This window comes from Aphelocoma coerulescens, chromosome 9, assembly GCF_041296385.1.
Source record: "Aphelocoma coerulescens isolate FSJ_1873_10779 chromosome 9, UR_Acoe_1.0, whole genome shotgun sequence".
Taxonomy (NCBI): Eukaryota; Metazoa; Chordata; class Aves; order Passeriformes; family Corvidae; genus Aphelocoma; species Aphelocoma coerulescens.
Window position 1 is genome coordinate 23,476,606 of NC_091023.1, and position 71,338 is coordinate 23,547,943.

Here is a 71,338-nt window from a genome sequence, read left to right on the forward strand (position 1 = left end):
ACCCTCTTACAGTAAGTTTGAAACCAATTTGCCATAAATATTTTTGTGCAAGCCCAAGTACACAAACTCAGCACCAGGTAGGCATTTCTAACAAGTGCAGGTGAGACAGGTACCTGTTGGTTTCAATTAAGCTTTGTAAAACCCCCCCTTGTGCCATGGTGTGCTGGGGAGAAAAATAATGAGGCTACATAAGCCAAAGTGCTTCATTTCCAGTGCAGACTTTGGGCTGTGTGAGCGAAATTTGCACTGAAAATAAGCAACTCACCAGCACACCGAGAGCAGCAGGTCAAGGAAAAGCAGGACGAGAGCTGCCCTGGGGGGGGAGAAGGGAATTAAAATGTTTTGTAGTCCCCCAGTTTCCATCAGCTGGGTACAAACACTTTATTCATGTTCCCAGTGAAACTCTGTGGATTGTTTCAAGGTAATAAACATCCACTGTTAATCATCTCACTTGGCACTTTTGAGTGTTCATCCTGCAGATCTCAAAACCCTTTACAAACCTCTGGCAAAGGCTGCCTGAAAGTTGTGGAAAAGTTTTCTTGAATGTTATCAGCAATTCAGAGACAGAAAGAAAAACTTCAATAATAAAAAAAAAAATCACAGCGACTATTTTTCCATTATATTAACATCTAGGGATGTCCCCTGAAATAAAATCAGTTGTGAAAAAATATACAGTGGGAGATTCCATTTTTATAGTTTAAATAAACCACACAGTGGAAGAAGGAAATGATCATGCCTCACTCCCAGGGGAGAGAAAGGCAGCTTGGAACACATCCAAAGTGAAGCAGAGATAGGATGCTCAGAGCAGTCATCTTGAGGGCCAAGCCAATGCATCAGATCATGGGAAGCTCAGATGAACGTTATCAAACACAGTTTTATGTTTTGTGACTTAATGAACATCTCAACTTTGTGAAGAAATCACCATAAATGGGGGAAGGACTTTTTTTCCCCCTATTTTCTACTTCCCATTTCTGTTTTGGCTCTGAAATAAAGCTGGTAAATAAAAAAACCCCTTTGAAATAAAACGTGGACAGGTGTCCCCAACTAACTTTTATATTCCTTGAACAGATTCTACTCTCAGTGAAGAGAGCAGAAGAGTGGAAGAAGAGTATCAATGTAGTATTTGCTACTTTCTGGAGGAGGAAATGCTGTTTCTCTCAGTAGCCAAGTTCTTTAGGCCCTATAAAATGTCAGATGTTCCTCAAACACCTGGAATGGTGCAGGAGCAGGAGGTGTGTGCAGAGAGGAACAGAAACCAGCAGCAGCTCAGGGCAGATACAAACACCTGAGGAGCAGAATCCATCCCTCTGCAGATCTGAAGGAATTCTGTGGCACAAAAAACCGAGGAAGCCAGGGACAGGTGGGTGAGAGCAAAAAGCTTTCCACAAAGGTGTCCTGGAATATGAAGGGCAGATGGGTTGAAAGAGCCTCTCACAAAGATTCCCTCACAAAGATCCTTCAGACCAGGAGACTTTTTCAGGAGCCAGCACTTCCATGGATCCTGACAAAACAAATCTGCTGGCTTAGGGAACTCCCTAAACCACGATTTTGGTTTTTTTTTTTTTCAGCGTTTGAATATTTGGAGTTTAGTTCAATCTTCGTAGTCACCTTCTCGGGAATTTTCATTTTATTAAGTCTGAAACCTAAACCAAAGTGGTTTTACCTTGCCAAGGCTTCGTTTGGCCAGACAAAAAGGAGACAAAGGCGGAGCCGAAGCTCTCCGAGCTCAGCCCAGAATTCCCTCTGCGGGCCGGACCCAGCTCTACCAGTCTGCCCTGCCCTGGGTAGGCGGGAAATTCGGGAAATTCGGGGATGTCTGGAGATGCGGGAATGCCCCGAAAAGTGGGAATTCCCGGGAGATGCGGGGATGGCCGCGAGATGAAAGGAATGGTCGGGAGGTGCGGGGATGCCCGGGAGATGCGGGAATTGCCGGGAGGTGCGGGAATGCTCGGAAAAAGAGGGAATGCCCAGAAAGTGCGGGAATTCTCGGGAAAAGCGGGAATGCCCAGAAGGTGCGGGAATGCTCGGGAAAAGAGGGAATGCCCAGAAAGTGCGGGAATGCCCGGAAAAGCGGGAATTCCCAGAAAGTGCGGGAATTCTCGGGAAAGTGGGAGTTCCCAGGAAGTGCGGGAATGCTCGGGAAAAGAGGGAATGCCCAGAAGGTGCGGGAATGCCCGGGAAAAGCGGGAATTCCCGGGATGTCCCCCAGCGTCAGGGATCTGGTGCCACCTGGCGGCCCCATCCTGGAAGGGCACCGGGCGCGGGGGATGCCAGCACAGCCTGGTCCCACCTTTCCACCGCCGCTGGCAACGGGAATCTGTGACAGAAGGGAGCCCGAGAGACTCCGGTACCCCGCAGGAACAACATCCAAGGCCCTGGCCCGGCACTAAGTCCGAAATGTCATTGACTGAGCAGCCACATAAACCAGAGTGCTCAGGGTTACCCAACACGTGGTGGTGCTGCTGAGGAATATTAGAGTGTGAATAGAAGAGAAATTTAAATAATTCAGGGTTAAAGATCATCGAGCAAGGAGAGAAGAAAGAGGAGGAAGAATAAATCTCACACTGACTGCAGGAATGGTAGAGAAGAGAAGAGAAGAGAAGAGAAGAGAAGAGAAGAGAAGAGAAGAGAAGAGAAGAGAAGAGAAGAGAAGAGAAGAGAAGAGAAGAGAAGAGAAGAGAAGAGAAGAGAAGAGAAGAGAAGAGAAGAGAAGAGAAGAGAAGAGAAGAGAAGAGAAGAGAAGAGAAGAGAAGAGAAGAGAAGAGAAGAGAAGAGAAGAGAAGAGAAGAGAAGAGAAGAGAAGAGAAGAGAAGAGAAGAACTGAGGGGGAAAAAAAAAAAACCCCTTGTGTCAGAGAGAAGCACCAGAAGGACTGGAGAAGTTTCTTCTGCAGCAATCAGGGATCATAAAGCCATGGAATCTTTAAGGTTGGAAAAGACCTCTAAAGTCATTAATTCCAGTGCCAAGCCAGCACCACCATGTTCACCATTAAACCCTGTCCTCAAATGCCTCATCCACACAGCCTTTGAACACTTCCAGGGATGGTGACCCCACCACTGCTCTGGGCAACCTGTTCCACTGCTTGACAGCCCTTTCCATGAAGAAATTTTCCCTAATATCCAATTTAAACCTCCCCCTGAGGCTGTTTCCTCTCATCCTGTCACTTGTTGGAAAGGAACCAGCCTCTGTGTTTGCTGAGCAGTTCAGGTGCCAGTGCCATCCCTAGACTATAATGGATAAAAATAATGTAAAACAAACATTGGGACCACACCTGAATAGTTTAAGGAGCACCCACCCCGTCCTGACAGTGCCCATACCCGCAGAAAGTAGAACCGTGCTGTGCAAATTGAGAGCCAGAACATCTCAGCATTTTCCCACCAGGCTGCACTTGCAAGAAATATTTCTGTCACTGCACGTTCTCCTTACAAGGTGTTAAATCTGGCTAACAAATGCACTGCTCCTTTTTAATGTAGACCACGGCTGCACTTCAGCCAGCGTTTCTCCCCTCATTAAAAAGTAAAACAATACCTCATCAGCACAAGGTGATTTGCATACAGAGGCTTCCCTGCCATGTCTTGAAACATGAAGTCATATTTCCTTGAAAAAAACCCAAAAAAGATTATGTACTCATTTCAAAGGGCTTATTATTCAGCTTCTGAGAGGTTACTAAGAACCCCAGAAGGATTTTCTGGATTTGTTTCTGCAAATACTGTCACAAATGTACTCCAGTCGTTTACTTTTGTGATGCTTATTGTCAGGAAAAGATGAAGTTACAGGTCACACAGCCCTCAATCCACATGGAGGTTCCTAAACCAGCTTGGATAAGCTTCTTGCTGATGAATATGAATCAGAAAGCTAAAATGTGGCGAAACGTAGGTGGCCTTTGTCCAGAAGGCAGCTGCGTTCTAGGAGGAACTTAAAAAATATGACACACCAGGGAGCTTGGAGTGAGGAATTTTTGCTGTGTTTCCCTCCTTTCACAAAGGTTACTGATGAGCTGGGGATCATCAATCAGCCTATTTGCCTCTTCCTTTTGTGTCTCTCTTCTTTTTGTTTCCCTCATTGTCCTGTTCAGTGGTATCAGCATTTTTGGCCACTGCTGGAGGGGCTCTAGGGATGGGGAGACCCCAGTTAGAAGCTCTTTACTGCACATTTCACACGTGTGCTCATACCCTGTATTTTCTAATCCCTTTTCCAAATTCCATTCAACAACAGAGTCCTGATCTCAGGGATAAATATGGTCTAAAAGTAAAGTCCACATAAACTTCAAGGCAAAAGGAATATATACGATATTGGACAGAGAAGCAGTATGATCAAAGTAAAACATAAAAAAACCCCCATTTTTTCCAGACTCAATCTTTAGGTGCAAAGGAAAATGACTTAAATTGGCAGGAGCACATTGCTGGTTGGTTGTTTCAGTAAAAGCAGCTCATTATTTGAAGGGAGAAACTCTTCCTCCAGCCTAAAAGAAATGGAGATTTACAGTATGGTCCCCGTCTGGCTTGGGATGACATCAAGACTTTTCAACATGGTATCCAAAACAGTCAGAAGCCCAGGGTTTGGAATATTTTAATCACAGAACCATAGAAAAGAATCCCAGAATGGTTTGAGTTGGAAGGGACCTTAAAGATCTTCTTGTTCCACCCCCTGCCATGGCAGGGACACCTTTCACTGGTTGCTCCAAGCCCCATCCAACCTGGCCTTGGACACTGCCAGGGATGGGGCAGCCACAGCTTCTCTGGGCAGCCTGTGTCCCGAAAGTATGGAGAATCCATGGCCAAATTCTTCTTTTCCCTGATTCAGAGAGGGCTGTAACTTCCATGTGTCACCTCTGAGGAAAGTGTTATCCCTGCACTTTTTTCCCGTAGGAGATGTTGGTGTGGAAAGCAGCTCAGATCATAAAGGCCTGACTGGCTGGGATTGAGCACAGGGCCTCCTCTACTCGGCTGTTTTTAAAGGCAGGATCCCAGTCAATGTTTCTTGTAGTCAAGGAGAATTTGAGTTGAAAGGAATTTAAATTGTGTCCCATCAAAGCACCATGGAAGGGAAACAGGATAGAAAGCTTGGATGCATGTTCTGGATCTGGTTAATAATGAGAGGGTTTGGGGCCCAGGCAATACAAAAAAGATTTCCAGGGATTTCAAGACCTCTTGAGCAAAGTTTCCTGTTATATGGGACTGCTCTACCCAGGCTGAACTGCACAGTTTTGTAGGTGAGAAAAACCCCATTAGTCTGTGGCTTTGCAGTCTGCAGTTTTTTATGTTTACATGCAGAAGTTGTGAGCAGTGGTAACAGCTTTGGCACCTTCAAGAGTCTTTGTTATTGCCAGAAGTCATCCTGAACTAACTGCAAATGTTGGACATCTGCCACTTACAGGTTTATCACAGAATCCCAGAATGGTTTGGGCTGGAAGAGACCTTGAAGCCCATCCAGTGCTACCCCTGCCATGGGCAGGGCCACCTTCCACCATCCCAGGCTGCTCCAAGCCCTGTCCAGCCTGGCCTTGGACACTGCCAGGGATGGGAAGTCCTCAACTGAAACAAGGCTGATGGTAGAGCATCCTGTGAGGCTAATATGCCACACATCAAGTTTAAACCAACTCTGGCTCTTCTAGAACAACTCTTTTCCCAAGAAGGGACACTCAGGAGTGTCATCCAGCCTCTGGGAACCCTGAAGGTTTCAGCTGTGCGTTGCATTTCACCTGAATATATCGAATATCGTGATGTATCTGCATGGGCTTGGGAGTGAGCTCTAAAGAGCACATTGCTAAAAGTGTGAAGCTTGTTAAAGTCAGGGGGTTAGCTCTTCCCTTCAAATAAGGGAAGGAACCTGTTTTCATGAAAAATATCCTAGATACTGTAATCCCTATGGAAAAAAAATGGAAATTTATTTTCCATTTTAAAAAACTTAACTTTTCTTCAGACGAGGGAATGTGCCTTTGGTATTTATAGAGAAATATTGGCAAATTTGGTTATAAGTGACAAAGAGGATGGGGAATCCTGGCTGATTGTGAGGTTTCATGTCTTGAGAAAATCATATAAAACCTACTTCTTGAACAAGATTCAAAATTTGCACAGAAACACATGAAGAAAGCTCTAAAAAGACAGTGGATAGTGAGTTGAGGGGGGGAAAAAAGACAGTAAGCCCACTCTTAAACTTAAAATATCACCAAATACCATCGTGATAAATGCTGTAAAAAATTCAGGGGTTTAGGATGGACACATCAAAGAGGAATAAGAAGTTTACAACATCATCTACCCTATGGTTACTATCCTCTATTAACCAAGCTCCATTTATGTGTCCCAAAGCAGAGACAACCTTCTTTTCTTAAAATACCCTGCAAAAGTGGAAGAGGGAGAGTCTGACTTCAAAAGCTCTCGAACACTGTAACAGTAGATCAAGTTTATTTTAATTAGAAAAAGGTTCAGGCTGCAGAATACAGGTCTGGCTCTGGACCTAAACTGCTCTAACATGCAGCCTGGCTGTCATCTTTCATCTGGGGCCTCTTACTTTTACTGTGGAAATAAAAATGAAAAAAAAAAAAAATCCTCCACTGTAGCATTGGTACGAGTCCAAATTGACAATAAAGTTGCTCAAGTTTCTTGGGATTTACCCGAACAGGAAGTTTTATCGCTGCACATCGGCGTTAGTCATGCCTCAGGTTATGAGTCAAGTCAAAACAAAGCAATTGCCTCTTAAATTGTGAAGGGAAAAGAAAGTAAAAGTGAAATTTGGAGTATGCTGTAGTCAGTAATCTGATGTGGGCTTGAACAGAACGAGGGTGTCACCCAGAGAAGTGTCTGTAGGAATTCCAGTCTTTGTTTTACACACATAATACACATTAAATAGCAATTCTGCGAGGTGCAGCCCTTGGGTAAACATAGTGCTTACTTGATTTGATTAGGAATTGTGCTTTTAATCAGTCATTCTTAAGGGTAAGAGGTCAGCAATTATTTTACCTTTAGATTTAGAGATTCATGCCATCTGAAACTGGAGAAAAAAATCAGCTCTTCCTAATAGTGGGTTTCTTCTACTTGTGCTACATGAACTCAAAAGCTTTATTGCTTTGCTGAAGCAGCTTTCTCCATTCTTTGAGTCTCTTTACAGATAAAACAAGTTAATTTTAGGCAACCAGGAAGTTTACCTAAGCCACTGCAGAAAGCTCACCATAATAAAATACTGTTTTACCAAAAATTGGCAAATTCACTCTCCCAGTTGCTGGCATTTGAATGTTAAAATATCCAATGATGTATTTTGATTTCCAATTGTTTGGGTTATTTCACCCCTTGGAATACCACAGCTCTAGACCAGATGTATTTTAATCTTCCTTACTGCCCCTGCCAAATTTCTGTTTCCCATTTGCTGAGTGCTCTCATCACGAGCAATATGTCTATGTCACTTCCTCCCTGTATGTTCAGGCTTTTCCTTGACTCATGCAATCTGGAAGAAGCTAAGCTCAGAGGAAAATACAAGCCCTTTAGGGTTGCTATTTTTAAATACAGGAACTTCCGTGGGGCTCTTTGTAAAGGAGATTCCTTTTGAAGATAATAAACAACATGCAAGAAGTAACATTTACAGCTCCTCTCCAAAGTCTCGTGTCCCAGCCCTGGATCAGGTCAGCAAAAGTGGCTCTCCAAAAAGCATAAAATATCCAAAGAGAAACTACAGAGAATCAGGTTTCCAGGTGTGCCTGATGCTGTGGGGTTTTGGGATATTTGCTGAAACACGTGGACTGTTCCCATTGATCATGGCTGCCCCTGGATCCCTGGAAGTGTTCCAGGCCAGGTTAGAGGGGGCTTGGAGCAGCTTGGGATAGTGGAAGGTGTCCATGCCCATGGCAGGGGGCGGCACTGGATGAACTTTAAGGTCCTTTCCAAGCCAAACCATTCTGGGATTTGGGATTCTGTGATCTGCATCACCAGGCTTCTGGTATCTCCTCTCTCTCTCCCTCTCCTGCAAACACATCTTTGATCCCTAGGGATGCAAGGCCAGGTGCCCAGGAAACAAATCCTCCTCTTTCCACAGTAAGTGTGGAGGAAGGGAGAGCCCCTTTGAGCCCAGAGACAAGAGAGGCAAAGGTGTCCCAGGGGCAGCACAGAGATCAGGAGTTCATTCCATTCCTTTTTTTTTTCCTGGGACTCCGTGAATTGCCACCCCCTTTTAAATCAAAGGACCATCAGTCCTTCTGCCTTCTGGCAGTCACACATTGCAGTTCTGAGCCCCACCTGGGGACAAGGTGATCTCACACTTGAAGCAGAATGAGTGGCAAACAGTAAGAATGTGTTCAGACTGCACCAGGCTTCTCTGTTATGAAACAGCGAGAGCCACCCAGGTAAGGCAGACACTTGGAGTTTCTGCCAGGGTCTAAATGCGTTGCAGCTGAGAATCCCTGTGGCATTCAGTGGTGCCACAGTGCCAGGCAGTGTGCTGGGCTGTGAGGGATCCCTCTGCAGAGAGTGCAATCAGGAGTAAAACCCCTGATGCTGTTCAATGCCCCCATCCCACTCACATTCCTCTTTTACTGCCACTTTTCTGTTGCTTTTGCCTGAACAAATACTTCCAGCAGAAGCTTATCTTTGAAAATCTTGTGGTTTATAGTTTACTATGAAAAGTAATGGTAGGGTTATTTTGTGCTAGCAGTGTGTATTAAGTATTTTTCCATGTTATTAGAGGCCAGTTGATGGCACATTTCCCCCGGCTCACTCTCCTCTACCCAGACACCAATTTGCATGAAATTTCAGCAATGTTGTATCTGAGATTGCTGCCCTCTGGTAAATCTGCTCGAGTTAGACAATGAATTGCAAGGTTTGAAAGTGAACAACACACAAACACGACACCCTTAGCTGATTGCAACATCATTTCCTTAGGAAATTAATTTATTTTTTAAAACCAAACAAAAAAAAAAAAAAAGGCATGCACTGAGCCACAGACTGTTCATCATCATGGCCAGAGCACAAGAATGTCTGATAATGTAGGTGAGTAGATTTTGCTCTCAAGGCTCATTATTTACAAGGCAGTAACTCCGTGCAGAGGTTCTTACCAGCAGCTGTAGCACTTCTTTATTCACAATGTAAATGTGCTGTGTAAATGCTTGTAAAACTTTATGAGCTCCATTGCCTCCAAGCACTTCCAGCCCAGGTATGGTTAATAAATCCTGCATGTGCACTGTCTCGAGCCCCTCCCCAACCTTCCAGGGCAATATTCCAGATGCAAAGAGCTCCCCTACATCCACTGAGCAGTGTTAGGGGTTTTTTGTTAGCTGACTCTAAAAGACACAGTCCCCTTGTAAGGAGCTGTACCAGAGATTTAATTAACTTTACTTTTTCCATCCACCACCTGTGTCCTCCATCTCACACACTCCCAGCCTTACTTACTGATGCTGCTGAGCACCCACACCCTCATCAAGGATTTCTTTCTTTCTCTAGGAGATTTTTTTAGGGTGAAAAGCAGCGGCCTGGCTCTCCTCGATCTTCTGGAGAATCCCCACTAGGTGGCACCGATATCCAACATTCCCTCTCCACCCTGCGTGTGAATTCCCCTTGCTTTGCTCCAGGTCTTCCCTCCTTTTTTTTTTTTTTTTTTTTTTTTTTTTTTTTCCCCCAGCATTTCCAAACCCTGAGCTCATGGGTTTTAAGAACTACAAAAACAAACAGCTCCCGGAATCTTTTTTCCTGTCCTTACGGTGCTGTATGGATCCAAGCCAAAAGCCAAGTTGTGTTTTTTTCACAGACAAAAAAGATCAGTTTTCAGCATGGTTTCTACAGCTGGTTCAGGAGTCTGACTGGTGTAACGATTAATTATTTCTTTTAGGACCATCATCATTCGAGTCCTTAGTGGTTCTTTACTTTGTCATCCTCGCTTACGTGCATAATAAACCTGACCTCTGCAGGAACACCCCGATGCCAGACAGACCAAAGAGCTGGGAATCAGGGAAAGCTGTGAGGAAAACGGATGTGGAAGTGACTGAGAGCCGCCACCAGCCATTCATCTTCCAGTAAATAAGATAATGTGGAGAGAATCCTACACAAAATCCTTTGTAGGGAACTCAGATAAAACCAGAATCAGGCAAAACGTGACTCAAATGAGGCTTTGGTAGCAAATAAAATACAATAATTCTCTCAACAGGAAGTAGTCAAGAGTAATTGGTCACTAATAGGACTGAAGTAATTTCAGATATCTTTCAGAAGAGATTGAAGGTTTTTCAGCAGGTCTTTCTCAAATTCAGCCCTTTTCTCCACTCCTCCGGGCTCTTACATGTTCCCAAACAAATATGTAGAATTCCTTTGGACTGGAACTAATTTTAGTTTGTAATGTAACAGCAAAGCCCTTCCAAGACTAACAATTAGGAAGCAATTTAGGAAAAAAGCCTGCACACATTTTCCTGGTGAATAGGAAGAAGCTAGAAGTCAATAACTCCAATTAAATTAAAACTACTATTTAGGGATAACCCTGTAACTGACTGGAAAAACAGCTGCTGTTTCTGAGTCTGCCAGGCCATGATAATATCATTAACAGAGACTGCAGTCCCGTGAAGATGAAAATGAATGTGGATATGGCTGTTGAAGTCCTGAGTTCATTTTAAGCTCATTTAAAATTCTTTATCTACATTTCTTCATATTTTAAACATAAATTCCTGAGTGGTTGTTTTCTCTCCTCAAATTAACTTTACAAAGTAAGAGTTTCCAAACTCCATTTGAAAGTCTCCATTTCAGATCCTTTAAAAATCACAAGGATATCCCAAATATAAACATCAATGAATGTTCATTAGTTCATCACTCACTATCTTACAGTGCAATGATAACATAAACAATTATGAAGATGGGATTTCTGGAAGGCCAGACAGTTTTACAGCTGTGGGATTTCAGATCCTGGCTTTTATTCAGGTGCTGGAAAAACAAAGACTGTGAAAAAAAATGTGGATAAGTGTGACAAGACTGGAAAAAGCAGGGGATGGAACAATTCAAAATTCACTGACCTATTTACTCCTGCATCTGCCACAGCCTCCAGTCTGGACAGCCCAATGGGAAATGCACCAGGAAAATGTAATCACTGGAGATTATCCTATGTATGAGAGAAAAACAATGTCTGCAGTCAGCCTTCCCAAGTTCAACAATTTCCTCTAACTCATAAAATGCAGAATGCAGCTGCTGTCCTTTGAAACAGCACCGTGGGGAAGCCCCCTTCCCTCGCAGGTAGGACAGAGAATTCCCAAGCACTCCAGGCACGGAGAAGCCACCAGGCTCCAGTGTCCTCACCCCTGCATGGTGCTCCCGCAGGAGGCAGGGGTTTTTCCTCCCATTTAGGACTTTTCCCCCCCATTCCCACCTGGCTGCAGGCACAGCCCCAGGGCTTTGATGTGCAGTTGTTCATCCTACAAAACTCCTTCCTCTGCATGGGGCAGCCCGAGTCGCTGTTTGATTTCACCCACTGGTTCAGAGGGATCTGTAGCACCAAAAAGCCCCACAGAAGCAAAACACAAACAGCTCCCAGTGTCAATGCACAAAATGTGCTGTTAGATCAGTGCCCCAAGGCTCAAATATCCTGCCCCTTAATTGTAGGAGTATCCAGATTATCATTAGCACTCAATCATTATTATTTTTCTTTTTTGTTCCTCAGGAACAGGGGTTTTCAATTGTTTAAAGTCAATTCACCGTTTAAAAGATATGGGATCCTACTCTTTATTTTAAGTGTTTACTATTGTTTTTATGGAAGCTGTCATGTTAAGAACAATGGAGCGTGTAATGGCATGAGGAGGGGTTTTTTTCTCTGGGGATTGCAGCAAAAGGCTGATCAAATGTCAGTGTTTCTTAGAAGCTGTCCTGCCTCGACAGGCAACAAATGGCTCCAGCACAGGATACACTGAAGTTCAGCTGTGGTGGCTGCATGGCAGTGACATAAAGTCCCGTATGGGAATTCCAAGTGCATCCTGTACGTGTCACGTGTACAGGGAATTTGTAACTGTGCCAAATAGAGCCCCATTACTTCCTAGCCCTGCTACAGCATCTGTGCATTTGAATGCATCTACTTACCTGCATGAATTATTCACAAAGGATAATGGGTTTGAGCCACTAGAACGACAAGGCTGTTTAAGTGAGGAAGCATCAGAAACAAGATAAAGTCACAGTGTAGCCTCCTCAGTCTTCTCCACCAGGAACCACATTTCTTACCTCAGCAGGGAATTGTTTAAATTACTCTTTGTACCCCCACACAATTTTCTCACCAGTGTTTTATCCCCATTCCTACCATGAATGCTGAGGGATTTACATAAAGGTAGCTTTATATGCATCCATGAAGTCAATCATCACCTCCTATTTCACATCCAGAACTGGGGCACAAGAACATAAATGTCAAAGGTCTGACAACTTGGAGTGTTCAGTTCGGGATGCCTTATGTTTGATTATTGCTTTTTCCCCAGAATATTAAATAACATAGAACTTTCTATATTAAAACACAGCCCTCCTGGTCCTCACCTCCAGTGTGGACATCAACAAACAGAGTTCAACTGATTACTCAAGCTGGACACTCAGAATGGGCCAGCTATTAAAATCCTGACTTCTCCCAGTGTCAAAACTATGACCTCAGGCAGGGGTAAATTCAATTTTCCCAGGAGCGTTCACCTCTTTGAGTCCAATCTTTTTATTCCTGCAGTTCCTGATCACTAATAGATGACACTGCATGTTAAAACAATCTTTGTGTGCCTTAGTAAGCTTTAGCCACTGGACAGAAAGGTCATTCTTGGCTAAACATCTGCAGCTGGAATGTACTTTGTAGCTGGAGATCTAATAACAGATGCCTTGCCAGAACATTCCTTAACTTCTGGCAACCAAAGGAATGGGCTGTGACTTGTGTGGGACAACCTTCACTGTGCATTTCCATCTCTTGGGATCCCTGATCCATTGATTGGGAAGATTAAAATAAAATAAAAATAAATAAAAGATCTGCTGCCTGATTAGCTGCTGTGCTCATTACAGCATTCTGGAAAAAACTCAAAGCTGTTCAATGATCAATTTTATTAGATATTGGTGCCCCTAGTTCTGTAATAATTGTGGCATCAAGTTTAGTAAAACTGACAGTGGAAAAAAAAGAGAGAATATACAAGAAGATTATATTATGAGAAGGAAAATAAATAAAAGAAACAAAAAAACCCAAAAAGTGTTGTTCTGTGGTGTCCAAATTACAGAGGGATGCACTTCCCACATCTTGTGGTTCACGATGAGAACCTGTGTCCCTAGGAAATGGGATTTTTCTAACATCTCTCCCCTGATCAGGTTCTCACTTATCCAGCTGAGTTTGAGTGCCCATAGCCTTTCCTCATGTACAGGAACTTACAGGGTTATAATTCATACATTTCTCAAAACTTAGAGGAATTTCAGTTTGCTTTTTGGTTAAATTTGATGGAATTGGCCAATGCTTTGGCCAACGCCTGGTGCTGAGCAGCACAACCTGACAGGCAGCTGGGTTGCACAAGCCTCCTTTGCTCGGGAAATGAAACCAGAGCTGATAAATGGCTGGGTGTAAATTCCTGCCATGAATTCCCTCTGCAGCCTCTGAGCTCCCCATGGCTTGGAAACCACTCATCCCCCATCTCTTCTGATTAGACCAGTAACGTATCCAGAGATTAGCCCAAGTAATGTTTCTCTCCTAGCAACTAATTTAATGCTTTTTAATATATTACAGCCTCTTTTAGGTCCAAACCTTTCTATTTTGGGACTTCCAATTCAAATTTGCCTAATAGCTTCGCATAATAGTCCCTTGCTCCCAATAAATTCCTCATTTCAACTTTAATTGGTTTGTTCATGGAGAATCACAATTTACACGAGCTGAAGAGATCTATCACTAGCAGCTACTGCATATAAGCAATATTTGATTAAACAAAATGAGATAGTAATTTGCCTTTTTTTTTTTCTTAGCATTTGTTAATGATATTGCCAATTTCTACAAGCAGTTAGAGTATATTTACACCATAATCAATTAAATGTATTTGGAATAGGTATTAAATAACACTGTGGGTTCAGTGTCCTTTTAAATTTACATTTTATCACTTTAAACATTTTTAAATGTCAGCCAATTGTTCTCCACTGCAAAGTAATCAAAACTAAAGACAGACTGGTTTTATGAGAGGTGATGTAAGCAACAAGTGGAAACACAAAAAATTAAATCATTTGAAGAGCTGTATAAATCTATAAATTTATACTGATGTATAAATCACCCCAGTGATTTGAAAGTCACAGTCCAAAAAAAAAGAGAATGATCTCACTTTACTCAGCAGAGCTCAGCCTGAAGACCCAGAAATGGAAAAAGCACAGGACAGCTCTGAAGGAGCTTGGGAGAGGGAGGGGAGCTGGAGCTTGGGTGATACTAAGAAACTTTCTGGGAATATTTTTTGGGAAAGAAATGGATACTTAAATCAGCATGAAAATACCTCAACTTGAAACACTCGTTGTTGGAACAAAAGATTTTAAATGTAACTTTGAGTACCCCAGGAAGCTCCCAAAAGACAAGGGAAAAGGTCTCGATGTTTGGGTTTTTTTTATATCATCACTGTTTCAAAGCAATTACAGCTCCTTCCTGGATGTCTAGCGCTAATTTCAAACACTTAGGTCCTCGAACCGAGAGCAAGGGATTCTATTAGATGAAAATATATCAAACAGATATTTGAAATACACCTAGAAATCATATTAGCTTGTGGTACTGACTGCTATTAATTACTGGAATATGCAGAATATTTGAATAAGAATTTCTTAAGCTTCTTTGATGTTGTTTTTCTATTAAGGCCAGAATAATGCCTATGAAAAACATAGATTTATGAGCTAGATATTTTTAGGAAAAAAAAAAAAACTTTGGCATATGAATTTGATTTTTTGCTTATTCTTCTAGTTTCGCATGAGTCTTGGCTGGGTTTTGTTTGTCCTGTAATAAAATACAGTAGGAGAGGGAACTGTATTCAGGCTAATTCTGAATTTATGCTGATGAAGTATACGTGCCCTGTCTCACTTTTTTTGGCACCACAGAGGGATTTAGGAGCACAGAATTCGGATGCCACATTTTTGCGTGCCTGAATTGAGATGTACCAGTGGCCTGGGCTGGGCTCTGGGAGAAGAAAAGGCCAAGGACAGTGAAGGCTGCGACATTCAACACCCGAAACAAAGTGCAGCCAACAACCTCTGAAAACATTAAGCAATCTGATGAGTAGGGTTAGATGGGATACTGGGAAGGAATTGTTCCTGTGAGGGTGGGCAGGCCCTGGCACAGGGTGCCCAGAGCAGCTGGGGCTGCCCCTGGATCCCTGGAAGTGTCCAAGGCCAGGCTGGACATTGGGGCTTGGAGCAGCCTGGGACAGTGGAGGGTGTCCCTGCCCATGGCAGGGCTGGCACTGGGTCACCTTTAAGGTCCCTTCCAACCCAAACCATCCTGCGATTCCATGAACACCTCAGGTGCTTGGCTGCAAGAGGCTCCTTGGAGCTTTGCCATCCCGGTACCCCTGAGCCCCAGACGGTCCCGGCGGTGCCACACGGGCCCCGCTGTCACGGCCCGTGTTCATCAGCACACCAGCCCCGCTCCCGAGGCGCCCCCGCCCCGGGGCTGAGGGGACGCGGGGCTGAGGGGACGCGGGGCTGAGGGGACGCGGGGCTGAGGGGACGCGGGGCTGAGGGGACGAGGCCGGCGGCGGCAGGGGCGGGCGGGGAAGCGCGGCCCGCTCCGGACGGACGCGGCGGGCACCCAATGCGCTCCGGAGGGAGGGCAGAGCCCCGCGGCCCGACCCAATGAGGCCGCGCCCGGAGCGGGACTTCCTTCGGGGATCCCGCGGCGGGGGAGCCGCGGCCGAGCGGGGACACGTCAGTGCGGGGCCGGGACCTGCCTTTGTTCCCCGCAGCCCCGGCCCGCAGCCCCACCCGGCCGCAGGGACCGGCGCACGGCCGCAGCGACACGGAGCACCCCCAGCATGAGCCCCGCTGCTGCCCGCACCGGGGAGACCGCCCCGGGCGCCGCGGCCGTGCCCGGGGGCTGAAACGCTGGGCCGGCCCCGCCTCCGCCGCCCCTCCTTCCCTTCCTCTCCTCCTCCTTCTCCTCCTCCTCCTCCTCCTCCCGGGGCCTCCGATGCCGCCGCCTCCCGCCCGCTGCTGAGCCGTGACGGGCGGGGGCCCTCGGGACCCCGCCGGGGACATGGGCAACGGGATGTGCTCCCGGAAACAGAAGCGGATTTTCCAGACGCTGCTGCTGCTGACCGTGGTGTTCGGGTTCCTGTACGGGGCGATGCTCTACTACGAGCTGCAGGGCCAGCTGAGGAAGGCTGAGGCCACGGCGCTCAAGTACCAGCAGCATCAGGAGTCCCTCTCGGCTCAGTTACAAGGTACTCCCTCGGCAGGAACCTCTGCTGCCCTTCCCCAGGGCTTGCAGAACACCCTCCTCCTCCTCCGGCTCTCTCAAAGTTTTGCTCCTTCTCCCCTTTCTTTTCCTGCAGCCTGTGGGGTTGTAGGGTCTCCCCGCGCTGGGATCCCAGCCCCGCCGAGGTCAGGGTGAGGTTTTGGCGTGGATTCCTAGAGAGCTCTCATTCCCACTCGCTCCCACACAGCCTGTAGTGACTCTTATTCCCAATGGACTGCACATCACTTGGCAGTTCCTGGTATAAAAGGGAAAGGCAGGCGTGCTGCCTGCTGCCCATCTAACAGTACAGACCGTGTCCAGGCTGGGATTTTTGTGGGCTTCTCTGTTGTCTTTGCAGGGTTTTAAGCTGAACATCCATCTGCAGTTCCTGGGAAGCATAAACCTTAAATAGCTCCAGGATGGAGGAGAGGAGTATTCTAATAAAGTGTTTTTAAAGGGTAATTTAAAAGTAAAGTTCAAGTAAGTTACACGGGTAAGGCTATTCTATTGCTTTTGGAATAACTTTGAATTTCTTGGCTTAAAGGTGCCACATAAATACAGATCCTTGTGTATCTTGGTTTAAGGATGCAGATGTGGGTGTCCTGTAGTTGAAGATGAAAAGGTGTCTGTGTCTGACATGTGCATGCCCAGAAATCAGAAGCAGAGCAGCAGGGATGTACCTGAAACATCAATGGTCTGGGAAGTGAAAGACCTCAGCACCTCTCTAATTGTCAAGTGCAAGGTTATCAGGTCAGCACAGATAAAGCCCAGAGCCAGCTTTCAAGTTTTCTTTCTCAAAATAGCATAGAAGAATCAGAGGGATCTGCTGTAGCAACACTAAACTTCAAGATGATCCTCAGCCATCCTTTTCCCTGTGGAAGCATCCATCAAAGCATGCCTGGCAGCACACAGTTTGTGTGCAGAGAGCACAGACTTGGGCTTATGCTGTTAGATTCTTACCGTGATTTGTTCCTTCAATGTGTTTAGTCACTAGCTGACACCATCGTTACCTAGTATTTCAATTTCAGGCCATTTCCAGGTAATACCGTGGAGCTTTTTGCCAGAAACCTTCATTTTAGTCCCGAAAAAGCTGTAAATGTTCGGCTGGGAAGTGGGTGTGTGGCAGATGGCTAAAGGGCTACTCTTGCTAGGCTGTGCATTTGCCAACAGGGGACACAGGAACATCTTGTTCTCAAGTTAAAATTTGACAAGTTGGCTTTTTCTGTCACTCCAGCTCTGCCAAAGAGGAGCATGCAACAAACTTTATCCTTACACAGAGGAGAGATTCTCTGGATCAGATATGTGAGGTCTGGACTTTTGGTTTGAACTTTCCATGCTTGAAACATTATTTTGAGTAGCCATCATCTGTCCAAGCATGTTCATGGAAGCAGCAGGCAATTGTGGGAGCTGCATGTTGTGTAATTCTCTTGCTCGTGTCAGTGTGTCAATGGGAAATGTGAAATATGGACCAGGATCTGATAACATTAATAGATTTGATGATCCATGCAATAAACTCACATGGTTCTGGGATCCATGCCAGCGTATCAAGCCCATTAAGCAGGAGGATTTATCTATGCCAAGTACAGTAGCAGTAAACCCTGTTTAAAAAAAATAATCACTGGCAATTAAGTCACAGAATAGAAGGAAAAATGTAACAATAAAAATGGTTCTTTAAATTTTGCTGTGTTCTAGAAGTAGCTGTTAGACCTAAGAGAGGGTGAGAGCCCAGAGAAATACAAAATGCAGCAGCAGCCACTAGCTGCCTAATATCCCACTGAAGGAAAGGGAAGTTATGTTCCTGAGGACTCCAGAGGATTTGGGAAATAAAGTTTTCTTCTCTTTCTCTCTGCAATGGCCCTGTATAATCACCTGGATTTTTGCAGTAGGAGTTTTAGTGAGGAGAGCACAGGGAATTCAGAGCCTGTGCCCATGCCCAGCTCAGCTGGAGAGACACAAGCAGAGTGCTGACTGTGATACCCACCACCAAACCCATTCCTGAACCTTTCCTATTTAACTCTTTGTTATGGAACAACAGGAAGGAATTCTCTTGAAGCAGAGACTTGGACACAACATAAAATGCTGACAGAAAATCCCATTTGCAGGTGCAGTATCTGACTGCACTTTGAACTTTTGATTTTAAATGACCTGGATTTTAAATAAACAATATTCCTGTTGCCAAATAAAAACAAATCTCTAAGAATATCTGAGCTATATCTCTTGGCTGTCCAAAGATTATTCTTTGAGTTTATTGTTTTATGAGAACAATAAAATTAAGGTATTGCATTGGTAAAGTAATGCAACTTATTTTTTCCATGCACTATAACCAGTTTGTGTATAGATCCTGGACTAGAGATAACTTTGGGGCCTGAAATATGATGGAAGCACTCTGAAATCTTTTAAAAAGAAGCCAGTTGAAGGGCAAAGTTAAAGGAAAGGAGGGTGCTGTATCAACAGGGGTTGGTTTCTTGGTGTTCACAGCTCTCCTGGGTGATTAAATAAGACTTTAAAGCTGCGCAGAAAAGGATACCTTGGACTTCTATTTCCTGAACAACCATTGCACCAGGAGGCTTTTTATTTTTAAATGTAAACTAAAAAAATAAAAGGCAGCTTCTAGAAGTGGTGTCTTTGAGGATCCTGAGGCTGTATTGTGGCTGTGCCCCTGGAAGTCTGACTGGATTGAATCTCTTGGATGACAGTGAAATATCACCTGTTGTCTGACTTTTGGTAGGGTTTTGCTGTGACTGCTGGAGCCTACAAAAGCAACAAAAGCAGTTGCTTTCCTGATTGCACACAGAGGAGCTTGTGAGTGCCCTTGTCAGGGCTTGTGAGTGAAACTTGAGTCCATTTGTGAAATGCCTGAGGTTCATGGACACTCCTGAGTTTATGGACATGGTTGTAGTGTAGGACCTGAGTGCCTTTGGTCTGCCCAAAATCTGAACCAAGATCCTCAGCTGTAGCTCAGAGTGCAGCTCCCATCACTTCCTACTGTCCCCCCTACTGTTTTTCACATTTTTTTTGTTTTGTTTTTGGTTGGTTTTTTTTGTTTTTTTTTTTAATCTATGTAGCTAATAACAACCTTATTTTTGGTACTTGCCAGTTTTTCATGCCCGAATGAGCTGTTCTTTCTGTTTTTCCTTGAAAAGCCAGCGTTCTTAGATTTTTATCTTTTTCATTGCCTTGTTTTGCTCAAACAGAGCAACACATGAAGGAGGCTCAATCTCCTGGGAGTACGTAGGAAAATACCAAGGCAGAATGCACAGATCACTGGGAAATGGTGCAGGAAGAGTCTCAGAATCATTAACAAACACACCTGATATGAAGAGAGCTGCACGTGGTTCTGTTTCAGGGAGTTCTGCTCTCTCTGGTGTTCACAGCTCCAGCCCCTCCACTGGGAAGTGTTTGTGCCCCTTGGAATAAGCCCAGGGTACAAAGGGAAGGATGGCAGACCTGGGGAACACAGTAACTGGGTTAGAAAGGCTGGGATCTTAAATTTACCCTCTTTTAGAGGATCAGATTGCAGAAGATTTTGTAAAGAACATCAAACTTTGGTATTTTTCTTTATCAAAGTTCTGCTGGGTGTGGAGAAAGTAGGGCTGCTTTTGTAATCCACAAAGGGAATACCAGGGGCAAAATTTAGAGATGACACAAAATAGTTTGACTGCTGAGAAAACCTAAAGTCATTGTTATCTATAAGGTCTTTCATAGAGAAGCTGATCTTCCCAGTAAGCTGATTATTTTTAAATCTCATTCTTTGAGCACTATATACATTTAAAATATAGAGATAATCTTACTTAGCATTTCTTAAAATGATAAAACCAAAACTTGGTGCTCTTTGCCTCCTTTAAAAATGTGTCAGACTAAGTCTTGAATCGTTGGCCATACAGGAACAGGCTTCAGTTGCTAGAACAGAACCACACTGAGAGCTGCAGGTGAGCCTGATTGTACCTGTGACTGCTGCAGGATTGAAAGTATCTACACATGTCTTTTTAGCCCTTGCAGCTTCTGTCTTCTCATCCTCTGGGTGTTAAGTAACCCCTCGTGTACTATTTTAATCTGTTTAATCTGTTTTCATCCCTAATCCTAATAACAGCCTACAGTTAGTGCCTTTTACTATCTTAATTTTTCCTGCTCTTCCTCTGAGAGTCTTAACGTGTCTGATGGCTTTGTGCAATCTCTGTGCAGCCTGAGACTGTCCTGTGATCCTGGGAGCCAGCCCAGCAGGGACTCTGGACTTAAAAGAGTTTTCCCTACTCTGGACAAGGTGTGGATTTCCTCAGAGGTTTCTGATCCAATGCTGGAAAGCACCAGCTGTAAAGCAAATGTGGATTCCTCTGGACCTGTTGTGGCAATTGTCCTAAATCAAGACTCCCTGTGGGGTGACCTGCTAGGAGTTGGTCAGATCTGAGGTAGCTTTATGTGTGCAAAACTGCACAGTGCACCACAGTACTGGATCACAGTTCTGTGCCACCTTAGTGGTTCATACCTATCCTGAAAACTGCACAGGTGCCAAAGCTGCTCCGACATCATACAGATGTGGGTGTACTTCACTGTCACATCCCTCTTTTATAGTGCCTTAAACTTGTACCTTGAGTTGGCAGAGCTGGGAAGAACCAACACTAATTTGATGGCTTATTTTTCACATGCATCAGACAAGTAGAGCTGCATCTACTGCAGCTCCTGTGTGGTTGGTTGCTCTTCCTAAAAACAGAATCTTGAATTCCTGTCATTCCTATGACTTTCAGGTTGCACATAACACTGCAGCACTTATTTTGATGGTGTTTTGTTGCTGCCTGAGAGATCCATGGTAGCACTGTAAGAGAAGAGGTTGGTTCTCTGTGTACTTCCCCTGAAATGGCAAGCACAGCATCCCAAATTCTGCTACCTGGCTTCCTGAAAGGGAAAGCTTTGGTTTGTAACCTCCTCTGGGCACCTGGCTGCTGTACCTCCCTTCACATTTTCAATGGATATTTAATGTTCTAAATACTTGAAAACACATGAAATGCTTGAAATTGTGCAGAATTTTAGTATGGAAGAGGTATGTGGTGTAAGGTATATTCATATATGCTTTTGCATGTACATATATGTATGTATATAACTAGATAGATATGTGTTTGTTTTGCAGCTCAACGTCAAGATTTGGGGTTATCTGTAATTACCCAGCTTTTACTCATAACCCAAGTACAGAAAAGGTGCTGGAGCTCTGTTCAGATCAGTTAACTCAGGGAAGTTTTGTTTCCAGGTGCATAGCAGAATTTCCATGTCCAGCAGCTGAATTCTGACTTGAAAGATAAATTGAGCACATGCCCATATTTATATTTTTTCATTCCTGTAATCCATGCCCAAGTGCCCTTTCCTTGTGGACGTAACAGTTCCAGGATAAATTTCTACCAGTGCAGCAGCATTTCCTCTGCACCCCAGCTGGTCTCTGGCTGAGGATCACAGAGCAGTCTGGGGGAATATTGAGCAGAATGAGGCAATACCGTGGGTTTGTTCCCTGGGTTTTGGTGTTCCCCCTCCCCGGTTTAACACAAGACCTGGTGGCCAACATGATGCAAAACAGATCCCAATATTTGTTACTGATGTTGATTTAAGCCTCCTAAAGCTTGTCAGTGATGGAGTTGAGTGGACACTCCAGAGCTGGGGCAGGAGGAGGGAGGTAGGATGGGTTGATGGTGGTGAGTTTGCATTCTGGCTTCTTGGACAGTCATCTCCTGTCACATATTCCTGCCTGCCTGAATTCCTAAGCCTTAAAAATGACGTTCCAAGCACATTGCCTCACTGGGCTGGCTTTTGCTTGTCAGAGTTTGGGTGGGGCAATTTATGAGTAAGGCTTCCACCCTGTGTGAGATTTGAGTGCCATTATAGCATCTCTGATGTGCTGGTGAGAATATTGCCAGCAATTTGTGGCTAAGAGAATTCACTTTCCTCTTTTTGGAATGGGATCCTTGCAGGGAAAAAGTCATTTAATGTGCCCTGCTGAAAGTCAGGTGCTGCTTTGAGGTTTGATGGTAATGAAAGCTAAATAAATCAGATTACTGAAAAAAAAGAGCTATACAGAGCAAGTAATTAAAGCTGAATCCTTTGCTGGGTGATTTTTCTTGGGATTCTTTTTCAGGATTCAGAGGCATGAATTTCTAGTCTTCTTGGAGCCTGAGGTGAGCACTTGAGGAATCCAACCTGTTTGGATGCTCTCCTTGTTTAAGGAAGGGTCTTGTGAGCTGGATGCAGTTCTGATCTTTTTCTGGCCATGTAGCAGAACCCAAACTTTTTGAGATTTTCTGCTATGCATCATTAATTAAGAAATAAAAGAAACTGCAATTGCTCCACCTTGTGCTCTATGTTTTCCCCCTCCCCTAAGGTATCTGAAATTAGCCTGCTATCTTATTTTCCTGAGGTGACTCAGATCCCAGAGTTTGGCAGTCATTTCCAGGGCTTAATTACAGAGATGATGAGAGAAGTATGGTCTGCCTGAGCTCCCAGAGGGCAGAGCAAGGAGCCTGCTCCTATCCACACTGACACTCTCAACCAAGCCATTTTCAGTCAAAAAATCAATCACTAACTCAAACTCTTGATTTCTGGATGCAGTTTGTGCATCTACAGATTGGGGTTTTTTCTTCAAGGTCTATTTTTTACTAATTCCTGAATATGGATATTCATGTAAATCCTGACACCGTGTTGATACAATCACTACACCTGCATAAAATTGAAAAAAAATCTAAGATAATTTTTGAGAGAAAGAACAGGCCCTTGTTTCCTGGAGCTGAGGGTTGAGCAGACCCAGAGATTCAGAGATGATGGGAGAAGAAAACTGTTGTCTCTGCAGCTTTTATCAAAGTTGGTGTATTTTTCTGCTAATTTAAGTCTCAAATCACTACACCAGTTTTCTTCCAACTATTTGCATTTATCATCACTCCAAGAAAAAAAAACCTTTATCATCTACTGGTGTATGGAAAACAGCAATGCAAGGTAGGATGCTGACCCCACCCACAGTACCAAGGGTTGGAAGAAACCTTTTGTTGAGTGCACTGGAAATCTTTTCTGGAAAACATGCTCTCCTTCCTGATAAAAGTCAGGTCTGAAGCCTATCTGTAAGGGATTAAATATTTAATCGCATTTAATACCCATTCTCAAACTTATTTTTAGCAGCAGCTATTACAGTTTACTGTTTGAACATGATAAATCCTTCTTCTGTCCCAACTTATCTTAAATCTGTTGTTTCCTAGAGGTGTTATTGACTTCTAACAAAGGCTCTATGGGAGGCAGGGTGGAGTAAAAGGATTCTATTAAATGTGGATGCTTGCTCCAGTTTAGAAATTAATTTTCCTGTCATCCTTATGATTGAATAGAGGCCACAATGATCTCTTAGAAATACAAGTGTGTGTTTCTGGGGTAGAGTGCATTAATGTGCCAAATTCTCCAGCATTTCCCATTTTTCAGAACTGCAGTGAAGGCAAAACTGGAACTACTTACTGGAGCTTTTTGGTTAGAACTTCTTACTGGAACACTGAGTCAGAGGAACACATGTATTTTAATTGATAGCTCATTTTTGGTGCAGGATCTCTGAAAGGAGATGTTATGCTTTCTCTTAAAAAAAAAAAAAATCCCCCGATTGTGAAGATCCAGATATTAAATACAAACTTTTCAAATTATTAATACTCTGAGCAAATTAAATGATATGGGAATTCAGTCAAAGCAGAGGTCATTTTTAAGCACAACTGCCCATGCGTGGTGTGGTTTTCCGGGGGGAATTTGACATGACTGGCTGTAATTAGACAAAACCATTATTTGATCATGTGAGTAAAAAGTGTAGGAGTTTGTTTGGAAGGTAATTCTCATAGTCCACACAGTGCCAGCTGTGGTTTGCAGAGAGCAGAATGAGAGCAGTCCATCCCTGCCTGCATGTTCCCTAATGAAGCCTCACACACAAATCAGTTTCACGTCACCTTGGTTTCTATTTCTGTCCTTTTTTGTGGAAATTCACACCAGAAAACTTCAGGGACATAAATTATTGAATAGCTGCAATATTTTGTTCAATATATGGTAAATATTGTGGCTTGGAGCACCCTGGGATAATGGAAGGTGTCCCTGCCCATGGCAGGGGGAGTAGAAAAAGATGAGCTTTAAGGTGCCTTCCAACCCAAACCATTCTATGATAAATGGATGGTTTCTGTAATGTTGTTTCCTTGTGCTATTCCTGTGATTCCTCTGGGATCATCTAAAACCCAGATTTCCTAGTCTTTATTGTGGGAATACTTCCATTTTTTCTAAGATATTTGCAGTGTCACTTGAATATCCATTTACTGCTAAAGCCTCAGTTGAGTCTGAAATAGATGAAGCTCACACTGTGATGCTGTGGCCAGCATGGCTTGTACTGTGGTGGGGAATCCTGCTGCTTGTCCAGCAGCTACTCACAGTTTGATAATCTGTTTCTGATAAGATTATCAGTAGTGAAATCAGTGAATCTCCTTGTTTGAAAGCAGATTCACTGATTTAAATACTGGGCTTGGGGAGCAGCTCTTGCTATATTATTAACATCTCCTCACAGCATGAAATGTGTCAGAGGAGGCATGAAATGTCACCTGAGATCAAAATTTTAATTATTTTCATTAGATTAGAGAATTTATCCTACATACCATATTGAAGGGATTCCACTTTGGCTCATGGAAATGCTTTACTCTCAGCAGAAAAGCTTTTTCCATGGGTTCACAATTGAAATGGTTCTATTTGCAGGGACAAGAATGGGGAATTAACTGTTTTTATAGCAAGTCTGTGTTCTGCAGGCCTTGGCAGTGTCACTAGAGAAGTGCCAGTGTGGTTTACCCCACGCTGCTGGTTCAGTTCAACTCTGCCACAGTGTGAGGGAAAACAACACTGATAGTTGCCAAGACTACTGAAATCTGCTGGTTTTAAGTGAAAGATGTTACTGTAAGCTTGGAGAATGACTTCAGAATTGTGTTACAAACAATCATGTTGAAATGAGTAAAATTTCTTGTATCATGTATTTTTGAATCCCAGTGGAATCTTAATTTTCCAGTATGTAAGGTGATGGGAGCTGGGTCATTTTAGACTCTGGGATCATCTTTCTGATCAAATGATTAAAGTAGCATGGTCACAAATTTGCTGATAATGTAAACTAGGCAGTGCTTTCTTTTAAATGTAATGTCTTATTTGCTTAATAATAGCTTTATTGCTTAGAGGTACAGAGCAAAGATAAGGAACCTTGACTGTTAAATGATCTCAATTTCATCATCTCCCTGACTCCTGTGTTGCAAGTAACGTTCAGCACTGGTCTGAGTGGTGTAATATGGGAACATGCAGGGCATCCCACACCTCCCTTCTCCCTCAATTCCTTTTCTTTATGGGGAAAATCTTAAGGACTTGATTTTATTGGGATGAGTTCCAGGACTGTTCAGTGTTTCCTTGTTGAAGGTGAAAGGTCTTTATTGGTCTGTGAGGTTACCAGTTCAGTTTCTGGGCTCTGTGAGTTTGTGGTTCTTTGTTCATCTGTGTAGGTTACATTCTATAGGTAATTTCAAGAATTAAACTGATACCTGCAGTAAATCCAGCTTTGGAATAGGGCCTGTTAGCTCTTAGATTAGATGACAATATTTTTCCCCATTTTTTTTTACCATTCTATTAAATATAATGGTGAAGTAAAGTTCAATTATTTGTGCAAAGATCCGTACAAAATTAAAAGCTTGCCCTAGGAAGAATTATTTGTGCATCCCAGCCGTGGGATTTTGTCAGATTCCTTATATAGGTTCCATCCCCTCCTGGGGTGGACTTGTCTCAAAAACCTGTTTTTCAGTGTATTTATTTCATTCAGATTCTTGCTCAGACATCTTATATCCAGGCTGGCAGCGAAGTAGGAGAAATCCCTGCTGTAGTAACAAGCCCTTTGTAGTCTGGGCTCTTCCTAAAGTTCCTAACTGGTGGAAATAATTCAAATTTATGGGAGATTAACTCCTGTATGTACTTATAAAATCTGACCTGCAAGCTACTCCCCAAAGGAGCAAGTGAGAAAACATGGAAGCTGTGCTTTGTTAATAATTGTTCTTGATCAACACCTTCAGTACGTTGCACTTTATGGACTTTTATCAGAGAGAAATGTGCTGAGCCTACCAGTAACTGAACTCAAAGGGCAGAGGTGGAGGAGGAGGTTTTGCTTGTCCTTTTTAGCCACCTGAGGGGCTGTTTTAGGACTTCTCCAGCTTTGTCCCAGTATTTCAAGGGTTGGCACACAGCAGGTAGAGGAGAGGATGCACTGCCTGAGTTCAGACTCTGCAAGTGCTGGGTGAAACCCCGAGCTCAGCAGGGATTCTCTGAGCAATGAGAGGTCCCTAAACCCCAAATCCTGCCTTCTCCTGCCCCTTTCCTGCTGCCCCTGTGATGGGTTTGCTGTGCAGGGTTTCCCCCCCCACACACACACTTGTTTAAGCACCGGGGGGAGCCGTGGACGGTGCACTTGCAGACAGAGAAGTGGAATGGAAAATGCTCCCTCCAAATCCATTTGTGGTTTCACGTGTTTGCCAAAAAGCCTGTTCCACCCCGATTGCATGGGAGGGGAAGCCTATTATGGATTTTCATTGCTCTCCTGAGCTGCTGTGCTACAAGCACTGTTCCTTTTGCACAATAATTCAGCGTTCACCACCTTCAGGGCCTGAATAAAACCATCACTGTAGTACTGCCTTTTTTTTTTCTTCCCCTTCTCCAAGCCTGGTGGTGACTTTGTGAATATTCATTGTCTGCTTGTTTTCCTATAGAGGGTGTTGATACTTGGGCTCATCTTGACTGATGCCCTTGACTTTTGAAGATAAATAGCAAAGTGGAGATAGGTGCCAGGGATTGATTAGCAATCCAGCTTCTGAGTCAAAACGTAAACACTGGTAGATAAGGCTGCAGAATGCACCTTGGTGGAATAAAGAACATGTTTTAAGATGCAAGAGGAGTTTTCTGTGGCTGCCAAGATACAAATCTTTATTGGACGCTTCTTGTTGAAGGTTTATGCTCACCAATGGTTTATTCTCAGAAAATGAGTTTCCTAGTTTTGATGGAAAAATCACTCATTGTTTTAATACAAATTAATAACTCATTAAAAGAATGCAAACTGTAATTTGGCAGTGAAAGATACTTGTGTTAAATTGAGCTTAAACACACGTAATTGTACTATTAAACACATATAATTGTATATTTCCATGAGTTTTAATCAATATCTTTGCTGCAAACTTGGCTGTTTCAGATAATGAGAGGTGAGGAAAGGGTAAATAGGGTCTGATGTGCCACCTCCCAGACTCCCATGTCCAAAGCACAGGCTGAATGAAATCCTGCTTTACTGGCAGCCAAATGGGGAACTTTGTGCCAGAGGATGTTGGATGTCCTAAACACACCTGGATACAACAAACAAAGTCATAAGTGTAACCCCCATTTGGGATGGTGTCTGCAAAGGAATCATGGGCAGCTTGGACAGTCTTTGGGAGTCATTTTTTCTGGGAGACAGTGCAAAGGAATGCTGTATTCCCAGTTCTTGGAAGAATTCAGGGTGGCTCCTGGGTTCCCCATGCCTCAGCCCAGGCAGCCTGTCCAGTGCCCTGCTGCACCTCTGCCCTTGGACATCTCCCTTCCCTCTTTGTGACGCTTCGTGTGCTGCCAGGAATTCCTCTGGCAGCAGAGCTGTCCTGTCTTATTCCCTTGTCTCTGTGCAAACAAGGCAGGGGAGGAGAGAAATGTGGAAAACTTCCCTGCATTCCTGAGAAGGGAAGAGGGTTTGGTAGCTCCACCACAGCTGGCTGCCTCCATAAACAAATCCCTCGCCTGCTTATCCGATTCCATGTTTAGCAATGCAAATAACCCAGGATTTGGGATCAATAAAGCGTGCAAAAAGGAAAAAAGTTACTGTCACAGGGGATGCAAACTGCCCTTTGTCCCATGACCTCATTCCACTTGGATTTTCCTGGTGTATTCCGTGCCAGCACTCACTGGGTGTGTTGGGGTGGGTGGTGGGGTTTGTGCCTGTTACTTTTTAAAGGGATTTGTACAAAATTTCTCTTCTCAGTTGTGTATGAGCACCGGTCAAGATTAGAAAAGTCATTACAAAAGGAAAGGCTGGAACATAAGAAAGCGAAGGAAGGTAAAAATGTGCTTTTCACTTTGACATTTAACTTGATTATAGTAGAAAGTAATTTCAAATGGTTTTTCTTCAATTTTAAATGAGTTGGATAATATATTAGCAATATATTAGGATCCACTTGGCAGAGTTGTGCTGGTCTTTTGCTAGTTCTTTTTTATTTAATCTTTTTTAATCAGATCTTTTTAAAAGCAATCATCTTTTTAATACTATTTACAGATGACTGCAACATGAAGTAATATACCCAGAGACTATGTTTGTATCCATGTGCATAAAAAACCCAACACTGTGGGGGTATGGGCATGTGTAAACGCTGTACTGGCATGCCAAAAATTCAAAACTTGTACCAAAACCATGGGATCTTTTCCTGCATTCCATCAACGGGAAATTAAACTTGGAATCAGTACCTTTATGTGTTCTTTGGGGTGAGCACATGCTTACATGCCTTTTCCTGATTAAGACTAAATTCTAGGTGTGTGTGAGGGGCAAACACAAATTGTACTTCTTAGACCTCTGCCCTCTGTGGAAGTTCAGCAGGATCCCATCCTCTGAGTTTCCTCAGTCTCTAAATTCACTGCAATTTTTAGAGTAGAGCCTCTATTCTTCCTGAAACTGAGGACTCAGCTGCTGAATTAAAAATATTACTGTAGCAAAGCTGACAAGGAGGAATAAACGAGTCTCACCGTGCAGGTCTCAGTGGGTTTCTGGTGCCATCTAGTGTAGAATGGTCCTGCTGCTACCCGAGGGTGAGACACCTTTTCAAACCCTGAAAAGAGAGAGGATCAAGGAGCAAATGAGGAAATGTTTTATTACTTCCAAGAATACACGATTTATAAATATCCTTTTCCTTTTGAATGATGCTCTTGGGCCTCTGCTGGGAGAGTTAATGTAACAGATTTAATTACCCATCTGTAGTCTTGAGCCTGAGCTCTGCATCTCTCACTGTAATATGAAACTTTAAAGTGGAGATATATTATGAAATTTCTAAAAGAAAATATTTTGTCAAAATTTGTGCATTTTTTCAAATTCTCTATAGGTTGTTTTTCTGGTTTTTTTAAGATCCTTTTGAAAATTGTTTCTGCATAAATATTCAGCTCTTAAAGAGAATTTATGTACCCAACAGCCAAGTTATTCAAGCACAGATTCTCATCCTCCTGGTGTTTTTTTCATCAGTACTTTTCCTTTTATGTTGCAGATTTTCTTGTTTATAAACTAGAAGCACAGGAAACACTAAATAAAGGAAGGGTAAGTCATCATTCCTAGCACAAGTTTTTAATAGCTGATGCTATTTGAGTTGCAAGGAAAAGGAAATGCTTTGCAATTATGACTGTTCAAAGGAAGAGATCTTGCAAAATACTAATTGAAAGAGCTCTCACTTATCCCAGTTCTACTCTGCATTCATAAGTGCTCTCCAATTCCTAATTATTTGAGCTATAGTGGGAGATACTAATATCTCTCCAGAAAATTAATTCAGAAAATAATCCCCTGTTTATATTATGGTAGTTCAAACGTAATGTTGTTATATTTAAGGGGAAAGGGGAATAAGAAGGTGTTAGAAATCTTTTTGTAGCCTAGCCCCCAGGGAAAAGAACAGTGACAGCTTTCTAACACATGGGCTTTGAACTGGAAAGTATAAAAACATCAAGAAACTTTGTTTTATGTACCAAGTGCCAGAAGGAAAGCTCTATCTGGCAGAGGATCCAGAGACCTGTAGAGAACTCTTCATAAAGCAAGTAAATTAGGATTTTATGGCTATTTCATGTTGAAACTGGGGAGCAGTTTGGGAGCTGAGTAACAGGAGTTAAAATAGGTTGTTGCTGCAGTAGGTGCAGAGTGTAGGAGCTTGCTCTGCTCCAGAGCCAGGGGAGAGATGGATTTGTTTCCTGGGGAGCTGCATCCCTTGGCTGGTGACTCCCAAAAGCTGCATGTGCAGAGCTCAGGGGGATGCCAGGGGGTTTAACACGAGTGCTTTTGTTTTGCAGCAAGACTCAAACAGCAGATACAGCGCCCTGAGTGTGCAGCACCAGATGCTGAAGGTGGGTGACTGGGACAGCAGGGCACCTGAGGAACTGCTTGTGCTGGGGAGACACAGCCTGGCTGGGCTCTGGTATCACTGCAGAGTGTCAGGGTGTGGGCAGTGCCTTCCTCTTACTTTTAAAAGGTGGTTTCCTGCAGTTTTTCCTTGTCAGGCTTTCCAGTGGGTAATTTAATCTCACCAGATGCAATTACTTGTAGGGAACACTGACTTATCAGCCCTTGCATCGTTTGACACGTAGGGGTTTTCTTAGACACATTCAGCAGCTCCCAGGGGGACAGTGCAGCTCTGGGGTGAGGTGACACAGCCCTGGAACAGGAGCCTGCTCATCACAGAGATCATTCTGTGTTTGAAAGGAGCTGCAATGTGCATGCTTTGAATAATAACCTTCCTGTTATGAATGCTTCCTATTCATCTGCACTTATTAAACAAATTGCCAAAGACAATATTAGCCAGATCTGCAGATACAGAGCTGTTCCAGTGTCCCAACTTGGTATTTGCAGAGTCAACACGAAGAACTAAAGAAACAGCACGCTGACCTTGAGGAAGATCACCGAAAACAAGGAGAAGAGTTTAGCAGGACATTCAGTGATCACAAGGAGCGATACCTGCAGCTGCAGCAGGAAAAGGAGCAGGAGATCTCCAAGCTGAAGGGTAAATGTAACCTGTGTCTGGCTGCCCACATTAAATTGGGTGTTTGCCATTGTGTTCTATGTGGTGTGAGAGAGGCATTTTCTCTGTTCTCACTCACAGGTCATTTGTGCATCTTCTGCCTCCTGGCAAGTTACGTTTTATTGATGATTTTCTGTGGTCTCTCTCTGAAATCTGTTCAATGTGCTCTGTGTTTCTGTCTGGGTTACAGAAATAGCAAAAAACCCAGCACTTAAAAGCCCGTCAAGCGTCAGAGGTTGTTGAGCCAGTCTTTAATTTTTAATTCTAAGACTTGTATAAACCTGAAAAAAAAGGTTTGCCTCTTCTTTTGTAACTGAAAGGCAATCTAAGAATATTTGCCACTGCTAGCAGAGATGTAATTGTGCCTCTTTATGAAGTGACTTTATTTACGTTTTATACCTCCTTTCTCCTTGCATGTACCAGCTCCTCTGGAGCACGTTGCACCTGCACACTTGGTTGCTGAATTCCGTTTTTACTCTTGGCATCCAGTTTCCTGTTCGAGATTCTGGGCAGTTTTCAGGCCTCTTCCATCCTCATTACACAATTCCATTGAACAAAAGGATGGGGCTGTGGCCATCAGAGCCTTCTTTGCCTCGTGTCCCTAACACAGGGGTTGGTTCTGGAGCTGTTTGCAGCTTTGTCTGCAGAGGGTTCTGCAGGCAGGGGTTGTTCGTTGGCTCCACGTCAACATCATGTAAAATATGGGAATAGAAGCCTCTCTCCCTGACCCCAGAAGCTTTTGGAGCGTGCTGGCCATCTGGGCATCCCTTCCAAAGGAGTAGCTGGGTCCTATGACAGAAAATTCTCACTCGCCAGACGTGATGTGGGGAAAGAGAGGAGGGTGCCTTCCTCTCTGCCTCCTCAGGATTCAGATTTCCATAGGGAATTCTGCCATCTGCAGCGCCCAGCGGGAGCAGTGATGCAGAATTCCAGGTGCAGACTGGGTGCACTGATACAAAATTTCACCAAATGTTAAAATTTTCTGCTTGAAAATGGAAAGCTTTTAATAGGGCTGGGGAGAGAGGTAAGAAAAACAAGCCATACAATTATTCTGCTTAATTTTTACTGCAGCAGTCGTGTGGGATTTTATGTAGATTGTGTTATAGTCTTAATTTTGGTGCTTAGCCTGGTGTTATAAATCCAGCCAGCTTTAAACTCTGTATTTCTTTTCATTTCTTTTCAACAGAATCCCTGTATAACTTACAGGAGGAGAACAGGCAGCTGAGGAAAGCTCACCAAGACATTCACACCCAGCTACAGGATGTCAAGGTAGGCTTTGCTCTGGGGAGCACTTTCAAGATCATTAGGAAATATTTTTCCCAAGCCTGGAGCAGGCTGTGCTGAAGACTTGTAGTTTCTGTTATGTGAGCAAAAGGAGAGGAATAGGCTGAATTGGATTTGTCTTTGGCCACCTGCATTTTAAGTACATGCCCATTAAAAAAAAAAAAAAGAAAAAATTTAGTACAGAAATTACAATTGGGAATTTGGTTTTAGAAGTTCAGAATTGAGTTTTGGCAAAACTCCATGCCTAATTTTTTCCAGCTCTGTTTTTTTTTTTTAAATGTTCGTCAACATCTACCCCTACTTTTAATTTTATTTTAGTTACACAAACCCTGGCCTCCAAACTACCTTCCCTGGTGTGCTCGCTTCCTCTGTCTGTTTAATATGCATTCCATGTGAGATAAATAAGTGCTGTCATTCCAGCTCAGGATTTTCTTTTCAAAATAAATTGAATTATCTTCCTAGTTCAACCCCCCCCCAGGCTCCCTAACTGATCTTTAGAATGAACTTTGTGTGAAACGTGTGATGTTCTTCTTTTTGTGTAGCAACAGCATAAGAACTTACTGTCCCAGCACAACGAGCTTGTGGTGACATTGGAAGACCACAAGAGTGCACTAGCTGCTGCTCAGGTCAGAAGGAAAGCAGCTCCTGCGGGCTCTCAGCTTCCCAAATCCGTCTCTCCTGGCCCGGCTGGCTGCAGGGTGCTGCATGTGCCTTTGGCATGGGGATCCCAGCGGGAGCGCTGCCCTCGCAGCGAGTGCATGACCCCAGGGGCTGCTCCTCAGAGGCTGAACAGCTCCCAGGGTGGCCAGGGAGCAGAGCAGGCTGTGGCCCAGCCCAGCAGTGCATGTGTTCCTGAGAAAAGGGTCTCTCTGCTTCCCTGAGAGCTGTCAGTGCCTTCCTCTCTCTGTCCTCTCTGGTGGAACTGCTGTTAGTGAGCATCCCACACTCTGACCTTCACATTTATCTCTTACTCGGACCTGGATGCTGCTGTAAAATCTCTTCTTGTGTGTGACTGGAGAGGTTGTGAGGCTTTCATGGAATTCCAGAGTGCTTTGGCTTGGAAGGGACCTTAAAGCCCATCCAGTGCCACCCCTGCCATGGGCAGGGACACCTCCCACTGTCCCAGGTTGCTCCAAGCTCCATTCATGTCGGCCTTGGACACTTCAGGGATCCAGGGGCAGCCACAGCTGCCCTGGGCAATACACATCAGTGCAGCAGCAGCAGAATATAGATGGAGATGTGTATGGAGGAATGAAAACTCCAGGTGGAACTCAAGTTAGTTTTTAAAAAACCAGCAGCATTAAGTTTCTTAAATGTCACTTTCAAGTGAACTATCCACAGCACAAACTGTTGCAGGCTCAATCAGCTGTGCTGGTACAAGCTGTGGAAGCCACAGGGAATCTCAAAGTGGGAGTAATGCTGGAGCAGAGGAAGACTTTTGGTGAAAGATCAGAGGAAAAGGCAATGAGGCAGTGTGAAGTTATTTTTATTCCTGACTGGTTTTCTTCATTTAGGCATTTTCACAGTCCACAAAACCATTAGCAGCATTAAAAGCATTGAATTTTTTTTTCCCAGTTCTGCTTGTTGTGCCTGTCAAAAAATAGGGAAAGATCAGGAGGATCTCTCATAGACTGAATATCTGAAGACTCATAATCTGCAGTACTAAACCACACTGGCAGCTAATTTTGAGCTCTTCTACCCCTGGCCACGTTCTGTGTGGTGTGTGCTGATAAGATCTGAAATTCCACAAGGCCACATGGAAGGGCTGATTTAAGGTTCACTAAATCCAGAGGGAAGCTCCACACACTCCTGGCTTTGATTCAGGTCTTTAATTAGAGAACCTGTGTCACACAAAGCCTCTCTGTCTGCATCAGGGTGTGACATTTGTCCTGTGGAGACCCTCCAGAGAAGGGTCTTGCACATGCCTTAAGAACAGAAGGTATTTCACACTTTTGTGTAGTGCCTCCTGCAAACCAGCTGCAGAAAGTCCCCAAGGGATTCTTTCACAGCTCCATAAATGATCCCTCTATTTCTGGGTGTATTCTAGACATTGAATACCAGCAGTCAATACTGCACTAACCTGAGTCTTTAAAGCATTTTAGTTGTTGTGCTTTGCCACAGCCAGGCAGATTAATTCCATATTTTAATAAACCCTGTTTTCTGCCAGTATCAGCACCTTTTAAGCTGTGGCCTTGAATCAGAATGTTCAGTTTAGTGACTCAGCAGTAGAACAGAGTGTTGGAATTTTGATCTGGATGGGCACTGTTTAAATATCATGGAATGGTTTGGCTTGGAAGGGACCTTAAAGCTCATCTCATTCCACCCCCTGCCATGGGCCAGGGACACCTCCCACTATCCCAGGTTACTCAGAACCCCATCCAAACTGGCCTTGGACACTGCCAGGGATGGGGAGCTCACAATTTCTCTGGGCAACCTGTGCCAGGGCTTCCCCACCCTTATAGTAAAGAATTTATTCTTAATATCAAATCTAAACCTTCCATCCTTCAGCTTAAGGCCGTTCCCCCTTGTCCTGTCACTCCATGCTCTTGTGGAAAGTCCCTCTCCAACCTTCTTGTAAATCCCCCTTTAAGCACTGGAAGGGGCTCTGAGGTCTCCCTGGAGCCTTCCCTTCTCCAGCTGAACACCCCCAGCTCTCCCAGCCTGGCTCCAGAGCAGAGGGGCTTCACCCTTGGACCTCTCCATGGCCTCCTCTGGACTCATTCCAACATATCCCAGTGTGTCCATCTCTCACCGAGTGGAGACAAAAATGTCAGAGACCTGAGTATTAGCCTTATGTTCAGTAAATACTCCTTCTTCCCCGAAGTTTGTCCTCTCCAGCAGTTAACTGGGGGGCAGAAGCATCCCTCTGGAAAGACAGGAGTAATCACTGTGCACTCTGCTTTCCCTTTAGGCCATTCTGTTTTCAGGGATGCCACAGGCTCGTGGAGGTTCTTAAATACACCCACCCACCTGTCCACTGGAGCAGCCCAGAAACCCTCTCGTGGGGCACCTTTCATACACCCTGCCCACCCCAAAAAGTCCACTTTAATTGGAAATCTTCCTGCTGCAGAGCCAGGGATTGGGGTACCAACCCTGCTGGATTTTCTGCAAAGCTTCTTGATCCTGATCTTGTAGAAAGTTAAACAGCAAATCAAATTACAACATTTTACTGTTGCATTTCAGGAAGACTTTAGAAATTTACATTTTCCTTCTGTTTTTCTTTTTTCCCCTTCTTTTTTTCCCCTTGCTCTTCACCACTGTGACTTTCTTTGCCTCAGTTCCGTATGGTGGCTGTTGTCTTGTCTAACACCTGTCTAAATGTTGAGGACTTGGCATTTTCACGACATGTAGATGTACTTTAAAACTTCTGTTTCTGAAAGAGCTGCACTTCTTCCCACCAGCAAAGGAGAAGTTGTGCTCTCGACTTCCCTTGCTTTAGTCTGCCAGGAAAGCTGCATCATCCCCTTCTGACACTTCTCCTGCTTGGCATGAATAAAACAACTCCTCTTCTTTGTCCCACAGAGATGTTTTTAATACACTTTGTATGCATGTGCACTTTGAAAAGATCCCGATGGATCAGTGGAGAAAAAAAAATAATTATATTTTAAAAGCTCCCTTCTCCTCCCTGGAATATCAAGTTTTCTACCACGTGTCCTGCCAGCAACTTCACTCCAAGGTGATTAAGAAATGAATTTGGACACATTGTAATTAACGTGTTGGCTTTAGACTCAGGTGGAGGAATACAAACAGCTGAAGGACACGCTCAAAAAAATCCCAAGTTTCCAACAGCCGGAGAAGTTGGAAGGAGGGAATGAGCAGCCCGCGGCACGGGGCCCATCCCCACACAGCCACCTCCCGGAGCACCACAGAGCTGGGGCCGAGCAGCAGCAGCAGGTAAAAGGCTACAGACACCCCAGAAATGGTTCTCACTCAGCAGAAGGTGCTGAATGTCTCAGCAGTGTGTGTTTGACTGTGCACCTTTGTCAGTTCTGGAGGAAAGTGATGAGGAATGGTTTAATTGTTGAGTAGTAGGAAAATCTATTCATAATTAACTTTTTTCACATGACTAAGCCAGTTTTAAGTGTATTTATGTCAGATGTTTTAAGAAGTTGCCCAAAATCTAAGTTTTTTGACTAAGAAATCTAAAATTTTAGCTATCTCAAGTGTTCCAGAAAGCTTTAACAAATTCTGAAGAAATTTTTATAAGGTTCCAGTGGCACATTGAAGTCAGTGTATTTAAAATTGGCACACTAATGTTCAAGCAGAAAATGTGTAATCTAGGAGTTAAGAAAAACCAGTTGTGATTTTGTTTTACAAGAATTCTTGGCCAGCAGAACCTACAGGAAATAAAAATCACAGAATCATTTAGGTTGGAAAAGAACTTTAAGATCTTGGAGTCCAGCTGTGAACCAGTTCTGCCAAAGCCAGCACTAAACTGTGTCTCTAAAATACAAGATTTGCTTTGTAGAATTGTAAGAGTTTTTGTTCCTCTTCAGACAAAATGAGGCTTAACTTACTCTGTGATATAACTGTACAACACCCTGTGTAGCTGTGCAGAGTCACAGACCAGGTAATGACACTGTTTGGCAGGAGTAGCTCATTCCAAACCAGGCATTTGGCCCTCCTGACAACAGCTCTGGGCTGGGGTAAAGGATCCAAGCCTGTCCTTGGCTCTCTTGAAATTGAAATCCATAATGTGTTGTACACACATAATCCTGTGTCTGTTTTGCAGAATGAGAAGCCAGGGGAGAGAGAAGAAATAAATACCCAGGAACAGGACAGGGCTGAGCCTTTCCACGTGCAGGGAAGGGCTCCTGAGGGCCACAATGCCAAGGAGCTGAACATCCAGGAGCAGCAGGAAGCTGGAGAGGATGAGGAGCAGCGGGCAGAGCAGATGGAAGAAGAACGCAAAAAGGAGCTCGAAGAGGAAGAAATGGAGCAGGCAGGGCAGCCTGAGCACCTGGAGGAGGAGCAGGACCAAGCCCCAGAAGAGCATGAATGGAAAAAGCAGGAACAAAAGGAAGAAGAAACCAACATGTTGGGTGATCACTTGCAGTCAGAGGTAGAGAGCTCTTTTCTAACTGATTAAATCTGCAGTTTAAATGGAGGCTTCTCTTATCATTGCTGGCCTTGTATTGCACTCACCTATTTCTAGGTAAAATCCATTTTTTATAGAAAGGTTGGGATTCAGAGCCCTCACTGGTTTTAAGATAAAATTACTGCCATATTTATAGAAAATTTGGGATTCAAAGCACTTGGATGCAATAGGATTCAGGCTCAACTTGAGCACACTTGTACTGCAGTGCTGGCCAGATCTTAATGACCATTAATTCTGCTGATAAAAAGCAACAGATGGGGAAAAAAAAATTTAAAAAAAGAGCAGCAGACTGAATCCTGTCTCCCACTTTAAACCTGAGGCCTGTGGTAGCTGATGAAGAACTCAGCAGGTGAGAGGGAGGCTGGGATGGAGAACTGTCCTGCTTTGGTAATTTGATGCATCTCAGCAAACTGCAGAGTGTTTCCTTGTCAGAGATACCTGCCTCCTGCAAACACACTGCCAGCTCAGTGCTCACTGTCACCTGACAGGGAGTTTTAACTGCCAGACAAACATGACTGAAATAGCCAGGGGAAATCACAGTGCAGCTCTAAATAAAACCAGCAAATCCTGCATTTACATTCTAGATTGCATCTGCAGTGGAACATGTATTTCACTGGTCTCACTTTAGGCTTTGTAAACACTTTCTGTCCTGGCAGATTAATTGTGTAACTCTGGTGGGATGAGAAGCTGTTGCTGAAGAGGTGGAGAGGTGCAGAGGGTCAGAACAGCAGCAATGGGTTAAGCTGTGAAACTGGAGTTAGTTTAAGTTATTGCTGAGTATAAAAAGATGTGCAGTGTCTCACTTAAGGCTAAAAGCAACTCCCACTGAGATTACCAGTTCAATCAATGGAAACCTTTGCTGTCTTATCAGCCATCAAACCTCCTTTTACTGTGTAATAAGTTGGGAGGTTTTATTATTATTTATAGGAAAATCATGGCTTTCCTCAGCCTACAATATCCTCTTTCTTCCCCTTGCCCTCCACAAACACCTCAACACTTCCAGTCTGCGTTCAAAAAAACATTTAAACTTTAAGCAGGGACAAGAAAACTTAAAAATAACTTCACTGTAATTTTGCCTATTGCATGGAGCACCTGCATTTTTTTCCCTCGGGACAGGTTTCTCTGTGCTTGTTTGTGATCACCGAAAGGATGATTAATGTGTGACTAACACATTTCTGTGATAGGTAACGCCAACAAAGAGACAGAAAGCAGCTTATGAGCAGCAGCTGGAGCAGCAGCACCTTGGAGCCCAGAGAGCAGAGGAGGCCAAGCAGCTCCAGCAGCACCAGGAATCCCTGCACCAGCAGAGGCTGCGAGGGCAGCTCCTGAGGCAGCAGCAGCTCCAGGAGAGAGAGCTCCAGCTGCAGAGACAGGCAGAGCAAGGGGAGAAACTCTACAAAAACCGCCTCAGGTTAAATTCTCCTTCACGAGTTTGTCGTGCTCTGGCTTTTATGTTGTCAGCTCTGTTGTGCTCCCTTGTTCCTGAGGGCAGATTTCCAGGGGGTCCTACTGGCTAATTCCTTGAAGAGCTGGAAGTCTGTTCCCTAAAATTCAGAGTCCTGACTTCACTCTTTGCCTGACCTGTATCCATCAGGACTGCAGACTCCACACACAGACACACAAGCACCAAGTCAGTGTAGCAGCACAGGAAAGGCTCTGTTCTGTCAAGCGTATTTCAGGAAAGGTGATGTGAGAAAATACCAGATAATAGAGCATGAAACTGGGGCCTGCTCTGGCAGGTGCTGAGAGAGGCAGAGCTGCAGGTGGGGGAGCAGGTTTATTGGAGCAGAAAACACACTTCTGAAACTGAAATAATGTTTGGTGTTTAATGTTCTCAGCCAACAGGCTCGCTATGATAACATGGACCAGGACATTGTACAAGGGGAGGAAGAGCAAGGGATTCAGGAAGAGGAAGGAGGTAAGAGAGCAGTTCTGTCTCTGCCATGCTCAGGCTCCCTGTGTACTGCCTTGCATGGAAGACTTTAATATTCATTTCATATCCAGATTGGATTCAAGTGAAACATAAACTCGCAATTTAAAACCAGAAGCTCAAATAACCGTGGTTGAACTGACTGACTGAAATAGAGGAATTACCAAAGATCATATCCACATTCCTGAAAGGAAAAGTGTCCTTTTGACTGAGCTGTTATTACAGGGCTCTGTGGATCTTAGTTATGTTCCTGGCTCTGTGTATGGGTCTGTTTGATCTCTAAATTACAGAATCATGGAATGGTTTGGGTTGGAAGGGACTCATCTCATTCCGCACTCCTGCCATGGACAGGGCCTACCTTCCACTAGCCCTGGCTGTTCAATGCCCCATCCAGCCTGGCCTGATCTTTGAATTTCTGTTTCCTATTAGGAGTAAATCAATTCTGTGAGCATGATCTGTTTAGGTAGAGGCTGCCCACTGCTAAAAGCATGTGTGGAGCCTTGACTATAGGAGACTCTTAAAAGGATAACTCTAAACTGCTGTCATACAATAATCACCTAAAAAATTCCTCAGCTTATGAACATGACAACCAGCACCAGGATGAAGGTGAAGATGATGATCAGAATAATGCAAACGAACAGCAAGAAGCACAACATCAGGCAGAAAATCAGCAGGCTGATGAATCAGTGAGTATGAATTAAGATGCTAAGGGTTGCAGTGTTACTGAAGTGAGAATCCACAGGTCTTGTCTGACATAATTGCACCTTAGAGAAATGAGATAAGCAGAGGTCTGCTAGAAAGACAGGCTTGACAGTTGAAAACAACATCTAAAATGTATTTAAAGGTGTCCTTACTCATTTGGGAAGAAATAAAAGGAAAAAGCTTCTGTGTTGGAAGCAAGGTGCCTATTTCTACATTCCTTTTGATGTCCCTTCCTGGTCTTAAAATCAAGAGTCAGACACAGTTAGAAGGGAAAAGGGATTTTACTTTGGTATTTATTTTAAGATCCTTAGGTGCACCACGTCCAGGTTGAATGCACCTCACTGCACACAGCAATGCACACCCCAAAAGATCTGGTGTAACATTATAGGTGTTACTAATTAGCAGATCTATCAAAAATTCCCCAATGAGAGGCTCAAGTGAGCCCCCCTCCCCAAGGAACCTTCCCCTGGATGGTTCTATCTTGGTTTACAGAATGTGTTCTGGAGAGGACCTTGGGGTCTGGGGCACACTGATCCCTAACTACGAAGCTTCTGAAGTGTTGAGTCTCCCAGCTGAACAAACAAGTCCAAGAATGTAGGCAAAAAGCACTGAGAATACAGAAGTTGTAAAAAAGTATAACAGGGGTGTGCTAGTTTGAAAATAAACCACTGAGAGGCACCAAGTCAGAATAACAATTTAATGGAAATTAAAGAAAAGGAAAAAGAAAGTAAAAGAAAACACTGACAGAGCCAAGATACAACCTGAATCCCTATTAGGCAGAGTAGTGGTAGCAGTCTGGTGGAATGGTGGCTGCAATCCTCTGAAGTGGTGATCCTGTAGTAGAAGGGGTCTGCTCTTCCTCAGAAAGTCCAGCGGTGGCTGTGTAGCTCCTGTCCTCTGGAAATCCAGTGGAGCCCGTCCCTTTGATGCTCAGAGTCCCAGTTATATCCATGATGGGATGCTTGGTTCCTCCCTCTGGGTGGAGCATCTCACAATGAGGTAATGAGTCATGAGGCCAGGTGTTGATTAGGCTCGTTAACAGAAGATAGTCCGGAGGGAGTTATCTCTGAGTCATGCAGCAGGACAATGATGGGCCATTAACAGAAAGATAGTCTGGGGGGAGGAGGCAAGGAAAACACTGCCCCACCTGATTTCAACAGCTCATGAGGATGGTAATAGAATACACTTCAACCCAGGACATTATCCACCCCTTATTCTATTACCATCTACATCATCCCAAATCAATACCTTCTTAAACTCTAAACACACATACATATATATATATATATATACAATGAAACCCTACACACCGTTCTCACCTAAGATTAGGTCTCCCTGTGGTACACAACGGGTTTCCCCATCTTTTTGCATTACCCACCAAGTGCAACCAGGTCCTTGAGCAAAGACAATCCCACGGATGGGTTTGCCTTTGCCTGAGGTGGGATTAATCCAAACAGTCTTTCCTAAAATACCTCTCAGGTGTACCACAGGGACTCTATCTCCATCCACTGTGTGCAAGGGTTCAGACTCGGCAGGACCAGCTCGATTGATGGACCCTCGGGTATTGACCATCCAGGTAGCCTTCGCTAAGTTCGCTTCCCAATTTTTGAAGGTCCCCCCACCAAGTGCCTTTAGGGTGGTTTTAAGTAGTCCATTGCAGCGTTCAACCTTTCCGGCAGCTGGTGCATGATAAGGAATGTGATATATCCATTCGATACCGTGTTCTCTGGCCCAGGTGTTGATGAGGCTGTTCTTAAAATGAGTCCCGTTGTCTGACTCGATCCTTTCCGGGGTGCCATGTCTCCACAGGACTTGCTTTTCCAGGCCCAAGATGGTGTTCCGGGCTGTAGCATGAGGCACAGGGTAGGTCTCCAGCCATCCAGTGGTTGCTTCAACCATGGTCAACACGTAGCGCTTGCCTTGGCGAGTTTGGGGAAGGGTGATGTAATCAACTTGCCAGGCTTCCCCATACCTGTACTTTGACCATCGTCCACCGTACCACAGAGGCTTCACCCGCTTGGCCTGTTTGATTGCAGCACAGGTCTCACAACTGTGGATGACCTGTGAGATGCTGTCCATGGTAAGGTCCACCCCTCGGTCACGGGCCCATTGGTATGTTGCATCTCTCCCCTGATGACCAGAGGCATCATGGGCCCAACGAGCTAGGAATAATTCTCCCTTGTGCTGCCAGTCCAGATCCACCTGTGATACTTTCACCTTGGCAGCTCGGTCCACCTGCTCGTTGTTGCGATGTTCTTCATTAGCCCGACTCTTGGGTACGTGCGCATCCACGTGTCGAACCTTCACGGTCAGCTTCTCTACTCGGGCGGCTATGTCCTGCCAAATCTCAGCGGCCCAGATGGGTTTCCCTCTGCGCTGCCAGTTGGCTTTTCTCCAGCGAACCAGCCATCCCCACAGAGCGTTAGCTACCATCCACGAGTCGGTGTAGAGATAAAGCCTCGGCCACTTCTCTCGTTCAGCAATATCCAAAGCCAGCTGGACGGCTTTAAGCTCTGCAACCTGACTCGATCCACCTTGTCCATCGGTAGCTTGTGCAACTTGCCGTGTGGGGCTCCATACTGCAGCTTTCCACTTCCTGTTAGTGCCTACAATTCGGCAGGAACCATCAGTGAAGAGGGCATAACGTCTTTCAGTCTCCGGTAGCTCATTATATGGTGGGGCTTCCTCAGCACGAGTCACTTGCTCTTCCTCTTCTTCAGAAGATAATCCAAAAGTCTCACCTTCAGGCCAGTTTGTTATAATTTCCAGAATCCCAGGGCGATTCGGGTTTCCAATACGGGCACGCTGTGTGATGAGAGCAATCCATTTGCTCCATGTGGTGTCGGTGGCGTGATGCATGGCAGGAACCTTTCCCTTGAACATCCACCCCAGCACTGGTAGTCGGGGTGCCAGGAGGAGTTGTGCCTCTGTGCCGATTACCTCTGAGGCAGCTTGGACTCCTTCATAGGCGGCCAAGATTTCCTTCTCTGTGGGAGTGTAGTTAGCTTCAGATCCTCTGTAGCTTCGGCTCCAGAATCCCAGTGGTCGGCCACGAGTCTCACCAGGCACCTTCTGCCAGAGGCTCCAGGACAGACCATGGCTCCCGGCTGCAGAGTAGAGCACATTCTTCACCTCTGGTCCTGTCCTGACTGGGCCAAGGGCTACCGCATGAGCGATTTCCTGTTTGATCTGGGCGAAGGCTTGCTGCTGTTCAGGGCCCCAGTGGAAATCGTTCTTCTTGCGGGTAACCAGGTAGAGAGGGCTCACAATCTGGCTGTACTCAGGAATGTGCATTCTCCAAAAACCTATGGCGCCTAGGAAAGCTTGTGTTTCCTTCTTACTGGTCGGTGGAGACATCGCAGTGATCTTGTTGACGACCTCGGTGGGAATCTGACGTCGTCCATCTTGCCACTTTACTCCCAGGAACTGGATCTCTTGGGCAGGTCCCTTGACTTTGCTCCTTTTGATGGCAAAGCCAGCTTCCAGGAGAATCTGGATGATTTTCTCTCCTTTCTCAAATACTTCCTTTGCTGTGTTTCCCCACACGATGATGTCGTCGATGTATTGCAGATGTTCTGGGGCCTCACCCTTTTCCAGTGCAGTTTGGATCAGTCCATGGCAAATGGTGGGACTGTGCTTCCACCCCTGGGGCAGTCGGTTCCAGGTGTATTGCACACCCCTCCAAGTGAAAGCAAACTGGGGCCTGCATTCTGCTGCCAAAGGAATGGAGAAGAAGGCGTTGGCAATGTCAATAGTGGAGTACCACTTCGCTGCTTTGGACTCCAGCTCGTACTGAAGTTCCAACATGTCCGGCACAGCAGCGCTCAATGGTGGTGTGACTTCATTCAGGCCACGGTAATCCACTGTCAGTCTCCATTCCCCGTTGGACTTACGCACTGGCCATATAGGGCTGTTGAAAGGTGAATGGGCCTTGCTGACCACCCCTTGGCTCTCCAGTTTACGAATCATCTCATGGACGGGAACCACAGAGTCTCTGTCGGTGCGGTATTGCCGACGGTGTACTGTTGCTGTGGCGATTGGTACCTGTTGTTCTTCAACTCTTAGCAGTCCCACGGCAGACGGGTCATCTGAGAGGCCAGGCAATGTACTCAGTTGTCTGATATCTTCTGTCTCCACAGCAGCTATCCCAAAAGCCCAACGATGTCCTTTTGGGTCCTTGAAATATCCATTTCTGAGATAGTCTATGCCGAGAATGCACGGGGCCTCCGGGCCAGTCACGATGGGGTGTTTCTGCCACTCGTTCCCAGTTAAACTCACTTCAGCTTCCAGTACAGTCAGCTGCTGGGATCCTCCTGTCACCCCACAAATAGAAATGGGTTCTGCTCCCACATACCTTGATGGCATCAGAGTACATTGAGCGCCTGTGTCAATCAAAGCCGTGTATTTTTGTGGGTCAGCTGTGCCAGGCCATCGGACCCACACAGTCCAAAAGACCCGATTATCCCTTTCCTCTACCTGGCTAGAGGCAGGGCCCCTCTATTCCTGGTTCTGGTGCATGTTGCTCCCTTCCGGTGAGTATGTTCCTGAGGTCCCTTCAAGGGGATCAGTCATACTGTCATTCTGGTACCGTCTGGAGTTCTGTGTGCGAGAGACCGGAGCAATGTTGACTCTAGATGCGCTTCTTGTGGTAGTTGTCCCTCTCTTTAGTTCACGTACCCTGGCTGCTAAGGAGGAGGTGGGTTTTCCATGCCACTTACTCATGTCTTCTCCATGTTCCTGAAGGAAAAACCAGAGATTACCTCGTGGCGTGTATCCTCTCTCCCTGGTTGGGGGGCGCCGGCTCCTAATGGCAGAGACTCTTGTTGGTTCTGGCGAGATGTGATAAATCTCTTCCTTAAGCTCCTTTTTCAATTTCTGATGGCCTTCTTCAACCAAGCTCCGGACTTGCTCAGCCAAAAGACTTGTTTCCACGGATGAGACATGGGTGCGAAATGGGGCTGTGACAGTGTCCTCGTAAATCCTCAGCTTGTTCACCAAGACGCCCACCCTGTCCTCGCCTTCCCTCCATTGCAGCGTTGCCAGGTAACGGGAGTATATCTCTGGTCCAAGGCGTGCGAACCTCAACCACATCTGTGATGTGCACTGGACACCATCTGGGCTCTTAGGAAATCTCTCATCTTCTGAGAAAATGATCTCCAGCACAGCCAATTCCCTCAGGCACTGGATACCTTGTTCCATTGTGCTCCATTTTCCTTGGTGTACCTGGAGGTCTTCTTTACAAAGGTACCTGTCCCTGACACTTGTAAGCAGTCGCCGCCAGAGGCTGAGGGTTTCTTGGGTTCTCCCGATCCCCTGGTCAATGACCACATCCCGGGACAGAGATCCCAGTTGCCTGGCCTCACTTCCGTCTAGAATAGTGTCATTGGCTGCAGCGTCCCAGATGCGGAGCAGCCAGGTCAGGATGGACTCATTCGTCTGGCGTGTGAATTCCCTCCGCAGGTCACGCAGCTCACCCAGGGATAGTGACCGAGTGATGATCTCTGGCTCTGCCTCTTCTGCTGGGTGCGAAGGTCCTGCTGCATCCTCGTCAGTCACTATGCGGACTGACTTGCTTTTTGATTTCTTCTTCTGCACGGGGGCAACTGCAATCGGTTTAGGCTGTTCTGGTTCAGTGATGGTTTGCGTGGGGATGCTGACAGTGCCTTTGGTTCCTTTCTCCTCTGTGTCAGTCTGCGTAGACATGGGCGCTGTTGTCTTGCGTCTGGCTTCTTTCTCCTCTGTGTCAGTCTGCGTAGACATGGATGCTGTCGTTTTGCATTTGGTTTCTTTCTCCTCTGTGTCAGTCTGCGTAGAGATGGACACTGTTGCTTTGCGTTTGGTTCCTTTTTCCTTTGTGTCAGTCTGCGTAGACATGGACGCTGTTGTTTTGCATTTGGTTTCTTTCTTCTCTGCGACAGTCTGTGCAGACATGGTGTTTGTTGCTCTGCTCTTCTTCCCTCCCTCATCCTGAGGATGCTGTGCCATAGCTCTGATTCTGAGCATGGTGTACATGGTGCAGGCTGTACAGAGAAGACAAAGCAGAACTGACAGCAAGTTTATGCTATCTTTGACATCCAGAGGGAGTTCAATATTTTCAAAAACTGCTGTGCCTGGCCTGAAAGGCTGGAAGAAACCACTCTCTACTCCTCCCACCAGGGGCTGGGTGCGATTGTTGAGGAGATCCCAGAAATAGGAGCCCAGACTAGGACAGCCAAACAAAATGGAGTATATTTTCCGAATGGCATTCATCGCCTCGCAGGTTATTATGCTATAGACATAATAAACCATTAAAGCAATTCTCATACCAGTCCCTGGTTTTAACAGGAGTAATACTACAGGCAGGTAGTTCCCCATGTGAGGAAAGATATAGAGAGCAAGATACAGTACCCATGCAGACAAGCTGAGCACCATGGTGAATACAAAATTGTAATTCTGACTTTCTCTCAGAGCAGGCCCCACGTTGGGCGCCAAATTATGTGCTAGTTTGAAAATAAACCACTGAGAGGCACCAAGTCAGAATAACAATTTAATGGAAATTAAAGAAAAGGAAAAAGAAAGTAAAAGAAAACACTGACAGAGCCAAGATACAACCTGAATCCCTATTAGGCAGAGTAGTGGTAGCAGTCTGGTGGAATGGTGGCTGCAATCCTCTGAAGTGGTGATCCTGTAGTAGAAGGGGTCTGCTCTTCCTCAGAAAGTCCAGCGGTGGCTGTGTAGCTCCTGTCCTCTGGAAATCCAGTGGAGCCCGTCCCTTTGATGCTCAGAGTCCCAGTTATATCCATGATGGGATGCTTGGTTCCTCCCTCTGGGTGGAGCATCTCACAATGAGGTAATGAGTCATGAGGCCAGGTGTTGATTAGGCTCGTTAACAGAAGATAGTCCGGAGGGAGTTATCTCTGAGTCATGCAGCAGGACAATGATGGGCCATTAACAGAAAGATAGTCTGGGGGGAGGAGGCAAGGAAAACACTGCCCCACCTGATTTCAACAGCTCATGAGGATGGTAATAGAATACACTTCAACCCAGGACAGGGGTATAAAAGAACAGGCAAAAAATCTTCATGGCATCACTTTGATCTGTGCTTTCAGTGGAATAAAGGATTTGGTCTGAGCTGGGACTTGAACAGGTACATTTGACTTCAAAAAATGCCAGCGGTGGCCAGGAAAAATGAGAGGGGATGGTATTTTTCATGCTGTCATTAGTTAAAGGCCAACTCAAGAGTCACTGTAACCAGCTGGAGTCAGTGCAGAGGTGTGAGGTTTTGAAAGAGGAAGTAGGTCAGCACTGAACTGAGCCCTCATATCGACTGCACGGAGATCTGGGGCAGGAGAATCACCCTGAGCCTTCCCCCAAACTCCAGCTTACCTGGTGCTGGGAACATCAGCTGCATCTTCCTTACTCCCCTCCCCTTCAAATTAAGGTGCCCCGTGAGTATTTCTAAGTGATCTTTGACTTGTTGGCTATAAAGATATAAAACTGCTTTTACTAAGTGATAAGCAGACAGAAAATGCTCCTTTTCTGCATGGCAAAGATGAAAAGTGAGTGTTTTCTTTTCTTGTAGACACAGCCAAGGTCAATAGAGCAGGACAGGCTGATAGTGAAGGATCCCATTTGGAGATGTGAGCATTAAACTCTTATCTTTGTTCACATGGCCTTATCAGGCACTGTCAGGTAGCCACTAAACATGAGTTGTTCAGCAGCCTCTGACAGAAGTGCTCAGATTCACTGTGGTTTTAGCAGACAGGTACCTGCACCTCTGTCCCTGCTCACTGCTGAGGTACCTCAGTGACCCCTCATCCTGCAGAGATTCCAGCTGGTGCCAGTGGGGATGGAGCTGGCTCTGACAGCCCATGCTGCTGTTCCTTCAAGGGAAGTGCAGTTGGACCATGAGCTAAAAGTATTTAACACTCACTTCTGTAAATTACAGAAGGCAGCCATGGAAGATGTGAATCCTGCTGATGACCCCAATAATCAGGGAGAAGATGAATTTGAAGAAGCTGGGCAAGAGAGAGAAGAAAACCTCCCTGATGAAAATGAAAAGCACAAGGAAACGGGTCAGAAACAAGGACATCCAGGAATGGAAGAGCACTTGGTGGTGGGTAAAGACAAAGGAGGCACCTCTAGGGCCCCTTCAAGAGATCAAAGCTGCACATTTCAACTGTGTTGGAGCTGTAAACTCCTCCAGGCAGAGAGAGTCTGTATTTTTATGGTATTGGTCTTTAATGGTGTGAATATTCCATTGTCTCCCTGCTTAGTATGGAAAATCTTGCTTTATTCTGTGAAGTGATTTTTCTCATATTCATCCTGCTATTCTTTAATTGAGGGCAATTTTAAATCACAGAGCTGGGCTCTCACTACTGCTAATGAATGCACTCAAACTTCTCCTGCCATTATTGTTACTTCAGCTTTACAGAGAGTTTTAGTTCCAGAACAAGAAGCTTTAATCTTCAGCCCTCTGGTTATTAGGCAAGCTCATAGAACTGAATTTTTATGTGATCTTTGTGCAGATGGCAGGAAATCCTGACCAGCAGGAGGATAATGTGGATGAGCAATACCAGGAAGAGGGAGAAGAGGAGGTAAGAACACAGACCTAGGGCAGGTGTAGGCTCAGGTAGCAGAGCACAGCTCCATTAACACTCAACCTTGGTATTTTTTAGAACTGCAGGATGAACACAAATCACTTTGTCTGACTTTAACAAACCTGGGAAGTCTTTGCCATTACTCTACTGTCCCCTTCTGGATACACTCTGGGTTACTCATGCTCCTGTGCTGCAATCCATTAGTCTTCCATGCCACACAGCATTAATTGTGCAATAATTGAAAAGATTAAGCCTTTCACAACACAAGGAAAATTTCCTGGAAACCTCAAGGTCACAGAAAACCTCATTAATCTCTAATCACACACTGCAGTTCTGAGCAAACTGCTTCCTTGGCCACTTACTTACTCTTTAGCTGTGACTTTGATTTATCTGTGCTCCTCCTGAGCAGTCTGAGCTGCAATTCGTGGGGTTGCTCAGGAAGATGACAGAACATTGAGCTGGAGGAGAGAGGGAGGGAAGGGACTTTCTCCTTCATGTCATGCTCATCGTGCAGGCACCAGCCTGACCCACCCCACAGCCCCTCAGTAGTACCTGATCAATCCCTGGTTCTGCTTCCCACAAAATCCCTTTCAATAAAAGCCCTGGAACTGGCTGCTGTTGCTCCCTCATGGGGAACACTTTGGATTAGCTGGGATGCACTTAGCATTCACCAGTGCAAAACACTGCTGCTTCCATCCGACCAGGCCACTGGGAACTGGGCAGAGCTGGCCTTTGGCAGCTGCTCTTTGGCTTACAGGAAACAATTTATCCACATCTCATAAAGGATGTGCCCACTGTGCTTACTGGAAGTAGGAAAGAGGCAGCAGGGATTGAGTGAGCAATTAAGAGGGACGTGAGATGCTGTAATGGGGATCAGTTTCTTTAGTAGGTTGACTCAAATATTACCCAGTGTTGTTCAGATCTTTCCCAAAGTGATCCTGGTGTGATGGATGCCTCTGGCCCAGCTCACAGGGCACTGTTCGAAGCAGATAAGCACAGCAGCACTTTCCAAAAGGAAATCAAGTTTACTTCAAAACATTTCTCTTTCAAATTTGCACCTAACATGGGAATAGGGGCATGGAACTGAGGGATAGTGCTGTCAGAACAGGAAGGAATGAGAGATCCAAAAGCTGAACATCAGGGACACAGATTCAGCATGACCTGCTCTCTCCAAGGAAGCACTGAAGACATTGTGAGCATTGTATTTAAAAGTTAGATGCTCAGAAGTGACTTTCCTGATTGTTGGGTGGTTATGGTTCTTTTTATCCTCCTTTAACCTCTCCATGCTCTCTTCTCCCCTCTCTAGAATCTTCATTCTGTAAAAACATCACTGTGAAAATGTGCCCTGTTATGCCACAGGCCACTCTTTAAAAGGCAATTAAACCACACAGAACATCTCTTGTGCCTTGTAGGTGCAGGAAGATCTGACTGAAGAGAAGAAGCGAGAGCTGGAGCACAATGCTGAGGAGCCCTATGGGGAAAACGAGGAAAATGTGAGTCCTGTACAAGCCCAGGGCTCAGGACAGGATCAAACCCTGAGCACAACTGATCCTGGCACAGGGATGTGACATAGTAATGTTCTAGATTGCTTTGGATCATACCCCTCAACATTTCATGCTGTCCCAGCTTCCTTTTGCTCACCCCTCCATCTCCATGTCAGTTCTTGCTCCCTGGAGGCCTTGGAAAATCTTTTTTTTCTGTTTCTGCCCATCAGCTCTCACAACTCCAGCTGAAAATCATTTCATTGCCCTAAAATAAGCTATAAGGAAACTGGCACTGAATCTGTGTGTAAGTTTGTTTTGTTTTCCCCAATCAGGCAGATGAAAAGAATAACAGAGGGACAGACCAAGAGCAAGAAATGCAAGAAGACAACAACCAGAAAGAAATTCATGAAGAAAATTATGAGGAGGAAGAGGAGGAGGAGGAGGAGGAGGGCAGAGCTGTTGCAGCAAAAACTCGCAGACGAGGGGAGATGTAGTCCCCCCTTTCATTTTTCCTTTGCCAGTACACAAATTCCTGTTGTAGTTTTTGGTTTTTTTTTTACAAACCAACTTTTTTTAGGGTATTTAATTTCCAAAGAAAAAAACCCCAAAACTTGTGTTTTCCACTTTTTACTTTTCTATTAGATGCTCTCCTGTGTTTATATGAATACAGTATTTTGATACTCTAGATTAGGATTTCTTTTCTATCCAGGCTGTACATAAACAGACATCCTCTAGGTTGAATTTTTTGTAACTCTGGGCACGGCTTAGAGAGGCCATTTTGGATCCACTTTCACCTTGTCCAGGTCTGACAGAATGTTTGGTGTCCTGTCAGGTGCACTCAACACTGAAGGAATATTCCTAGTGCCTAAATCCAGTTGACTTCAGTCACTCCAGCTCGTTGTCTTCCATGGATTTATTCTGACCAAGGGCTGGCTATTCCTTGTAACCTCAAAGACAAGCACGGGCCGAGCTCCTTGCAGGACCAGGCCTTTTCTAGGTGCAGAACAGTTATAAAATATGCAAATTTTACAAGCCTTCAGAATGCAGCCAAGTTACCAGCTGTTAATTTTGGCAGCTGTTTAGATACGGTTCAATTATGCATTTATTTTAACGAGCATTCCCAGGTACTTCAGTTACAGCAGTACCTGGCTGCTCATGCAAATGGGGCTGTGCTGAGATGAGCTGGGAGCTAAAAACCAATTTAGACTTGGAGCTCCATTATGCCAAATCAAAACACTACAGCTGTCACAGGGATGGAGATTTACAGCAGCAGCAATTTCCTTGTCCTAGTTAATACATAGAATATTTGACCAGAACCACAATGCTGTTGCCTCAGTGCCATGTTTTCCTGGAGGGTGTGGTAGCTGAGCTGACACAGTTGGTGCAGGATGTTTAATGAAGGCCTTTACCTTCTTTTCCTTATTTATTAAAAAAAACCTGCTGGAAGGATTTCTGTGTGCCCCAGGGTGAGACTCAGACTCGAGCCAGAGCCCACAGAAGTTGTTTAGCCCAGCAAACATCTCCAGCACTGCATGCTGAAACCTGAGGGGAGGGGGGGGGGAAATGACACAAAAATTGTGCCTTGGTGTGGGCTACTCTGAACATAATCCCAGTGCATGAATTATACAATGTTTGTATTGGTACAGACACTAGTTATTTAATATATGGTAAAGGAGAATGGGAATCTGGATTTCCCAGGCTATGCCCCATTGCTGGAAATGAGGCACAGGGGAGCTCCCCATCAAAGGCTGTGTTAATATATAAAGGGAGAGGGAGTGGGGGTTTTTCCCTTTTTGTTTTTTTATAATGATGCATAGCAATGTTTTTAGTTCAATTTTTTATATGAATGTAATTTAATTCATTTTTCTACTAACTTGATTATATTATGTTTTATAGTTGGTTCCCATTCTTTGCAGTTTTCCTAATTGTCCCAGATCCATTGCTTATGTTTCATAGGAAGATTTTTGTCAGTGAGTATTTTGGGTTTTCTAGTTACCATAAATCAGATTTACCTTATGTATAAAAAAAAAAAAGTTTACATGAGACTGTAAAATGTATAATATGTACATAATCTTCAGAATACAATTATTTTGGTAAATTGGCCTGTATTTTTAATGTCATGGTTGCAGTATTTAATTATTTGAGGCATAATAAAACTTGACTGCAGTCAATAAACCAGAATGTGGTTACTGATCTTTCACAAGCGCGAGGGTTTGTGTTGGTTTTCCTAATGATGTGTTTGGATTCCATTTGAATACAGGAAGCAGGGACAGGCAGGGGATGGGATGGAGCCATGGCAGCATTTTCAGGGACATGGAATATTTTTGTTCATGGATATTCCCACCTCTGTGCCTGACAAGGGTCACTTAGTGCCACACCCAGGGGACCATGGGGTAGTTGAGCTGGTCCTCATTGCCATACGATCCCTGGAATTCAGGGAATGCCCAATGCTTGGCTTTAATGAATTTAATAAATTTCTGTGACCTAAAAACCAAGTGGAGATGGGCTACAGCTCCAGCCCTGGAGCACAGGATGATCAGCAGAGGGAACTGCTGTTTCCCTGCTCACAGAGTGTGATCCCAGCATGATGCTCTGGTTTAGGACTAACGAGAGTGGAAGTCGGAATTCAAAGGGAAAAGTTCCATCACTTTGGGATTCAGCAGTGCCATCAGCCTCCTGTGACCAGGGCTGGCAGGCACTCATCAAAATACTGGAGACAGCTCAGGCAGCAGGGGGAGAGCAGTGGGAAAACTCTGCTTGTGGAGAGAAGGTTCATGCTACAGCCAGCTCGGGAGAGGAGTCTCATGGTGCCTTGCCTCAGAACACACACATGGAAACACCCAGCAAGGCAGGAGCCCTCAGCCCCCCCTGAAACACAAAAAACTCGACCAGAAGTAGTGTGTTTAGTCATTAATTAGTAATTGCAGGAATTAAGTTAAAGGCTGCAATAGATTTTTGATCACATCTTTGAAAAGCCTCTCTGGTTCAGCCCCAGCTCGGGCACCACCAAAGAATCCTGCCTACCAGAAGCTGAAAGGTCACTCAAGAGGATGGCAAGAGGTGCTCCAGCCATGAACAGGTGAAGAAACAACACAGCGCAAAAAATAAAATCCAGTGGGATTCATTCCATGGATCAGGGAATGCTGCAGAGCCCAGCTCGGTGGGGCTGCTCCGTGTGGTGCTGCCATTAAAGGCAAACAGGAAAGGACCACAGCCCATAAATCCGTTTGTCACCGAAGCACAAACTCGGGGCTGACACCTTGATGCACTCCTGCTCAGGTTTCCACGGGAAGGAGCCGCAGGGCACTCCCTGCTAAAAACGACCTTCCCTCAGCTTTGTGAGTCTGAGCACGTAAAATCAGTGTTTACAGAGCTCAGGGAGCTGCTCACTCTGCTGCATCGGGAATAAATGCACAGACACAGCATCTGCAGGCTGAGGGCAGTGAGAAACCAAAGCTGTGCAGCCAGAGCAGGATAAAAAGTTGCCCTTGGTACATCTGATGCAGCAGCAGCCCACAGACAGAGTTCCCTTCTTGCTGGTTCAAATGCAGCATTATTCATCATCATCACAACTGAAGAGAATAAAAAGCCAAATAATTTTGCTGTATCTGCTAATAAAGTTTGGGGTTTTTTTTTCCTTAGAAGTTCAGCATATGATAGGGATCTATTGGCTCTGTTATGGTCAGGGACTCAGCTGATGAGAGGAACAACAGCTTCACTTGTTCCTGTGTGCTGCAACATGCCACAGAAAATCCACAGGCATTCTGGCATCAATAACTTATCCTTCCTTGAAACACAATCATTGGACTTTAATGCATATTTTGTTCTCAAACCATTTCAAGGAAGTGCTAAACCCCACTGCAGTGAGAGGTGCAGAGAGAAGCCAGCACAGGGATTTGGACAAGGGTTTTGAGAGGAAACCTCCAGATTGGACCCAAATTTAGCCCCAGAACCTTCTGATCACCATCACCAGTATAAAACTGGATCTTCTGCGTGTTTTCAACCACACAGTAAATGGTTTTGTCAGGTCAAAACCCCATTTTTCCACAGAGTTTTGACCTGGGGTGATCTCTCACTGTTTAAGTCTCCATCCCTCATATGTACAAGCCTTCCCTCACCCCCCCCCTGCTGCCAGCTGTGTTTCCTCAGCTCCACATCTGCATTTCCACCGACCAAATTTCTGCTCCATCGAAGTTTCAGACTTGGCAAAACTATCAGGACAATTTTTCCATCATAAATGCTCCCTCTGTCAGCCACATACGTGACCCCAGCACCTTGAAATGCCTGGAACACACTCCTGGTGCCTTCAGAGCTGCAGAAGCAGCCCCTCCAGGGAATGCCCATCCCAGAGCTGACAGCCTGGAAAAGCTGCCATAGGATCAGAGAGCTGCCTTTAGTGCAGTTCTGAGGGTAACTATGAGCTGAAGTAGATAAAAAGGTGAGCTTTGATGAAAGGTTAAATCTCCCAGGGACTTCTATCCACGGTCTTGTACCAAAAGAACAAAAAATAGTCATAGATGGCATTTTGGAAGAGGAAGCATCCTTAATTAATGAACAGATGCTGCTGCTGGGTGCTCAGCAGAACAATGTCGTCAGCTCTGTGAAAATGGGATTATGGAATTAACTCCCAGACTGTGTGGGATCCATTATCCCACTGGTGTCAGAGAGAAGGGCAAGACCTGCAGGGTCTTCCTGACCTGTGGAAAAGCCAAGCTCAATCTTTCCCAGCAGAGGATGCAGAGGACCCCTGGAAAGCTGCAGCTGTGGTGAGGGGCCCAGGTCAGCCCTGTGCAGGACACTCCTGGCTGCAGAAGCCCAGAGCTGTTTGTGTACAGCAGACATTCCAGTGGAACTCCTGCATTTCAGGGAGCAAATTTTCCAGTCATTTGTTGGGACAGGTGAGAAATGTGACAGCTCCCATGCATGAAGCTGAGATGGTTTAATATATATATACACACACATATATATATATGACATGGGTACAAATTGGAAGAAGGGAAATTCAGGCTGGTTATTAAAAGAAATTCTTTACTGTGAGTGTAGTTAGAAACTGGAACAGGTTTCCCAGGGGGGTTGTGGACTCTCCATCCCCAGCAGTGTCCAAGGCCAGGTTGGATAAGACCTCGAGCAACCTGGGGTAGTGGGAGGTGTCCCTGCCCATGGCAGGGGTGGAACTGGATGAGCTTTAAGGTCTCTTCCAAGCCAAACCATCCTGGAATTCTCCATCCATGAATACACAGATATACAGGAATCTGTATTAGAGGAAGTAATTTGTGCAGAATTCTATTTACCTGAGCCTTGGGCAAAAGCCTCTTGTGGATGAGCTCACTCTGGAGTTTCCAGACTCTGCTGCAACCCAAGACAGACCTTTATGAATATCTGCATCCCACTGACCTCTTTCCCTGATGAGCACGAGCATTATGTGGCACAGAAAAGCCAACTGCACTCCTTGGGCCGCCAAATGCTCTAGAAAACAAAGGCAAATTGGAAATGGAAATGGTTCCCCTCCCTGTTTTATGCCATGCCAGATGGCCACGTTAATGGATCGCTTTGCTCGTAAAATTAAGGGATGTGGTGCAATAATGAAAAATGTTGAGATGCTTCCAACCTCAAAATCAATATTTTGATGAGTTTTAAAATAAATTTGTTGAAAATAATGCTGTGATTTGAAGAAAGTCTTTGTAGAAGTGTTATAATTCACAGTGACAGATCGGCAAAGCCTCAATCCATGTTGTTCCTGAAGAGGCATTGAGATTTATTCTAGAGAAAGTTTAAAATTAGAATATTGGAAAAATTTTCAGCAGTTTCAAAATTGAGAAGTTACTCAGAGTGGAGTTTCTCACTGGTGTTTTTGTACAGGGGTTCAGGAACCCAACCAGGAGATCTCCAAAGCCTAAAAACCTGAGTTCCTGGGGGTTATTTGAGGGCTCTGTTGCAAAGCAAGGAGTCTCAGTGCAAGGATGAGGAAAGAACAGGCCATAACTTTAATCCTGCTTCAGTTTCCACATCTGTTTGGACTGTTCTGTAATTAGCAGCTCACCAGGTTATTTTGCATGGTGGTTCCACACTGTCAGACATCCCCCTCAGGGCTTCTCCTTGCAGCAAACATGGTTAAATTTGCAATTTATCTCTGTGCCTGCTGCATTCCCCACCCAAAGCTTCCTGTGAGATTGCCTCGAAGAAACCTCTGCTCTACTGCTGCCTAAATGCAACACAAAGGCCAGTTCCAGCCTTTCTTATCCTGTTTTATTCCTCCTATTCAGCATTCCTGCCCTCAGCAGTTGTTCTGGCTTTCCAGTGCTCCATGTGGGTCCCTGTGGATGTGTGCACTGACACCTCAGGTCTTCCCCTTACCACTAAAAACTGCTTTACTGAGCCTCTTGGATTGAAGCCTTTGCAGGGAACATCTCCATTAAATTAACCTCAACTCCAAACCTGAGCTGCCCCTGTTCTGGGGGACCATCAGCATTACAGGAATTACAATCAGTGTCGTGAGGAGAGAAGGAAGGGGGCATTTCCATCTTGCTGGGTAGCAAAGGTTTCACAGCTCAAGCTATTAAACCTTCCAGTGTGGGAAAAGAAGAGGAGATTATTTGACATTCCTCTGTATCTCAGGAAACTGCTAAAGATTCATGAATATTTCAAAGAGCCCTGGCTTTCCAGAAAGGTGCCTTAAATCTCTTTGGTGTGCAACAGCTGTGATGCTTTTCATTCCAGGTACAGCATCACAGATTAAGCCCTAGCTTGGGTTGCTGGTAGTTTAAGCAGCTGAGGACAAAAAATTAAATAAAAATCAATATTTTTTCCCTTACAGGGCAATCTCACAACTGCTAATTCTGTTGGCCATTAACCTGGTCTGTGATTTTCTCCTCTTGCCTCACCTCTTCCTGTTCCCAGGCAGCTGGGCTTTGCTAAAGGTGCCTCCTGTGGAAAGCAGCATTCATATCAAGTAAAAGTACAGAGTCAGCTTCCAGTTTTGTTGCCTTGCCTCCATAAAGCTGCGTTTTTCCTTCTGACAGTGTTTTCTTGGGGTAATTGTGCTCAGAGCCAAAGGGGCTGCCACTGGGGCAGATTCCAGGGGACCTGCAGAAGTTCCCTGCCTGTTTGTGCTGACTGATCCCTCAGCCACCCATCGACCCCCTCTGGTGTGGGCAGTGGGGTTTGGAGCATCCTCCCTGCCTCCAAAGCCCACAGACTTCATCCCAGGCAAGGAAAACACAGAAAAACAAGAAATCGAGGCTTCAGGCCTCACAGGAAGGGCTTGGTTTGTTTGGTTCCTTCTGGATAGGGAGGGAAAGGCCACCCTCATTTTGTGTTATCAGTCTGATACTCAATAACTGAGCTGCCAGCGAGCAAGGCACATCCATCTTCTGCAGGGCAGGACATCCATCCCACTGTCAGGGTGGAAAATGGCAAACTTTGAGTGAATTTTCCCCCTTCCTCACAAGATTTGGGCCTATTTGGGAATAGGCACGGCACCAATGCAAATGGATTGCTGGATCATCCCTTTGTATGCAGACCATTTAAATGTGCTCCAAAAGCAGCAGCTCGCTCCCTTCCTGGCTCTCCCCAGCAGGCAGCAGACACTGACAGCCCAAGAAATGCAATACCTAATAAGAGGATTAAGTAGAGAGGAATTCTGTTTAATATTGCATTAGCAATGGCAGATCCCTGCCCTGCCTGTTCCAGCTCCCTCACAGGATACAATGTCCACGCTTGTAAGGGAAGCTTATTGACATCTGATCAGTCAATAAATCTGTTCTTGTTTTTTAATGACCCTGAGAGCTGTTTCCACACGCTCACATCATCTTACCAACAATTTACCCTCATAAATTAATTATTTCCTTGAGGGCCTTTTAAACCCTACCACCTGTTTTAGCTCCTTTGCAACAATTCTCATCTAATTGTAAATCAAGGCTCGGTGCAGAGCAGGATTAAGCCTCACCAGCCCAAACAGAGCTGGGCAGAACCAGTAACAGAGAGGCAGAGACACAGGGCTCCTCCTGGGCACAAAAACTCCAACACAAAATGGAGCAAAAACCTTCTCAAAGGATCCAGGAGTCAGGACAGCAGGTTGATCAGAGGGATGGAGCATCTCTGCTATGAGGAAAGGCTGGGAGAACTGGGGTTGTTCAGCCTGGAAAAGAGTTTGGGCTGACCTAATTGTGACCTGAAGGGAGCTACAAGAAGGATGGAGAGAGACTATTTAGGAGGGACTGGATTGACAGGACAAGGGGAATGACACAGAGCAGGGTTAGATGGGATACTGGAAGGAAATCTCCCCTGTGAGGGTGGGCAGGCCCTGGCACAGGGTGCCCAGAGCAGCTGGGGCTGCCCCTGGATCCCTGGCAGTGCCCAAGGCCAGGTTGGATGGGGCTTGGAGCAGCCTGGGACAGTGGGAGGTGTCCCTGCCCATGGCAGGAAAGGTTGGAACCAGATGATCTTTAAGATCCCTTCTAACCCAAACTATTTTGTGATTCTACAACTTAGAGTAAGTGGGTTTGAGTCCCTTGTTACTAAATCCTGCACATGACATTTGCAATAATTTTCCCTTCTGGCTGTGTAAACAGGGAGGATGGATCTCTGTTATCATATAAGGACTTGATCAATAAGAATGTATTAAAGATTCATACATAGGTGTATTAAAGCATCCATGCCATGCTAATGTGTCCCATTTAAATACTATAAAAAGCTCAGTGGGCTCTTGGCTGAGCCATTAAGTGAACGATAGGCAAATTGGAAATGTCCAAGAAAAAAGGAGCAGAATTACACTCTGCTATGAAACACCAGGCAGCTCCCATAAAAATCAATGGCACTGCATAGCAATAAATTGCTGGGGAGATGAGCTTTATTTCATGGCTCATAAGTGAACATGAATCTCTAACAACCTGTCAGCCCTGACAGCTGTGCCTCTGCAAGGAACTGGATTTTTGGGAGCTGCCTCCATCCCCTGGACCTGATCCTGTGGGCAGCACTCCTCTCCCAGCACAGCCACTCCTCCAACAGGGAGAATCAGCCAGAAGGGATATGCCCACAAGGTGTTCAGTGCACTCTGAGGGGACAGAAAGCCTCTCAAGCCTCACAGGGCTCATCCCACCGAGATCCACAGTGCTGCTGGAGTGACTGACTGTGCAAACACTGCTCTAAAATGTTGGGTTTGTTGCTGTGTGTTCTGCTCTCTAAGCACCTCCTGCTTCAGACAGACGAGTTATTCCCTAATAACAGTGTGGCTGCACCTTAAAGAAGGACAGGGAGAGAAAGCAGCCTGCCTGAACACTGACACAAAAACCTGTGACAAGGCTACAGAAGGAAACAGGAGAAGGGTTTCCACATGCCTTGAAATTTTGTCCTGATCCAGGCCTGACCAGAGCAGGAAGCTGCAGTGTTTGCTAGCTGGGTTTCTGGCAGGGAAATTGCTCACACATGGCAGTGATCAAATCAGATTGGCAGCAACTGCGGTGCTACAAAACTCATCAGGGGAGGAATGGACACAGATTTCAGAGGTGGACTTTGGTGCCTGTGCTGTGCCTGAGTGGGAGGGTTAAAAAGCAGGATGTCCTGCAAACAGGAGCAGCTTTGCTCCTCCCTGAGCTCACTGGCAGAGCCTTTTCCCAGCCTTGTATGTCAGAAACACAGCAAGTGCCAATAAGTGATCTCCTTTTGGATTTCCATATGCAGAACTTGCTTTGATGCTGGCTGGGCGCTTGGGGAGCACAGCACCAGCTCCAGAGTCAACAACAGGAGCCAGCAGGGGATCTGCACAAATCAGCACTCTGTGGCCTTACCCAGAGATGAAGGTCTATGGGAACAACAGCTAAAAATCAAATAAGTGACAAAAATCCCTGAGGTTATGAAAAAAAAGCAAATTCAGATGTAACCACTGCCCCTTTCTTCATCACACACCTTTTTATCTGACAGTGAAAAGCAGGAACTGCCAAAACACAGCCTAAAAAACTTTATTTTCCCTCAAGCCAGGCTCTTCCCCTTATCCTCTCCCCAGACTCTGCACTTGCCTTCAGATCCCCCTTCAGGCTGCCAATTTCCTCACACAACACACGCCAGGCAGGCACTTCCAGCTCTCTCAGCCTCATCTTTCAACTATTTTCCTTTTCCATAGTGTTTTTGTTCCCCTGATGATTTTTTATTATTCTCCAAAAGGTGCTGGAATCTGTTTTCCCAACTAATCCAGCACAATAAATTATCAGGAATTAAATTAGCTATCAAAGGGCTAATAGACTTGTTTCTCCAGGGGCTAAATTAGTTATATCAAACTTTATCTGGATAGGGGGAAGGTTTAAAAGTGTATTCTTCCAACAGGTTTTAGTCCTCATTATACACTCTGAAGCCTAACAACAGCAGCCACTCAAGGGACCACAAGAATCAGCTGCTCAGCACAGATGGCCTTGAACTAAAGGTCAAAGAAAAGAGCATGAAAACTGTGACAATACTTTAAAACCATTCCTGCAGACAGTGGTTGCTGGCTGGAGTTACCTTTGTGGAGAGGTTTCACTGCCTTTGAAATGCTTCCTCAGTGTTACTCGTGCAATTTCATTGTACAAGAATTTTGTTGCTGCTGTTGTTTGGCTTTGCTTTGTGTTTCAAGCAGCATTTCTGGTATCTCTCTAGCAAAATATATTTGCTTCATTGTGAAAGGATTAGGAGCCCAGACACTGTGTAATGTTAAAGCAGCATAGACTCCCCATCATACAAGGAAAACTTAACAACAAAACCCTCAAAAACTGATGATGAGAACTATTTTCCTCTGTATATAACAGCCTGATCCCCACTGGCAGCTGAGGGGATGAAAAAGCTGTGTTGGACATTATTCCATCTGGGAAAAGTGCTGGGTAAATACCTGTTGCATAAAGCCCCCTTCTGTGTTGTGACCTGGTACCTGAGCAAAGCAGAGTCTGGCACTCCTGGGACATGACAGCTGCTCCCAGTCCCAGTCCTGCACTCACCACAGGCATTTCCAGCACAGCCCTTAGGCCAGAGGGGACATGCAAACAGATCCCAGCTGTAACAGGCACTGATCCTCAAACACTGGTAACATCCAGCAGTTTCTGGGGCAACCTGGGCACCTTTGGGGTGCAGCATCTCCCCTTCCCTGGGTGAGGCTGGTCCAGGTGGCCTCCAGAAAGATCCATTCCAACCTGACCTGTTCCACGAGGTGATGTCCATCCTTTCTGTCCATGGGTCAGCCCTGAATTACCCCAACCTGAGCACCACAATAAATGCCAGCAACAAGATCCACCTGGGAGAGGGGCTCAGCCCCAGCTGCCTTTGGCAGCAAGAGGTGATGCCTGATTACAGCACAAGCAGCACCTGGGGCCTCTTGGTAACACCCCCCCAAACCAGGGAGTGAAAATATTGATAGGGCTTCATCTGAAGGTGAAATTATAGGTGGAAAATGTGAATTGCATAATTCTTAGGAAGAAATGGTTAAACAGTGCTCAGCAGAAACAGCCTGTGAGAGACTTGTGGGGTGCTCTTGATGCCATGAAGCTTTTTGTCTTTTCTTTTGTACCCTTGTTAAACCTTTTTACAACTTCTGTATTCTCAGTGCTTTTTGCCTACATTCTTGGACTTGTTTGTTCAGCTGGGAGACTCAACACTTCAGAAGCTTCGTAGCCAGGGATCAGTGTGCCCCAGAGCCCAAGGTCCTCTCCAGAACACATTCTGTAAACCAAGATAGAACCATCCAGGGGAAGGCTCCTTGGGGAGGGGGGCTCACTCGAGCCTCTCGTTGGGGAATCTTTGATAGATCTGCTAATTAGTAACACCTATAATGTTACACCAGATCTTTTGGGGTGGGCATTGCAGCGGGCATTTCGGCACATTCCACCTGGACGTGGTGCACCTAAGGATCCTTAAAATACATACCAAAGTAAAATCCCTTTTTCTCTTCTAACTGTGTCTGACTCTTGACTTTAAGACCAGGAAGAGGCATCGTTCTGAGTGTGCCCAGCCTCACAGAGGGTTTTGGGAGCTGAATCTCTCTCCTCAGAAACAGCACATTGTAACTCTAAAAGAGATCTTTAACATCAACATCTAGGCAATTCTAAGGGGCTCCATAATAAGGGGATGTTACCCTTTTAGAAATCCTATGAAATGGAATTCTTTGAGGCCTGCAGGAAGCGCTGGAGAATAATTTGCACAACCCAAAAAATTAGCAGAAAGAGGGAAAAAGGCACTTTAAAGCCAAGACCTAGTGCCAGCTCCCTCAGGTGGGCTCTTTCAGGCATGCTGGGTACAACTTTCAGCAAAAATGCAACAACCAAGAGACCCAGAATGGCTTAAGGAAGAAAGAGTGGCAAATTGCAGCTGGTTATTATTGTCAAAAAGTTCAGTGTTTTTCTGTGAAATCTGTGTTTCTTTTGGCTTTGGTTCATTCCACTGAATAAAACCCGTTTTTTCTCTAAGTCATTTGAACTTTTGGCAGCTACACTTCAGTTCATTGGCCAGGGTTTTGTGGCTGCTCTGCTCTCCCCAGTTCTCATTGTTGGATAGTTCATGTCATATTATCTCACCCGAGACAATATGAATGGCTGTGACAGTTCCCAGCGCTCAGACAGACATCTATCAAATAGATAAGCCCCTAATTCTGTGAATATCTTCTCTCCCAGTCAATGGGTTTTGTTCTAACAGGATTATACAGTGAGATGAAGGAAAGGAGACTCGAGGAAGCAGCTAAAATTAGTACTGAGGGAGTTGCAAAGCCCTGTGGTTCAGAGTGAGCCTTGTCCCAGCTGGTGACAGCAGCCTTGCCCTTCACCTCTAGGAAAGGACAAGAGCTGAGGATATCTGGGAAGTGATTCCTCCTGTCTGGAATTGCACCTTGGCTCTCCTGCAAGCAGCACAGAGGCCATGCAGCTCCACTGAAATTAAAGGACTCCAAGTAAATGAGGACAACAATTTGTTTTAAAGAAAGAGATGAATTACAACTTAATTAAAACAACATAAGGAGGCTGGAGGAGGAATTCAGATGAGTCCTAAGGGAGCTCCACAGGCCTTGCAGAAAGAAGCCATTCAGACACCATACATCAAGAGCACAGGAATTCCATTAGTTATTCCCGGGAGGCACGACTCTCCTCAGGTACAGGCTTCACAAAGACACCTTCTCCCCACAGCACACAGAATTCACTCACTCCACAGTCAGTTTGTATTAGAAACAAAAAGGGATGGAGATTGGATGGGAACTCAGCAGAAACAGCTCCTAGGAGATTTCAAGTGGCAGCAGACAGAACAAGATGTGCCACTTACACGCAGGAAAGGCACCCCTGACCCCCAGCCCAGCACCAGGGGGAAAACCCAGCACAGTGTCCATGCTGGAAGCAGACAGCACTCCTGGAAAGTGGATAAAAGCAAGGAGAGTGTGAACCTTCAGCAGTATAGGGAGTCTTTAAAGAACTTGGTTAGCAGCTGCTTTTCAACAGCAAAGTCACATTCAGTAATTAATAACCCGAAGATTACAGCCTACAAAAAGTGAGTAATGATCTGCTTACATTGTTCCTACGAGGAAAGGCTGAGAGAATTGTGTTTGTGCAAGCTGGAAAAGAAAAGGCTTTGGGGTGACCTAACTGGGGCCTTCCAGTACCCGAAGGGAGCTGCAAGAAAGATGGAGAGGGACTTTGGGCAAAGGCCTGGGGTGACAGGACAAGGAGGGCTGGATTCCAACTAAAAGAGAGCAGGTTTGGATCAGGTATTAGGAGGAAGGGAAGGTGGTGAGGCTGCCAGAGAAGTTGTGGACTCCCCATCCCTGAAATTGTTCCAGGCCAGGTTGGGTGCAGTGACCTGGGACAGTGGAAGGTGTCCCTGCCCATGGCTGTGGGGTGGAACTGGATGAGCTTTAGGTCCTGTCCCAACCCAGACCATTCTATGATTCCATGATTCCCTGGCCCCAGATAGTGCTGTGCAGGACTTTGCAGAGCCACACAATTGTGCTGGCACCTGGACAAACCTGGATACGTTTCTTCAGGTAAACTGCTCCCTCCAGGCCCTGCCCGAGCTCATGAGCACTGCATCAGCACCAAAACTGCTTCAGACATCCAGGCACGGCACTGAATCAGAGTGTGAAGATCCAGAACTTACAGGCAGATTTAGGACAGGTTTAATTATGGCCTCTTCAATAACAGCCAGACATCTGTGATGTAAATAAACCTAGCTAGAATAAATGGGATTATATCTGCAGAGAATGTAATCCTGGATTTATTCTGGCACGTTCAAGCTGACAAGTATTAGGCACCAAATATAATAATTAGGCACTGTGATACTGGGAGGATTTTGGTTCAGAGTGCTTGAGTGTGACACTGTCACAGTAAAAACTTGGGACATTTTAGTCTCATCCTTGTGGTATGGGACATGACAAGCACTTTGAGCACTCCCCTCTGTAGAATTAACATTATATTCCCTTTTCTCCTCAGGCATTCATCTACCCTTTGGAGCTTCAGCTCTGATTCTATTGTTGTATTTGCTGCAATGCTTAAAGGAAGATAACAAAATAAAACAAAATAGCAGAGGAGAGCAAACTGCAGATACTTTGAGTGGGAGCCAGTGGTAAAACATTGAATTGAGTGTACCAGAAATGCAGCAGGGTTGAGCAACCTGTTCTTTGTCTTTTAGATTCCAGATGTCCTCCAGGCTGAACACGTTGCTGTAGAATGTGCCCTGCTTTAGGCATCTGTCCTCACACAGAATTCTGCTTTTGAAAGATAATCAGGCATAGCTTGGACAGACAGGATGATGTTTGACTGATTTGTTTAATCCCACAGAACTTCTTGCTCCACCACCAATTTCCTTTTGTCTGCACGACACCAGACATCCCAAACGCTGTGGTGGCCCTGGAGGTGGCACTGGAAGGAACAGGGCAGGACCAGGGAATGCACAAGGAGAGAACAGCTCGGTCTGGAGGCAATGATGGACTTGCAGCACCCAGGGACAGCCTGGGATGGAGTTTGAGGCTCTTGGGAAGCATCAGCCCAGCGTGGGGAAGGGCTTTGCAGCCACAGGAGGGTGACTGAGCTGTCACAGGAAAAGCAGCGAGACAAAAGCTGGGAGAGCACAGCTCAAAGGTGTGTGATGCTGAGAAAAGGTGAGAGCCAAGAACTGACTGAGGAAGGGCTGGGAGCCCTGAGAACAGATCCAGACACCTGTTTGAGTTTCTCTGATCTCAGAAAAAATGGAAAGTTGTACGTTTTATACAGAAAATTAAAAGTGCATCACAGAAACTCTGACTTCATTGTCCACACCTTTTAATAGGAGCATCCTTAAACTGGTTCAGTGCTTGGGGTGTAAAGAGTGATTATAGCAATCTACTAGATAAAAAATAGACTTTGTGTAGAGTAGGAATGGGAAATATGTTATCACATAAGAAAAATAAAATAATCAGTCTGAAAAAGAACCAGAAAAAACCCACCCCAAACCTGGCTAGGATTTCAGTCCCCAAGGCTGACTGGACCATTTAGCTTGACTAATCATGAACCTTCTGGTCATTCCCAATTTATTACTGTCCAAGCTTCTCTCAACCCTGTTTAGGTTAGTACATTTATTTTTAAGGCTGTTTCTATCCAAAGCATTTGTTGTTGATGGCCTTCGTTCCTTACCTTCAGGGCTTTCAATTGCATAATATAGTGTGTACCTGGTAATTCCAAACCAAATCTGTCTGGAATGATAGATTACAAATGGAAAATGAGTGATCTGGGATATCCTAATAGCTTATTTCCACCATGTTTCCTGCCATGTTCCCCTGCATGTCCCATACATGCATCCAAATAGATCAAAGTGTCAGTCAGCATTTTCCATAAGTTAATTTTTCCTTTTGGTGTTGATAGCAAGGAAATACTCAAAAATGCTGAAAATGCTTTATTGAACAGCAAAAATTAAGTGGTGATGATTGCAAGCTGCCTTACACAGACCAGGAGGTATTTGGTTTTAATCAGCCAGGAAGGAAAGGGTAAAAAAAAAATTAATATAGTCTGATATATTCAGACTGTAGGTTCTCTGGGGAAAGGGGAGAGAGTTTTGCTCCTCCAAGGTTAACAGCCCCTCACAGTGCCCTTTTTGGTGACCTGATCCCTGCTTTGTGAGTGCTTTCCCTCCCTCCATCCCTGCAGCAGAATGAAGATGTGCTCCTGCAGCTCTGGAGCTCCTGGAGGCTGTGCTGGTGAGTCCAGCATGGGCAGGAATTGGGTCCTCACTTGTGTGGGGTCAGGGAAAAAGCCAACACCGAATCACCACAGTCCTGGCATTGCCAACACTCAGCTGCCGTGGGCAGGAGCCAGGGCAGGCAAAGGAAAGGAGGAATGCCCTTCCTGGCCATGGGAATGTGCCAGGTGGCCCCTGGAGGGACAGCTGGGCTGTGGCTGCCAGGGCACGGCCACGGGGCAGCTCCTGCCAGGACTGACCACACCCACGGCACATTCCAAAGGGTGTGCCAGGCAAATTTCTTACGGATACAACAACCGGAGAGCTGACAAGGACCTCAAGAAGTCCCTTGTGATGTCCTTAAAACCACTCAGTGCTCCAGCACTGCCAGGCTGAACTCAAGGGATTCACTGACGAGTTACTGAGCCCATACCAGTGTGGAAATTTGGGGGTGAATATTTGCATTAACACTCTTGATGATGAATCCCAGGCTGAGCTGATCAGCTCTGCTTTGCCTCTGGTGCACTCTCCCAGGCTCTGAAGCCCAGTGGAAGGCACTAAAAGAAGACACTTCTGCAAGGGAATGCCCTGCTTCCCTCTTCACTGTACTCACATCCAGTCAGGGCTGCAGTGACCAGTCCCAGGGAAGGATATTGGCTCAAAGGCTTTATTTCCTGAGTGATGTGAAGAATTTGGATCAGTAGGAACAGAGGGTGTTTGTCCTTCATGTTCTACAAGTTGAGGTGTATATGAGCAGATGATCTTTGAAATGCTCATCAGTGCCTGATGGTTTCTTCTCTGGTACAACTTTGCTTCCATGACCCATGAACTGTAATAATTACAGAGCTTTTAAACCCTGCTCTGGAATTCCTGGGATCATAATAAATGATTTAATGAAAAATCTTGTTTTCTTTCTGTTCATTTAATTAATCTGGTTTTTGATTTGATATTGCTCAAATTTTTCTATTCAAACTTTTCTACTCTGTATTGAGAGATTTAGACATAATGAGAAGTGAAGAGACAGCTAAATGAGACAGTGTTGGGCTCATGAAATGTCAGGTTCAAAGGAATCTTTGTAAGTAATTGGAAATTGATTTCATGGCACTTTGGTACCGAGCTCACCGGTGGCAGCTGTTATTTCAGAATGGATGGAAGAAATTCTTCCCTGGGAGGGTGGGCAGGCCCTGGCACAGGGTTCCCAGAGCAGCTGTGCCTGCCCCTGGATCCCTGGAAGTGTCCAAGGCCAGGTTGGATGGAGCTTGGAGTAACCCATGGCAGGAGGCTGAATAAGATGGGCTTTTCTGTCCCTTCCAACCCAAACCATTCTGTGGTTCTGTGATTTCCTTTAGACCTCTTTTCAGCAAAATCACTCAAATATCACCAGTACATTCTTGCTTCTGGATGCACTTTAAATAAAATCATCAAGGCTCCCCTGTATTACCTCATATTTCCCTGAGATCCCAGAGCCAGAGCATTAAAATAATGAAATGAAAAATTATGAGAGCAGAACCAACTTCCTGTTGGGAAAGAATAAATCAGCATCTGTGCCTTTCTGTCGTGACTGAGCCAGCACTGAGGTCTAAACAGCAGAGCCCCTGAGCCTGTTCCCAGGAGAGACTCGAGCAGCTCCTAATTGCACGTGGAAGAAGTGGGTGGTAAATTTACCAGGAGCTGGTAACAGAAACATCTGCCCATGGGACTGGAGCAATTTCCCATCTCAGCCTCACTTTCTGATGCTGAATTCTGGGAAGAGAGCCTAGTCCTCGGGTGCTTTGTGTTGTGACCTGAGCACTGCTGATTTGAATGCTCCTTAGGGTCTGGAACTTTGGGAAAAGCCTGTTTCCCTTTCCCATTTCCAGTCACAGCCCCACAGCAGTGTCCAGCTGCTCTCTGCTCTTGGGCTTGGCCAGGTAAGGGTCAGTAAGGTGGTCAGTGAGGGTAAGGTGGTCAGTAAGGTGTACACCAGGGTGGTCAGTGAGGGTAAGGTGGTCAGTAAGGTGTACACCAGGGTGGTCAGTGAGGGCAAGGTGGTCAGTAAGGTGTACACCAAGGTGGTCAGTGAGGGTAAGGTGGTCAGTAAGGTGTACACCAAGGTGGTCACTGAGGGTAAAGTGGTCAGTAAGGTGTACACCAAGGTGGTCAGTGAGGGTAAGGTGGTCAGTAAGGTGTACACTAAGGTGGTCACTGAGGGTAAGGTGGTCACTGAGGGTAAGGTGGTCAGTAAGGTGTACACCAAGGTGGTCACTGAGGGTAAGGTGGTCACTGAGGGTAAGGTGGTCAGTAAGGTGTACACCAAGGTGGTCACTGAGGGTAGGCTGGTCAGTGAGGGTGGTCCTTCAGGCTCTGTTTCCCCTCTGCTCTAGCTCCCTGCCTTATTTCCAAGGACACGGTGTTTGCTCACACACATCCTCAGCTGAGAGGAATGTATTTAATGCTTTGTGTTTACCCCTCCATTCCCAGACACAGCAATGGTTTTTGATAAAGATTACTGTGTTAAACTATCTCTGAATTAATTTCTAGGCCTGAAATAGGCCACTAGCCTCACTCCATGGAAAGCTTTCATGTTTTCTGTTCTTATCCCCTCCATAGCAAAGATTCCTGTTCTCTGGACCAGTTTGCCACATACAGCATGTGATGTTCTGTTTCCCTGTTTCAGAGCCCTGGTTGCCTTGTTGTTTCTGTGTAAACCACATCATGTCTCTCTGAACCTGTAAAAGCTCGTTGCTGTGTGTTGTTGAATTTCCCTCCTGATTCTGGGGTGTGTTTATGAAGGGGTTTGGCACAGTGTGCTCTGTTCCCAGTGCTGGGGTGGATTCCACTGGCCAGATCTGCTTATCAAGCCCTGTGAGCATGTAAATACTGCTCTGCTTCTCTGAATTTCAAGAATATTTCCTGAGAGTGACCATCAAGCTGACATCTCTTTGCAGTGCTCCACTGCCTTTTCCTGTCACAGCTGCAGAAAATCCTCTGAGCTAGACCCTGCAATACATTCAGCATCTTATGATTTAGTTCATGCAATATTTTGATCACCAGTTTTGACTGCTAAGCTGTGGGAGAGGTAAGGAGAGCCCTAAGGGAGAGCCTGGAAACTTGCCAAGCTGGTGATTTCTCTTGCCTGGATGCAGTACAGATGTTAAACAGAGCTGCTGTGTGACCTTTCTGCTGCTAAGTCATGGCACTGTAGAGCCCTGCAGGGCTGAGCTCTCATTCCTCCTCCCTGCAGCTGAACCAACCTGCCCCTGCAGCCAACACACAGCAGAGAATTTATTGATGTCTCTGGAATCAGGCAATTCTCTTAATTGTCTTCGTTCCCAGGACTCTGTCATTCTTCCCCTGCACCATTGGTGGCACAGCTATTTGTGTGCTGGTTGGGAAAAAAAAAAAAAACCTAAAATTGAACAGCAAATCAATCAAAGCCAAGGACAGATTAGCTCTCAAAGATAATTGCATCCAGATATCCTGGGAGCCCTTACAAATCCCTTTTTGGCTTCCACAGGTCTTTCCCTCCTGTGGCTTTGCTTTGAGGATCCTCTATTAAGCAACAGGACATCCCTAAACAATGCCAGCAGTGAGTCAAAAGACTCCTTTCCTTTCCACAATTTACCTCCCCAGTGCTCTCTGGCCACACCAAACTCCACAGCAAGACCTTCTTTAATTATTATTTTTTTTGTTTCTAAGGGTCAGAATGATTGGGGTGGCTCAGATTTCCCCATGTACAAACTTCATTAAAGAGCACTTGGACATGGGTGGGCTCTTTTATTCAGTTGTGGGATTTGTTTTCCTTTTCTTTGGATGTTCATCCCTGTGTCATTTCCCACAGGGAACTTGGGGTCTGGACTTGGATGTGCTTTAATTAAATGCAGTAGGGGTCAATAATTGTGAGGTGTTGTCTACACTGAGTTCCTAGTTGAGAAAATCACACAATATTTTTAATACACCAAACCCATAATATTCAGCATACCATTGTGTCTTATTTCCATATCCATATCCATACTTACTTGAAGTCTGTGCTATCACAAATGCACTCCAAAATGTTATAGTTCTGTTGCAATATCTCTTTGGCCAGAAAAAAAAAAAAAAAAAAAAAGGACTTCCATAAGCAGGATTTATTATCTCTTTTAAGCAAGGTGGTTGTAGCACAGTTGTGATCCTACACAAATACAGTGCTAGAGTATAGTACACATCCTGTAAAAAAACCTGACTTCAGGGGGGGAACAGTCCTCTGGCAGTTTTGGGATACCATCCAGTATTTTCAGGTTTGGCAAATTGGAGAATACACTTAAAGAGAGACAAAAGAAAAAATAGAAATTGAGATAAATAATCTTGGGAAATGTTGAGAAAACAGATGCTGATAAAAAAGAAACAACAGATTCAAACATATCTAAAATACATTTGGGTTGTTGGAAATCTTGATTTGTCATTTGTTGCAGAATTTATCTGATAAAGAGCTAATTAAAACTCTCAGATTTCACTCTGTTGCACCACTTTTATATTCTCAGACTCAATAAAGCACTTAAAGAATCTGTCTTCCAACCCTGAGAATGAACATAATACCAGAATAATACCAAATAATACCAATATTTAATTGCCCTAAGAACTGGCAGATTGAGAGCAGAAGCACAATTAGGAATTGTTAAAAGGCATTTTTCTGCTTTTATTCTCCTGGACCCTTTGATATGCACATAAAATGTGAAATCCATCCTTTAAAATGTACTTCTTCACTTCCACGCTGGTATCTGCCTCCAGACCTTTGGAAAGCACCAGTACCACCACACTGCCCAGGGGATGCCCACTAGACTAAAGGGAAAACATACTGGAAACTCAGAAAGTTGCATTAAACCCTTTTTTTAAACTTCTCCTTTCTTTTTTCCCCCCTCCCAGGAAGCGATGGGAAGAGATGTATCCCATCTCAGACACACCCT

At 45.1% G+C, this 71,338-nt stretch overlaps 1 protein-coding gene across 2 annotated transcripts; it reads left to right on the forward strand.

Annotated features, from left to right (window-relative positions):
* Window positions 1-15,814: 15,814 nt before the first annotated feature.
* On the forward strand, window positions 15,815-52,454 carry GOLIM4 (golgi integral membrane protein 4). Of its 2 annotated transcripts, XM_069024927.1 has the most exons (16): window positions 15,815-16,351; window positions 28,418-28,492; window positions 29,685-29,734; window positions 30,472-30,525; window positions 31,028-31,178; window positions 32,383-32,465; window positions 33,023-33,106; window positions 36,207-36,374; window positions 37,213-37,542; window positions 38,763-38,989; window positions 39,417-39,496; window positions 40,082-40,194; window positions 48,138-48,305; window positions 48,718-48,786; window positions 50,202-50,282; window positions 50,606-52,454. In XM_069024927.1, the coding sequence occupies exons 1-16, from the start codon at window positions 16,165-16,167 to the stop codon at window positions 50,765-50,767; spliced, it is 2,082 nt and encodes a 693-aa protein (XP_068881028.1). In that variant the 5' UTR covers window positions 15,815-16,164; the 3' UTR covers window positions 50,768-52,454. The 2 variants fall into 2 exon arrangements, with proteins under 2 accessions (XP_068881028.1, XP_068881029.1); XM_069024928.1 differs by lacking the exon at window positions 33,023-33,106.
* The last annotated feature ends 18,884 nt before the right edge of the window (window positions 52,455-71,338 follow it).

Excerpts from the sequence above, each read along its gene's own strand:
- GOLIM4 (XM_069024927.1), top strand. The coding sequence starts at position 16,165 with ATGGGCAACGGGATGTGCTCCCGGAAACAGAAGCGGATTTTCCAGACG. Across the intron at positions 36,375-37,212 it reads GGGCCGAGCAGCAGCAGCAG|AATGAGAAGCCAGGGGAGAG; the intron begins GTAAAAGGCTAC and ends TCTGTTTTGCAG. Across the intron at positions 39,497-40,081 it reads GATTCAGGAAGAGGAAGGAG|CTTATGAACATGACAACCAG; the intron begins GTAAGAGAGCAG and ends AAAATTCCTCAG.